At 34.5% G+C, this 58,632-nt stretch overlaps 5 protein-coding genes and 1 pseudogene across 8 annotated transcripts in view; 3 read left to right on the forward strand and 3 right to left on the reverse strand.

Annotated features, from left to right (window-relative positions):
• The window catches only part of LOC133696757 (protein NDR1-like), a 980-nt gene extending 899 nt beyond the window's left edge, over positions 1-81 (forward strand). The window contains exon 1 of the mRNA XM_062119035.1: positions 1-81. This exon is cut by the window's left edge and continues 899 nt beyond it. The gene's annotated coding sequence lies outside the window, so the exon portion shown is untranslated.
• Positions 82-4,529: 4,448 nt separating this feature from the next.
• Positions 4,530-7,610, reverse strand: LOC133677973 (putative multidrug resistance protein; annotated as a pseudogene).
• Positions 7,611-8,171: 561 nt separating this feature from the next.
• On the reverse strand, positions 8,172-17,585 carry LOC133693145 (ABC transporter B family member 15-like). Its single transcript, XM_062114327.1, has 8 exons — positions 17,403-17,585; positions 16,869-16,923; positions 16,601-16,735; positions 12,652-12,707; positions 11,762-12,219; positions 11,115-11,655; positions 8,815-10,769; positions 8,172-8,599 (listed from the first exon to the last, which is right to left on the reverse strand). The coding sequence occupies exons 1-8, from the start codon at positions 17,583-17,585 to the stop codon at positions 8,224-8,226; spliced, it is 3,759 nt and encodes a 1,252-aa protein (XP_061970311.1). The 3' UTR covers positions 8,172-8,223.
• Positions 17,586-28,973: 11,388 nt separating this feature from the next.
• On the forward strand, positions 28,974-36,754 carry LOC133690134 (pentatricopeptide repeat-containing protein At4g04790, mitochondrial-like). Its single transcript, XM_062110336.1, has 16 exons — positions 28,974-29,461; positions 29,544-29,594; positions 29,941-30,567; positions 30,753-30,932; positions 31,413-31,477; positions 32,496-32,603; positions 32,805-32,918; positions 33,263-33,358; positions 33,519-33,617; positions 34,543-34,662; positions 34,840-34,944; positions 35,384-35,548; positions 35,629-35,756; positions 35,865-35,943; positions 36,102-36,319; positions 36,427-36,754. Exons 1-16 carry the CDS (start codon positions 29,200-29,202, stop codon positions 36,614-36,616), a joined length of 2,607 nt encoding a protein of 868 aa, XP_061966320.1. The 5' UTR covers positions 28,974-29,199; the 3' UTR covers positions 36,617-36,754.
• A 4,981-nt stretch (positions 36,755-41,735) lies between these two features.
• On the forward strand, positions 41,736-45,736 carry LOC133695239 (polycomb group protein FIE1). Its single transcript, XM_062117139.1, has 13 exons — positions 41,736-42,075; positions 42,641-42,706; positions 42,814-42,936; positions 43,222-43,302; positions 43,374-43,466; positions 43,597-43,672; positions 43,947-44,026; positions 44,119-44,190; positions 44,695-44,754; positions 44,901-44,997; positions 45,160-45,223; positions 45,332-45,391; positions 45,496-45,736. Exons 1-13 carry the CDS (start codon positions 41,899-41,901, stop codon positions 45,560-45,562), a joined length of 1,116 nt encoding a protein of 371 aa, XP_061973123.1. The 5' UTR covers positions 41,736-41,898; the 3' UTR covers positions 45,563-45,736.
• A 2,325-nt stretch (positions 45,737-48,061) lies between these two features.
• LOC133673150 (uncharacterized) lies at positions 48,062-57,483 on the reverse strand. Of its 4 annotated transcripts, XM_062093826.1 has the most exons (20): positions 57,050-57,483; positions 56,759-56,847; positions 56,494-56,603; positions 56,344-56,398; positions 55,375-55,463; positions 54,999-55,065; positions 54,856-54,918; positions 54,475-54,645; positions 54,228-54,321; positions 54,064-54,143; positions 53,877-53,952; positions 53,493-53,536; positions 52,749-52,816; positions 52,002-52,087; positions 51,757-51,914; positions 50,338-51,673; positions 49,944-50,227; positions 49,246-49,443; positions 49,004-49,160; positions 48,062-48,592 (listed from the first exon to the last, which is right to left on the reverse strand). In XM_062093826.1, exons 1-20 carry the CDS (start codon positions 57,159-57,161, stop codon positions 48,294-48,296), a joined length of 3,636 nt encoding a protein of 1,211 aa, XP_061949810.1. In that variant the 5' UTR covers positions 57,162-57,483; the 3' UTR covers positions 48,062-48,293. The 4 variants fall into 4 exon arrangements, 3 of the variants coding, with proteins under 3 accessions (XP_061949810.1, XP_061949818.1, XP_061949828.1); XM_062093834.1 differs by lacking the exons at positions 56,759-56,847; positions 57,050-57,483 and adding an exon at positions 55,984-56,075 and having other exon boundaries at positions 56,494-56,558; XR_009834952.1 differs by lacking the exons at positions 48,062-48,592; positions 49,004-49,160 and adding an exon at positions 49,544-49,635 and having other exon boundaries at positions 49,306-49,443.
• Positions 57,484-58,632: the final 1,149 nt, after the last annotated feature.

Here is a 58,632-nt window from a genome sequence, read left to right on the forward strand (position 1 = left end):
TGCTGTTGTTGTTGTCGTCACTAACAGATTGTATCTGCAATTTATACATGGAAGTTGTGGTTTATTTTTTTAGTATTGAAATCGATTTGACCATATTGTGATGGATTTGCCAGTGATGTATTGAAGCATACAAGTTTCATTTCTGGTGAAAATATTCTGCTACCAGATGCTAATGACAGCTTATAAACATCTCCACCAGTTTTCTTTTAGAATGGTCAGCTTCACGAGCTAATCAATGGTTGGAGTGAGTGCATGCTTTAACTTGTGGGCTGCAGTCCCCTTATTTAGTTTTGAGGTGATGATTACATGAGATGAGAGGGGTTTTTCACAGATCAGAACGAGGGTCTGCATGCTAAGCTTGCTTGATGTTTTTATTTTCTATTCAAGACAATACGGTTTGCTTGATGAATGGTTCACATAGCTGGGAATCATGGTTCTAAAGCAGGCTTTTTATCTTTCCCCATATACAAGTTTTCTTAGACCATATGCTGTTTGTTGGAAAGAAAATTGGTCACCCAAAATGGCTGTTTTCCCCATATAAGCATCTTTTCTATTCGCCTTTTCACCTCATTGTTGGCATTGTTATAAACCTTAACGGATGGGTCATCTTAGCAACTTATTGACTTCATATCTTGGGTTGACTCGCCGGTCTAGGAGTTAACTTGTGACTCAACTCCTTGGCATGTTCGACCCTGGTTGGGTCGTATAACTATGATTGTTGGATCCTGATTTTGAGCAAAAAAAACTCATTTTCTTACTCTTTTAAGCAATGATATGGTAATTTGTGAAAGAAAATAGTTGCGTTGTTGCTTGCATTAGATTCCCTACTCTTCGTTAAAGACAAGATATGGACTTTTGAAGTACAATATGCTGATGATAATGGGAAATGTTTTTCAACAAGCAATTACCAGAGAATTTACGAGGACGTCTCTTGTGCGGCAGACCAGGTCCCCAGCTCTGCTAGGGATATGAAAGTGCTATCTAAAGTGAAAGCATGATAATCCTGTGCATGACTCACTAACGTTAGATCCTGGTAAAACATGAGAGCTGCAATGAACATTTTATGAGCATGTTTGTTGTTTCGATATTAAATTATTATTATTTTGCTTTAATTTTTTTTATTTAGGATTGAGTTGATGTAAAAACTAAATTTTTTTTAAAAAATATATTATTTTTATGTGTTTTTGAAAAGCATCTGCTATCACAAAGAAATTAAAACACTACCTGTCTAGCTTTCAAAGCAGACATGTTAATAATCTTTGTGTTTAATCTAGTCTGGTCTACTGCACCAAGCCAGAGAAAAAAAGTGTATTCTATTCTAAAAGGCCAGACGCAGAGAATAGCAGTTAAGTTGTGCTACTGGGTTTCAAATTTATGTAATCTAGATTTCACTTTCAATCAAGCTGAGTAATGGTGCACTGAAGGTTTTTTTGTTTGTTTGTTTTGGTAGCGAGAATTTGAACAAACAGGGTTGGACTGATAGTTAAAGGATCTGATTTAACGAAGAGCTAGACTTCCAGCATCCCAGTGTAATATCAGAAAGTTAAAAACAAATAAAAATTATGGGCACTAAAACCATCTTCTATTCGTGGGTGCTTTTGTTAATGTGTAACGAAAAACTTGGCTATAAAAAAAAATTGATTGGAGGTGTGAAAAGAGAGAAAAAGGTTCACTGTCATTGTCATGTGGGCTGAGATTCGTATCCTGACATGTGAAAAGAAGACTTTGAATGATCGAGGAAAGCAAGTAATCGGATGTTGGTTTCTAAGTTTTGCCATGGATTAAAGATCGAAACAAGAAGGCACCTGCCATTTTCCTTGCAATTTCACAGACATCATAACCCCTTTCGATCGAAACAAGAAGGCACCTGCCATTTTCCTTGCAATTTCACAGAAATCATAACCCCTTTCGTTGTATTTTTAAGCTGTAGTGCCACGCCTTTTGCTTAATTACTAGCTTTATACCCCCGCGATACCACGGGTTATTTTTTTTATATAAAAAATATTAAAAAAAAATAAAAATCTTGGGTTTTCCTGCAAAGTTATACCAAAAAATCTTAGATTTGACTGCAACGTCTGACCTAAAAGTAATATTTATAATATTAATAATAAAATTAAACTTGTATGACCCAAGTTTAAGTGAGCTTGGATATAACACCGGATCTAAGAATCCTGGATGTGGATCTGGTTATAAGGTCGTGTCATAAAAGTGTGATAATTAAATAGATTAATTAAAAAAACAAAACATAAAAATTAACAGGAAGGAAAAAACTAATGAAAAAAAAGAAAAAAAATTGAATTAATTGGGTCAACCTTTTAAACCAGGTTATCCCGTAAAATCTGGGATATGCGTCATGAAAGTTTGATAACTAAATAAAAAAAATGACGGGTTTACCTAGAATTAACTGGGTTAACCCATCAAACCAAGTTAACTCATCAAGCGCAGGATACGTGTCATGAAAGTATAAAAGTCTGATAATTAAATAGAAAGAAAATTAACTTTAACAAACTAAACTAAATAAAAAAAAATAACTCGTCAAATCAGGTGAACCCATCAAACCCAAGATTCATATCATGAAAATCTGATAACTAAATAAAAAAAATTTAACATTAACAAACTAAATAAAAAAATTCATAAAAAAAATTAAAAAGAAAAAACAAAAGGGAAAAACAATTATATAATATAATACAATATAATAATAATAATTATTATAATTATAATGAAAAAACATGGGGAAAATTTTTTTAAAAAAAAAAGTGGGGAAAGCTAAAGCTAAAGCTAAATTCTCAACCAACTCAATATTGAAAAAATAAATTTAACAAAGATAATTTTAAAAAAAAAAACATGTGGGGAAAACACTGTAGCTAAACAAAAACCATGTAAGGGAAACACTGTAGTAATTCATAGTGTTTTTTTTTAAAAAAATAGCTACAAAGCTAATATCTCAACCAACTCAATATATAAAAAAATAATAATAAAGGCTATCTAAAAAAAAATGAAGAAGTCAATTTTGGGTAAAAGAAATGAAAAACAAATGTACAAAAAAGAAAACAAAAGAGAAAAAAAAACACGTGGGGAAAGCTACAGTGTTTTAAAGAAAAAGGCAAAAAAACTAAATTTTCAACCAGCTCAATAGTAAAAAAATAAAATCAACAAAAATAATTCTGAAAAAAATAAAACAAAAAGAAAAAAAATATGTAAAAAATGACAATTTTGGAAAATAAAAATAAAAATAAAATAAAAAAACATATAGGGAAAGCTAAAGCTAGATTATCAGCCAGCTCAATATTGAAAAAATAAATTCGATAAAGATAATTTTTTAAGAAAATATATGGAGAAACACTACAGCAAAACAAAAACTATGTAGGGAAACACTGTAGTAATTCAATTTTTTTTAAAAAAAAAAACTACAAAGCTAAATTTTCAACCAACTAAATATAAAAAAGTAAAATCTACAAAGACCATTTTGGAAAAAAAAACAAACAAAGAAATCATAAAAAAAAATAATGTATAAGAATATTATAACAATCCATAATGTTTTAAAGAAAAAAACTACATAGTTAAATTTTCAACCAGCTCAATATTTTAAAAAATTTAGCAAAGATAATTTTGAAATAAAAAAATTTAAAAAAACAAAGAAACAAAAAAAAGAAGAAGAAATCAATTTTGGGTAAGAAAAAAAGCATAAAAAAACATGTAAAAAAAAACAAAAGCAAAAGAAAAAAAAACTACTTCTACAGTGAAAAACCTACGCATTTTAGAGTTCTTACCATGCAGGAAATTTCTGGGTACGCCTGTTGATGCACGAGGTTTTAATGTCGAAATTTCTTGGCAATGCAACTTTATTGGGAAATGGTTCATATATATTCATACCCTAGAAGAGGTCATCATCTTTATTTAAAATACACTATCTGCCCCACGAATACTCTCAGTTCTGGGGTAGAATGGCTTGGCTGATAACAATGATCATCATATTTTATTTCAGATTTATTGGAAAAGATATCTTCGAGCTAACATTAGATAGGGTATCGAATTCAAGAGATACTTGAAAGAAGCATATGAAGTAAAAGATGGAATTTCATTGTATTATATAGTGGCTTTATTTAGATGAAAGAAAAGGGAAAAAAAACTGACTTGAAATGGTAATTTCCTGCAATTCTTTCTTTGATGATTACGAGAATGCAATGCAAACTGCGATGAAGTGGAAGTATGAGAAATTTGTGGGTTTTTCGTACACATTTTCTACAAGGAATGAAGCATAGCAGGGTGCTGTCATATGTCATAAGCACGGCAAGAAATGGCATTTAGCTCAAGTGGGAAACATAATTTTCTTCCCATGATCTGATACTAATGATTTCGTTTAATCTTGTTTTAATTAGAAGAATGATTTCTGAGCTTGAGGAGCATGTAGCATGCTAAATTTAAGTTGCGGCACTACGGATTTTCAGACTCTGCTTCAAAAATCTTGCTATTCCTGACAGTAAGCAATCTTTGCATTGTATCATGTAGTTTCCTACAGTGATTCTGCTTCAATGAAAAAGGGAGCTGCCCGTTTGTGGTTCTGTAACAAAGTAGTATGCTCCATCAGGACCTAATGCGAGAAGTTCTTTGTGGCAGCCTTGTTCTGCAACCTTTCCTTTCTTGATAACTGCAACGCAGTTGGATTTCTGATTTGTTGATAGTCTGTGAGCAATAGCTACACACGAGCTGCCAACCATCAACTTCTCAAGTGCCTCTTGAACTAAGCTCTCTGACACACTGTCAAGTGCTGGTTGCCTCGTCCAACAACAGGATTGATAGATCCTTCAGGATTGCACCAGCAAGTGCAAGCCCTTGTTTTTGACCTCCTGATAGCTGAAATCCTCTTTCTCCACAGTAGGTATCATACCCATCTTTCATTCCACTGAAGAAAAGCACAAACAAAAAATTAATAGCTTCCTTTTTGCAGCGTGTTAAATCAAACAAGGCAAAGGATTGTTTTTTTTCCCTGTCAAAGCATGAAACTATGTCTGAAAAATTAGTACTACTCATACGAACATGGCTGAGTAGGATTTTTTATTTTTTTGACTGCAATATACCTGATAAATTCTTGTGCAGTAGCAAGAACTGCAGCCTTTCGTATCTCAGATTCTCTTGCATCCTCTACCATAGGCAATATTTTCACGGATAGTTCCAGCAAACAGTGTTGTTCTTGGCTGACTAGTGCAATATGAGATCCTAGAGTTCTCAAATTGAAGCTGGTTATCTCCTGTAGATCAATAAAAACTGCTCCATTCAAGGAATCATAAAACCTTTCAACAAGTCCAATGATGGTATATTTTCCAGAACCACTTGGCCCCACCAGTGCCACTGTCTTCCCTGCATCAATTTTAAGGTTCAAGACATTGAAGATCATTTGATCTGGTCTTGTTGGATATGCAAAGACATTGTTGAGTTCCACTTGGATGTTTAGCTTTCTCTTGATGTTTGAAGTACCCAACGAGTTATTTGGATCAATCTCACTTTTCCCATCGAGAATTGCAAATACTGCTCGCATGGCATTGCTACCTTTGGATAAATCATTAGTCATGCTTTCAGCTTCTGATGACATAAGCAGTGAAAAGAAGTATAAAAATGCTAGGAAAGGTGCTATGAGGTTGTTAACCCTTCTGTCATGAGCTCCAACCATACCAGTATGTTAGTGTGATAAAAGCTGTGTTAAAAAACTTGGGAGCTAAACAGGCCAAAACCTGAAGTGTTTAACACTTTCTTCTTTGGGACCTCTGAAGGTGGCTTTGAAAAACCTCAACATTCTCTTCTCAGAAGAGAATGCAGCTATAGTTCTGTGGTTAATAACGGCTTCCTTGCTTGTTGGCTTCCTTCCATTTGTGTTTTTTGTGCTTTCCCGGCGATACTTTTCATCAAAACAGTCTTTAATCAATCACAACAAGGGTTATCCTCCATGTGAGAACAAGTCCTAGTGCATATGCAAAGACAGAACCAAAGAAAGTTTGTTCTAGCAATGACATCCTATCCCCAACAAGGGACCGAACAATGCTGGCTTCAGTGGCTAGCCTTGCACAACTTGCTGCACTTGTATTCTCATCATCATCAAACCAACCCATCTCATAAGTCATCAGCTTTGCTTGAAGTTTCTTGCGTACTCTTTTTGTCAACCTCTCACCCATAACTGCAAAATTATAATGTTGAAGGAGGCTGGTGATGAAGTTGAGAGCACCAATAACTACAGAAATCAATGCCGATATGTTGGACTTATTTTTTACAGCAGATTTGTCATTGCGGAAGTATTTTGATACAAGTGATCCCACACAGTAAGCACTAATAGGTTGAATAGCTACAGCACCTATCGCAGCCAAGCATCCAATCAAGGCACGTCCCCATTCAGGTGCGTTCATTGTCAGCAGACGCCATTCAGAAGGGACTGGATAGTTCAGTCTTTTAATTATGTACAAGACCCTATGTTTTCGTGTATTGTTATTATCTCATTATACTGTTATGAAATGCCAGAAGCATCCAGCCATCTAGTAAATTAGCCGGCACTTGGTTCTTCATAAGGTGAACAAGGAATAAAAAAAATAGTCATATTAATATCCGTCGCCCTATGCTTTGGCTCACTATTTATTTTGTCTACATGCTGGTCTACAAACCTGCTAAGAGTCATTATCTCTCACTATTGCTGAAGATATAGACATTAGACATTAAATAAATAATAGTTTGTCCTTGAAGTGATGATTACGAGGTTAGAATCATTCTTTGCGTTTCCATAGTTATGTAGGGGCAGTAACTCGCTATGCTCCCTTTTTCTTGGTTGTTATTTGGTTTCACATTTTGCAAATGTTCTGCAAACAAATTCTGCCAGCAGTTTGTCATCTCCTGCCAATGAAGTAGAAACAAGTAGATTTTCCTCCAATGATTATGTAACAGATCTTTCGTTCCCTTAAAACTAGTTGTTAATTGCTCTTCTTCTATGAAAGAAAAAGAGAAATGTGTATCAGAGAGTTTCATTTATCCAAGACATTGAATATGTCAACTCGGTATGCATTTTTAGATTCTTGTTCTTGTAAGTGATCATTGCATAAGACATTTAGATAAATTCATCTTTCTCAGATTCCATCCATGTGCTGTATACATGACCTTTTCTCACATGTAACAATCAAAATGCTTAAATTTATCCTCTGTCAAAACTTTGCCGAGGATAATGTTTCACAGCATGCAGACAATGATCTAATAGTTTATATTTTGAAGTATTTCTTTGACAGTGATCTTCTTTATTCATGAAGAATAATTATATCAGCATTCACATAGTTTTTATCTTACATATTCCGTATGTTGAGAAACAACTGGTATTTCTCCGGGTGTTAAACTAGGGTTAAAGTGGGTATCAGAACTCACTTTCTGCGAAGAAGGATTAGTATTTTTCCAGGTCTTCTCACCTCAAAATACTCAGAAGACAGAAACCTTCCCTTCATAAAGTTTGAATTACAGGCCTCTGTAATAGCAGTTACTTCCATTTCCATATTCAATGACGAATTCACCTCCGAACATCTGCCAGGATTTTGCACCCTGGCAATCACTAATAATGCAGTGCATAAAAGAGCAAAAAATGGCATTTTATATGCTTCTCATTTCTCTTGCTTAATGCATGCATCTTCTCCGTGAGGGAACTTTGAGCCAACATCACACAAAGGAGTTGAAATAGATCTCTCAAGAATCAATAATTGAATAGAAGCTTCTGTTCCATAAATGGTAGTAAGTAACAAGAATTGATAAGGTAAATGAGGATGCAAGTATCATCATGCGAGCAAATATCAACAGATAAAAAGAAAGATGCAAGTTTTTAATACAAATCATATTGAATATGAACACCAAAATTCTGTACTCTTCATATTTTTTGTTTGGATTACAGGAAGGCCATTGCATAAACTAAGATGTTTAATAGCATCCAAGACGAGATAACTTCCAGCAACGTAAACAGAACCTAGGAAAAGAAGGCATTGCAAGATTAGGCAGGATGTTGTGGCCAAGTCCTGTCAGCTTGCAGAAATACGTACTACAAGTATAAACATTTTAAAATCCCTTTTGCGAGGGAAAGGATCGAGGATCGACAAATGATACCACAAGTGCCAGGGAATAACTTTTGCATAGATAAAGGACCCATTACCCTCCAGGTTATCTCCAGATTATTTGATAGGAAGGAATTCTGAGAAGAACAACCATCCTGCTTCAATGATAAGAGGAGCTTCCACTTTGTATTCTTGTCAGAGAGTAGTACGCTCCTTCACTACCCAATTCCATTAGTTCACTGTGTGAACCTTGTTCCACAACTTTTCCATTCTTGATTACTGAAATGCAGTTGGATTTCTGTATTGTTGACAGCAGATGAGCAATGACTACACATGTTCTGCCAACCATCATCTTCTCAAGTGCCTCTTGAACTAAGCTCTCTGACACACTGTCAAGTGCACTAGTTGCCTCATCCAGCAAGAGGATTGATGGGTCCTTGATTATCGCACGAGCAAGTGCTATCCTTTGCTTTTGACCTCCAGACAACTGAACCCCTCTTTCTCCACAGTAGGTATCATATCCATCTTTCATTCCACTGCAAAAAAGGCACAAATGAAATGGAATGAGAGGTTAATAGCTTCAATTTGCAGATTCTCAGATCAAAACCAGGCAAAGAATATTTACATATTTTGTTAATTTATATCATAATGCGTCCTTAGACAGCTCAATTTTCGCCCTTAAAAGTTATAACCATTACTTCTTTTGGATGGAAAATTAAATCTGTAACATTGACTATAACATCTTTCATACCTGATGAATTCATGTGCATTGGCAAGAACTGCAGCCTTTCGTATCTCAGATTCTCTTGCATCCTCTTTACCATAGGCAATATTTTCACGGATAGTACCAGCAAACAGTGTTGGTTCCTGGCTGACTAATGCAATATGAGATCTCAGCAACCTCAGATTGTAGCTCTTTACGTCCTGTCCATCAATAAAAACTGTTCCTTTCATGGGATCATAAAACCTCTCGATAAGTCCAATGACGGTAGATTTTCCAGAACCACTTGGTCCCACCAGTGCCATTGTCTTCCCTGCATCAATTTTAAGGTTCAAGCCCTTGAAGATCATTTGGTCTGGTCTTGTTGGATATGCAAAGAAGACATTGTTGAACTCTACTTGGCCTCTCAACTTCTTTTTGATGTCCAAAGCACCCCAAGAGTTATTTGGGTCAATCTCGCTTTTCCTGTCTAGGATTGCTAACACCGATCGAATGGCATTCCCTCCTTTCGATAAATCATTGGTCATACTTCCAGCTTCTGCAATGACATAAGCAGAGAAAAGCAGTATCAAAAATGCCTGGAAAAGGTGCTCTGGGGATATTAAACCTTCCGTCAAAAGCCTTCCTCCGTACCAGAAAGCTAGTGCAGTAGAAGCTGTATTAAGAAATTGTGAGCTAAACAGGCCAAAACCTGACAACCAAGAGTGTCTAGCACTCTCCTCTCTGGGACCTCTCAAGGTAGCTCTGAAAAGCCCCAACATTCTCCTCTGAGAAGAGAATGCGGTTATGGTTCTATGGTTAATAACAGCTTCACTTGCCAACTGACTTCCTTCCTTTTGAGCTTTTTGTGCCTTCCCTGCCATGCTTTTCATCAAAACACTCTTTGAATAATAGCTCCCAACAACTAATGGCTGTACTGCAATCATCACAAGGGCTAGCCTCCACGTGAGAATAAGCCCTAGTGTATAAGCAAAGAGAGACCCGAAGAATGCTTGAACCAGCAATGACATTCGGTCCCCAACAAGGGATCGAAACATGTTGGCTTCGGTGGCTAACTTTGCACAAATTGATGCACTTGTGTTCTCGTCATCATCAAACCACCCTATTTCAAAAGTCATCAGCTTTGCTAGCAGTTTCTCACGTACTCTCCTTGTCAACTTTTCTCCCATGACTGCAAAATTGTAGTGTTGGAGAAGACTGGTGATGAAATCTAGAGCAGCAATGCCTAAGAAAACAAGAGACAATTTGTTGGATTTATGCTTGGCGGCGGATTTGTCACTGAGAAAGTAGTTCGATATGAGTGATCCCACACAGTAAGCATTAATAGGTTGAACTGCTCCAGAACCTATTGCCGCCAAGCATCCAATCAAGGCACTTCCCCATTCCGGTGCATTCATTCTCAGCAGACGCCACTGAGAAGGAGCTGGATAATTCAGTTGGTATAAATCATCTTCGAAACTTTCATCTGCGGGATCGTAGATTGAGAAGGAATAAGGGGTGCCCATAGAGAATGCCGGGCTGAAGGGGTTTAACAGTGGAGTGCCTGGAACGCTTCTCCTCACACTCAGTGGGCTTGGCGCAGGACTCATCCTATGGAAGCTATGCCCATCATTGTGATAAGTGAAGTCATTAGAAGCTTCATTTTGTGCTGCCATCTGCAACTGCACCATCCGGAAGTATTCCCCGCCCTGTCCATCATTTTTTTGCATTAGCTGTTCATGTGAACCTGATTCGATTACTCTCCCTGCTTGTAGAACCACAATAAGGTTTGCTGTTCTGATTGTGGAAAGGCGATGCGCAATGGTGATTGTTGTCCTTCCTTTCGATGCCTCATCTATTGCGTCCTGAACTATTCTTTCTGACTGTACATCCAGTGCACTGGTTGCTTCATCAAGAAGCAGGATTTTGGGGTCCCTGATCAGAGCCCTTGCTATGGCAATTCTCTGCTTTTGGCCACCAGATAGTTGGAATCCGAATTGACCAACCTGAGGAATTCATGAAGATGGTGTTTAAATCAGGAACTACTGTAATCAATCTTACGTTCTGACCTTTTCAGACTTCAAGAATTCTAGTTAACTGAATTAAATGCCAAAAATGACAGTGTTGAATAAATGTCTAGGAAATCAAGAACAGCATGTTAACTTAACATACAGAATTTGGGTTAAATGCCTAGAAACAAAATTCATAAATTAATTGTTTTCCATTTTCTTACTAAAGAAACATCTGAGACCTGCTATTAGAATTTCTTTCCATCAATATTTCTATGAAATTCTATTGAAATGAATTCGAGAAATAAATTTTTATTTTAAAAAAGAAAAAAGATAGCTTACTTGAGTTTCATATCCATCTGGTAACTTGGTAATGAAGTCATGAGCATTTGCATCCTTAGCAGCATTTACCACATCGTCCATCGATGCTCCTTCCTTCCCAAACTGTATATTCTCCTTTATAGATGTTGCAAAGAGGACTGGTTCCTGGTTAACCAGACCCATTTGCGATCTCCACCATTTGAGCTGAAGCCTATTTACTTTGTGTCCATCCAAGAGAATTTGTCCTTCGTTGGGGTCATAAAATCTTTGAAGCAATGAAATCACTGTGGATTTTCCAGAACCACTGCCTCCCACAAGACCAACTGTCTTACCAGCTGGAATCGTGAGATTCAAGCCTTGCAAGATTGGTGTATCAGGTCTTGATGGATAATTAAAATATATGTCCTGAAATTGAATTTCTCCTCTTATATATGACAAAGCCTTCCCCTTCTTATCCTCCGAGTCTATACTAGGAGTTCGATCAATCATTTGAACAATACGAGTAGAAGCAGCCATTGCCTCTGTGATGGAAGTTAGATTTGGGAGTGCTCCTAAAACACTCCTGCAATTGCAGAGTAAAAACTATGAGTTCTTGAACTCAAATTAAATCAGTTAGTCTGCTTCAAAGAAATTATCAAAAGAAGAAAATAGAAACAAAATGAACTTACAATCCTCCCATGATGATATTGATTCCAGCTACGAAGATAGAGCCTCCTTTTTCTCCTTTTTCTGTCACCAAATAAGTACCTAACCAAGCCTGAAAAGACCAACCAACATAAATCATTCCCATGCTCCCCATCAACAGTCCCTTTGCGAAACCTTGCTTTATTCCTAATTCCATTGTTTGTTGAAGTGCACGACTGAACTTATCAAGTGTTTGATTCTCTGCTACATATGAATATACAGTTCTTATAGATGAAACAGCTTGTTCGGCTATCCCGCCAGCAACTCCATATGATTCAATCATCTTCATGATCACATCCATCATGAACTTCCCAAATACAAGTCCCGGGATAATGAACATCAATGTGAGAGGAAGAGCTGCCAGTGCAAGCTTCCATGACAGCATGTAAGAAGTCACGAGGCAGAAGACGAAGGTTGACATATATGCAAGGCAGTTGGGTATCTACAAGCAGCATAAGATCAATTTTATAATTTTAATCACAGCATGGAGATGAAGGAAATAGTTTTATCTAGATTACTTATTGCTTATAGTCAGGTCATGCATCAGGGATGGATGCTTGAGCAAGTGACCAAACATTTTATCACTTTTCCTCCAGGCAGAGTCAAAGCCAACAGGCTAACATAAATATGCATGTATTTGGTAGAACATTTTATGCTGTATAATATCAAATTCTCGACTCAAAATGCAGGAAATGTTTTTTTTTTTGGGCCATGCTTGTGAGGTTTGGCACTGTACAAACCTTAAATCTTAACTAATATGTAGTCTCTACCACCAATGTAAAAGCACTTTTGAAGTTGTTTCCATAGGAGTTAATTTCAACGCACAGGCTTATGTGCAAGTGAATTAAAGGAAAGAACAATACTAAACGCAAACCTTGTCGCATATTGCTACTTGGATTGAATTGGCATCATTAGAAATGGTTGAGACAACTTGATGCTGTTGGGAAATTCCGACCGGTGATGTACTGATATTTGCCCATTGGAGGCTTAAGCACACTGACACAATATTTAACGTGGTTCGGCAAAACCGCCTACATCCACGGGAGAGAGTCATTGTATTAGAGATAGAGAAAGAGTTACAATACATACATGTAGAGGAGGAGGATACATCCACTCTACTCAACTCGTCAACTCTCTTGCTGCATTTGCAGCTGCTGCAATGGCAGCAAGGTTGCTGCCATTGCAGCCCCTCACTTTCTCTCTTCTTCTCTACATTTCTTACAACTCTCACTCTCTCATTTTGCTCTCTAATGTATGCCTCTATTTATAGGCATCTATGGCAGCTCATCTTGCTCTTTTGTCATCAATGGTGGCTGCCAAACTTACCAAACTTTGACATTAGCCATTGGTTGTTGGCTGCCACCAACAACCCACCATTGCAGCCATCTTCTTTGACAATGGTGGCTGCTGCAATTGTCAATGGTTGTTGCACATTAATGGCAACCAACCTAACAATCACCCCCTTTGCCATTCATGTGGGGCAACTGTCTTCTTGCTTCTTCAGCACAGGCTTGCATCTTGCAGCTCTTCCAAGCTTACCATTCTGAGAGCGTCTGTGGCCGAGTTTACAGGTACTCGCCAAACCTTTCAATCATCAGAGTTACCAAAGCACACCTTTTCTCACACAAAAGGATCACTACAACCAGATGGTCTGCCACTTCACATCTGAAGAGTGTTAACGCTTGTCTCTGGAACACAACATTCCCCTTCGAGCGTATCAACCATGCTCGGTCCGGAATGATTCATCAAGCCTTACATCAAGGCTTACAACACCCCCTCAAACGGAAATTTCTTTTTTCAAGTGCGACAGTCATTATCTGAGTATCTTAATATGATCACGAGCTCACCACTCTTCCAAGAGTCTACTCATCCAGGAGTTGCGCCTGCCCTCTGTTCCACCCTAGGAACCACGCCTTACTTCTCCGTGAGTCTCTCGCTCTTAGTCGTAAGAGTCCAGGTAGCTCTCCACCTTCACCTATGGGGGCAGCCCATTAAAGGTTGATCCATATATGTCTTCATACTCTGAGTATTACAATGCCATTACCGAGCTCACCACCTTGACAAGAGTCAACTCGTGCTCGGAACCTGCGCATGCCCTTCTGCTTCTTCATAGCAGCCGCGTCTTAATGCTCCACAAGTCACACACTTATTGTCCAAGGCAAATGTCTTCTAGCTCATTGATCTTTAGCATGGGGGCAATATCCATGAAAGTCAATCCTGCATTTGTCTCCATACTCATCATAGCCACTTCATTGGCTATAAACCTGTCCACTCATATCTAGCCATCACATTGGCTCTGGGGTTGTTCTGAACTGGGCCTACATCGTGGCCCACACACCTTCTCCTTAGGTGTCTCCGCTCGTCGTCATGCGGCGGTCTAAACTGGGGCTTCTATCACGGCCCTCACACACCTTCCATCTAAGGTGTCTTCACCTTTCATAGGTGGTCGCATCCTCCTTCAGCTGAGATGCTTCAAAGTGGCTCCAGAATTCTCTACCACCATGTGCACTATGGGAGAGATAGCTGCCACTAATCACATAGAAAGAGAAACTTGCGGTATACTCCTCGCAATCCTCTACCTCGATTTCTATGTTTGGAGCTTCTATGCCTTTCTGCTTGACAGCTCCACCTACACCAACTCTCTTTGGTGTCTTCGCCTTTCGTCATAGGCGGTCGCCTTTTATCACAGGCGTTTGCACCCCCTCAATTAGGTGCCTCTGCAACAGCTCTCTTTCCATCCTTGCATGCATTGGAAAGGTCTTCGCCTGTTGTCTTCATCAAGAGCATAAGAGACTTCCTGTTGTACAAACTTTAACAGTCTTTGCTCTGAGCTTCATCTGGGAACACTTCTTCTCCTTGCACCTGTTGTCTAAAAAATAGTACCTCGTTGGATCCTACGGGTACTCGTGCACAATCTCTGCGTGCCCTCGTGCAATTTATGTTCTCCAGATTTCTCCCTATTCCTTGCTTATGTTTGACAGCAGCTCATCCTATCACAACATCTGTCCAAGTCAAAATAGGGTGCCAATCTTTATCCCCTTTCTATTTCTCTTCCATTATCAGGGTCTTCATCAATTCTCCTCTCGAGAAATCACAGTCACCGAATCTAACTTCTTTGGAGAAATCACCACTTCATCAGATCCTTGAACCTTCGGAACCCAACTGATCTCTTGTGCCGTTATCTTGCTAGTCTTCAACCGTTTCATTACAAACTGCTATATATACGAAAATAGTACCGTATGGATAATCCTTCCACTAAGCAAGTTCCCAGGAAAGATTGGAGGGGTCACACTGGTCCCGCTTAAAACCCAATCTCCTAGACAGAACTTCTCAGGCCATATCTATCCATCGTACTGTCTTTCCGTATATACAACCATTTGCTAGCTTTGTTGCGGCTTTCCTTTACAAGTGATCTGGAATATACTGGTTTAATACATGATTTCTCAACATCTGGCGAGACTACCAGTTCTTAGATTCGTCAAGATTGGTCTTAGTCAATTTCCACTCTTCACCTCAAATTATCCACATGATCAGGTGTCTAGAGTGTCCCAATTTTGCCTTCCCTCAAGGCAATTAAAATTCTCCCCACTTAGCAGTTTTAGCACATGTAATTGGGTAAACATGTGCACCTTCTTCTTCTTCTCTTCAACGACCACCATGATGACCTTCAGATGCCTCCTGATCGGGCAATCTCTCGTTAATAATTCACCACCACCACTTTCGGTCTCAAATCTCAACGATCGGACCGTACCATTGCATCCGGAACGATCAAATTAGCTGGAAACAAGTCTGAAATCGTCCAAATCGCACTTCAGACGGCTAAGATTTGATCAAAAACAATTCTGGCCTGATCAACGGCTCAGATTCAATATCAGATCCGGTTGCACATAGGATCAGCTACACTGAATCCTGTCCCTCGGCTCGCGGCTCGGCTCGGCTCCAATTCGGCTCGGCTCACTCGGCTCGGCTCGCGACTGATGATGTGGCGGGTGGGTCCCACTTTGCTGACGTGGCTGCTGACTGGTCGATGATGTGCCTGTTGACCGTCGCTGAAGTGTCTGCTGACTTTCGCTGACGTGTCTGTTGACTGGCGCTGACGTGTCTGTTGACTGGCGCTGACGTGGCACGCTGACTGGGCAGTCTCTTTGCCGGCCCGTGCGGCCGTTTTCCGACGTCCGATTTTGACGCCGTTTTCACCAGTGGCTTCGTCTCGGCCTCCTCTACATAGTGGTATGGTCAAAACACCATTTTGAGAACTTTCAATTTTGAGCAAAAATCAAACACCACTTTAAACCATCAGCTCTGATACCAATTGTTGGGAAATTCCGACCGGTGATGTACTGATATTTGCCCATTGGAGGCTTAAGCACACTGACACAATATTTAACGTGGTTCGGCAAAACCGCCTACATCCACGGGAGAGAGTCATTGTATTAGAGATAGAGAAAGAGTTACAATACATACATGTAGAGGAGGAGGATACATCCACTCTACTCAACTCGTCAACTCTCTTGCTGCATTTGCAGCTGCTGCAATGGCAGCAAGGTTGCTGCCATTGCAGCCCCTCACTTTCTCTCTTCTTCTCTACATTTCTTACAACTCTCACTCTCTCATTTTGCTCTCTAATGTATGCCTCTATTTATAGGCATCTATGGCAGCTCATCTTGCTCTTTTGTCATCAATGGTGGCTGCCAAACTTACCAAACTTTGACATTAGCCATTGGTTGTTGGCTGCCACCAACAACCCACCATTGCAGCCATCTTCTTTGACAATGGTGGCTGCTGCAATTGTCAATGGTTGTTGCACATTAATGGCAACCAACCTAACAGATGCGTGGTGGAAGAACCAGCTTCTTGGGTGTCAAAGAAACCAACTTCTTGTCTAAGGACAGATTTCAGATATTCCATTCTCATTATAGAAGTTTGTCTCTCAGCAGTTCTTGTCCAACACAGTCCTTCTGCAAAAGTAAAGATCAACCAAAATGCAACAAAGAACAGAATTAGCCTCCCTGTACCTGTTGATAAATGATTTACAATTGAAAATAATGAAACCTGAAAGCAGTTCATTAGATTTACTAATACTGAACTCACCAACAAAAGCAGAAAGTCCAACAGCAATTGCAACATATAGCAGCTTGAGAGAGTACTGACAAGTAGAAATAAAATAAATTCAAATGAGCTATGACAATCAACAATATTAAGAAGGATCCAGATGAATTCTGATGCACTTAAGGTGAAGAACTTCTAAGAGTTTACGCAAGCCTTAGGCATGAATTTACACCAATAACTTTTACATTTCCATTGTGTAGTAGGAAATCATGCATGTATAAGCACTGTGGAGGTAGTTTCTGCGTTGGATGAGCTAATTAATCAATCATTAAGCAGATTACTCTATTTTTTGTTGGATATATAATTTTCAGTTAAAATATATGGAGTCAAAACCTTCCCTCTCAACATATTTTCATGTCTTCAAGACATAGCCCATGCCAAAGTCCTTCATTTAGGTTTTTTCTACTACTGTAGACACATCAAGTAATGTCACTGGTGCAACCTTAACTATAGCAAGAAGGATAAATAGAAGGGATTGCTAGAACAAGATGGTTTCGAGGACTTCAAGATGCTCACCTTGTTCACGGTATCAATAGACACAGATGCACTGGAGCTTCCATATTCATTGATAACATGGCTAAGAACATACATTGTGAGAGGATATTGCAATCCATCTCCAATGCTGCCCAGAACCCCAAAGAACATCAACAGCTTGTCTTTGCTATCAGCATACCGAAACATGCTATCTTTGCCTCCCATTGTCTGTGCTATATCTAGGAGAGCAATGAAACTTTCAACGGTGGACTTAGCTTCATCAATGCTTGAAATATCAAAACATAGATTGCTTTTTATTTGCGTTGTTAAGGAAATAATTAATTATTTGCGTCCCTCTCTCTTGTATCGTTTTATCCGCTATAGTCTTAGGCTAATCCAATGCCAAATGCATTTAGTAAATTTGCCGGCACTTATTTTGCGGCAGGGAATCAAGGAATCTGAAAGCAATCAGGTTGCCCGCCCTCATTTTCTCTTTGGATTACTGTTTATTTTATCTACATGTTGGTCTAAAAAAGTTGCTTGGATTTATTGTTCATCACTATTGTTGAAGAAGATTTTGACACTTCATTCTTTTTTGGCTTTTAAGCAAGATTCTGCCTGCAGCTATGACCTCCTGTCAAAAATGTAAAAACTGGATACTAAATTGTAGTAAAGCACTCTGTTGGTGAGCATTGAGACTTTACTATTTCTTAAAGCAGAAAAAATATGTTCATTACATCTGCTGCAAGTCTCTTACGTAGGACAATAGAATTTTACACCACTAGTCAGCATGTGACACGTGTACAATAAAGACACTTGTTATGATCTGTTGCCCAACACATTCCCATGTCGTTTATGCCCAATCGTCTTTGATGAAGACCTGCCATCAATATCAAATTTGAGGCATTTGCCAAGGATCTTGCTTCCAAGACTGCAGACAAGTTTATACTCTCTTTTTTTTCTCTATGTTAAGAAGGTATCTTCAAACACAAAGTTTAGGGCTTGTAGAATCTTTATGTTGCTGAATAACTGGTGAATTTATTGCAACTTGCAATGGAGATAGCATTTTATTAACATTAAATTTCTTTCTGATAAATGTTATCACCTCAAACTACACATAAGACTGAAAAAAAACTGCAGTTCAATCTTTTTCAGTTTTCCTAAAATCCAAAATAAATATCGCATCTTTAAATTAATCCAATGCGAGTTTGACAAAAAAAAAAAAAAAATAAAAACCAAAAGATCAAGGTCTTTTAGAGGCTTGTGGATGAATTGAGAGATTAAATCTAGGGGTTTAAGTTTCATAAAAACTTGCAAAACAAATCCTATGTTAGACTTGGAAGACCTTTTGATAATTAAATTAACACTGGTGTATGCGAAATGAAGCCTTCTAAGCATAGAATGTGAGTTTCTAGATGGAAAACCTTTATCTAGTGACTCGTGGATGTTTATATATCCATGATACAGACTAACTTACATGAAAATAATGTAAGAAGTGCTAGGTTTTTTTGAAATGCATAAAAACATTAAATTTTTTAAAAAAATTAAAGTCTCAAAAATATCTTAGATAGATTTAGGGTATTTTAGAGTTCATACAAAGATTATCTAAGGATAATATATTCTTTTCAGCTTTAAATAATTACTTTAAAGCTAGATTGTCGCAAACTACAAAACGTTCACACAAACGACTAGTGAGAAATTCTTAAACCCTTCTAGGGGAGAGAGAGAGAGAGAGATTATTATACCTTTAAGTGTTAGTTTCTTTTGTGTTTATATATTTATATACTGTATTATTGTACTATTACATGCATAAAATAAAAAACATAACATTCTATTTATAGAGAAACTTAAACAAGTAGGCTTCTATGCATTTTTATGCAAGGATTACAAGACATAATCAATGTTGAACTCATGGTCCATGACAAAGCCTAATTAGCTCAATTTAAAATAAAAATATTCAATCATCCTCAACACATAGGCGTTCACCGAGGAGCCAGAACAATTTCTTAAAGGTCTCGTATCTATCTGTGCATTTAACTACATTAAACAACTCTTTGAGATACATAATTATTATTTAAGCATCCATATTCTCATGATGTGTTTGAAATTCAAATGACATGCTAGCTAACATCACACATGTAACCTAGTCATTGTCATGAATATGACGTTGATAACCAGTCCTAACTTTGTTATCAGCTTCCTCTTTAAGGACAGGAAGAATTTGATTTTCAATAACACATAACATTCTTTCTTGTTTGAGAACAATTTTTATATTTTGGTACCAGTCCAAGAAGTTTGGTTTAGTCAATTTATTATAATCATGTATGCTTTGTAGAGCAATATTTATGTTCACTCATGGTAATCTATTAACATATTCATGTAAAGATAATGAGTATTGGTTTAATGTATAAATATTTATAATCAAGTTTAGATAAGGTCTTTAATCATTGGTCTCCCATTATTTTTATGCAAATTAATAGCCCTCGCTATTAATTCGAGAAATCTCGCTTAGATATCCTAATATGTTAGGATCTCATTTAATTTATATGACTTTAAGTAACTTAATAACTCAAAATAAATTAAATCAGGCAGATAACATAGGTAACAACTTTATGTGACTTCATATCAGATAAGTGACAACTTTCTTTTAAATATATCATATATGTTTTGTCTGATTATTACCTTTAATCCTATATGATCATAAATAACTCATCCAAATCATATAAGTTAGTTAAGTAGAACTTTATTTTATAGCATTAAACATGTTCAATTAACGATAACGTTGAGTAGCTTAACAAATTATCCATCAATAAAACTTTAATTTTATGCATATAAAATTAAAAGACAACAAATCATGCTCTTAATATGTACTTAATGTATAAATGAAAGATTTATTATTTTAATTGAGTCTCATTCCATTCTAATTAAATGATTATGAACATATCTAAACTAATTTCTTCGAGCCATTGAAGGAAATTAGGTGGTCAAAACCTAGGTAGCTACTACAAATCTTATTAATTCCTTTATGAGCACTATGGTTGTGTCATTAACCGCCATTCTTTTTTCATCTTGGATTATAAAATAGTTTTCGTATCTAAATTTTTATATTTCTAAATTACATAAAATTTACATAATTGAATAAGAAACCTTCGATTATATTCAAGAGAAACTAGATGATAAAAGAATTTTACAGCCTTATAAGAAATATAAAGAAAAGGAAGGACATGCAGATCTTATTTAATATTACAACAATTCCATCATAAAAACACAACCACATTAGTCTTTAGTATTCATAATCATCTATCATGCATTATAACACATTAATAAGCATAAATAAAAATATTACATATTTCAATTCTAATTATTGGCTTTATGCGTAATTTTAAAATAATATTTCTAACAATTAAAAATATTAAATCAAATCTAATTTGATAATTTTCTAAATTTAATAAATTTTATTTAATATAAATTTTCTTTGAAAAAACATTTATTCAAAATCTAATAAGAAAATTAATCATATTAAAATTATTTTTAATATGCTAAACATTTTTAGGATCAAATAAATAAAATTCTTTAGCTTAAAAACTCTTTATATTTTAGAAAGATCATTTTTCTAAATATTATTTAATTAAATATTTTTAATTAAATCCTAATCCAATTACAACAATACAAAATCAATCAATTTTTTAATTAAACAATTTAATTCAATCCTAACCTAATTAGAAAAATCATTTTTACAATTAATTTAATCTAAGGTTTCAATTTATAAATATAAAATCAATATTTTATACATGGAGGGGTAAAATCATAATGTTGCCTCAATTATACCCTAGATGTAATTAGGTATAACTTACAATACACTACTCACTGCCAACGACAACAATGGAAGCAACGGCCAAGGCTGTCACCACGCTAAGCGGTGCAAGGCATCCTGACCGTCATTGTGCACAACCCTTTGTACAAGGTAGTTGCCTCATGCAAGGTTGCTGGCAGTGGCCTTGCTACCTCGCCATCTAGTAGCAAGTTGGCATGTGTGCTAGACCATGCGTGTTAGCGAGTGGCGCTGCTACTAGTGGAGGTGTAATGACCAAAAACTATTTTTTTTAAGATTCCAAACATATATGACCGGAACAATAGCTAAAAGTTCTAGAAAAGAATCATGAGAGAAAAAAATTACTTTGGGAGAAAACAAATTTGCACACAAATTTAATTTATAATTAATATCAATAATAATTAAAACATACAATCAACAACCATAATTGTCTAATAAAGACTCTGATATCATGTAGCGAAAACGATAAATTTAAGATTTTCAAGAGTCTCAAGAATCCCATTAGATGTATCTAGAGTTGTTTAGGGTTTATACAGAGATTATATTAAGATCAAATGTTCCTTTTAACTTTGAATAATTATTTTAAGACTAGGTTGTCGCAAATCACAAGTGAAAAATCTCTTAAACATTTTTAGAAGAGAGGGGTTGCTACACCTTTGATAGTGCTAGCTCTTTTCTTTTGTGTTTAAGTGTTTTTGTATTGTACTATTATATTATCATGTATAGAAAATAAGAGGCATGATATTCTATTTATAGAGAAAACTAAAACCCTACAAATGGTAAAATATCAATTTGCACCTTATTATATTACATATATTATTTTAAGATAATTTTAGAAATTATCCTAGGTCTAAAATTGCAATCACTTGTATTAATTACATTTTAGTCCTCAATTCTAAAATTTATTTACAGTCAAGTCACTCTTGATTAATCATCTTATTTTAATTTTTGACCAATGATTCTTATATGTGTAACTTGTTAGGTTCCCTAAGAAGTTGGCTCAAATATAAATCATAATCCTAAATAAAATAGAATTAAATAAATTTAATTTAATTTATTATCAATCCAATAATTATTGATTTATATTTGAAGATTAAGTATAATATGTAGCAACTTGTTATAGTCCTCTAAATATTAAGAAAGTTATAAGTAATTTGACTTAACATTTCAATTATTAATTTCTCAAATGTAATTATCATATCCATAGTATAAAGTATGTCTTTTTAGTTAAATCATTTTAATTCTCAACACTATAGTCATTGATAAACTCTTCTTAAATCTTATTTCATCCTGGCCAAAGATTTCACAATCAATACTATTTGAAAAAATATAAAATATTTTTTTTAATTCATCTAAGGTAATGAATTATCTCTTGATAACTCAAATATCTTTATATAGTTTATGTTATATCCATTATCTATTTGTTTTTTACCTTTGATTATGATAACATGTGGTTATGATCAAAGTATAATATTTTTTATATAAGATAACTTAGGGATTTTAAGTCTAATGATCATTTATACAACTATCATGTGAGTCTTTTCATAGACGTTGGTGATTTTTCTATATGAAATTCTCTTGCTAATTAGTTCAGTATACATGTGATCTAACAAACATTTGCATATTAGTTATATATATTTTCTCTTACCTTAGCTTACGAGAATAACTATTTTTTTTATAAAATAATGATTAATATGCAGTTTTAATAAAATATTAACAAAGAAACAATGACTTGCTCAATTTGGAATCAAACCGAACATGAAACTCGACAGATATGCGTGTTCAACGATGCAGCAAATACAGCCAAATTTATGATTCCCTTGCCGTAATCTTGCCATCTTTCTACAGATCACAAGGAGAAAACGCAGTCCCCTTCTTTCAGAAATAAAGAAATACTTCTTGAGGCTTTCAATTTGAAAACCATCCATAATCTGCCAACTGTCAACACCATTGAAGATAAAACATCATAGAAAACTCCGAAGTACAACCAGTAATTAAGAGGATGAGAAGCTTGCCAGAATGAATTATTAGCATCTTCCATAACAGTTAATAACATTCTCTATCAACAATATATAACTGAGGAACCTGTCAATTACTCAGAATTCAGTGCATAAAACAGCAAAAAAAGCCATTCTCGGGCTGCTGATGCCTTCTGCTCCATGCATAGATCTTTTTCATGGCAGAAATAGGTCAGCATCCAGGAACAGAAATTGAGATAGACCTTCCCAGAATCAATAGTTGACAAAAACAGAAAAAACAAGAAAGAATCTTTTCTCATCAGCACCGATAACACTCGAGTATTTTCCAAGAATCAATAATTGACTGGAAAAAAAAAACATGACAGAAGAAGAATTCTTTCTCGCCAATGCTAAGAACACGCAAGGAGCTCATTCGCCGTCACTGGTGAATTTGCTTTGGAAGTCTCAGGTTCAAACCTAAGATTTCTTTGGAACTTCCTAGCAGCTAGCACAGAAAAGCAAGTTACTCATAACAGTTATAATAACTATTATAGCAGTTATAATAACTCATAACAGTTATAATAACTATTATAGCAGTTATTGTTTAAGCATCCAGTAATGGAGGTCTTGACAAGACAAGGCAGGCTGCGTGTCTGGACAGGCCAGCTTATAGAGATCGTCAGGCGCACGTCTGTGATTACTATCTCGTTCTGTTATTTTATATATATACACTATTTAATTGACCCGCGCGGGTCAGAAAAATAATTTTTTAAAAAAAAACAAATAGCGAAATGGCTTAGCCAACATGAATACGTAGGATTATCCAACTCTTTTTATAAAATAACAAAATTAAAAAAATAATTTAAAAAAAAATTATGAGTTAACTAACTAAACCACTAATATAGATCTTGATCTCTATATTGCATATCACAATACATGCACCACTTTACTGGAAGCATCACCATGTGATAGTGTTGATGACACGATGATCAAGCATTTTTGGCCGTGTAGGAGAGAGCTCGCTTCGCTGGAATACAACGGCCTTTCCCATGTGCTAGCGCGTGTTCTTCAAACGACTACACACACACACAACTAACCTTCATTCACATTTTATATAGTGAAAAAAATATGAAAGCCTTTATTCATGCGTCGCTTGTATTTTTACTTTCTTTTAAGAGTATAATAGTATTTTCATTGGTCATATTTTTTGTGCAAAAAGATTAATCTAACCCACTCAAATCAATAATAACGAATTTATCTATTTGAAAAGAGAATCCTATCCCTAAAACCATGGCTAATGTTTTTGAATGGAGGGCTAAAGCAATTATTTTATTATAACAATTCACGATAATTCAAGTCTTGCATTATAGTGAAAAGCTACACCTGTAGGTTTTTGTTTAGAAGTAAATATTATAGATATTACAAATGATAGTGGATAAAAAACTGAAAAAATAGATACACAAACCGGGTAATGAGTTGGGATTTTTAAAACCCAATCAATCTGATCCAATCTATATATCCTTATGTAATATCCATAAGAAAATTAACCTAACATGATTTATCAAACTCGCTCAAGTAAAAAATATATAAATAAAAGTTATAATTTATAAAATATTTTAAAATTTAATTAAATAAAATCTCAATGGATGAAATTAAAAAAAAATAATAGCAATTAAAAGAATGAGAACCAAATCTAATATAAAAATAAAATTTAATTTAATTTAATTTAAAGGGATGAATTGAAAGAAAAAAATCAATAAAAAATAATATAATATTTTCAAAGATTAATAAAATGAATAAGAACTATAACTGAAATAAAAATAAAATGAGAGGACACATTTCAATTTTTGTTTGGCCATTGCACATCCCGAGGCCATGTAAGAGAGAGAGAGAGAGAAAAGAAAAAGAAAAAACTTGGTCGCCGCCAAACCACCGAGAATCACAATACATGCACCACTTTACTGGAAGCATCACCATGTGATAGTGTTGGTGACATGACAATCAAGCGTTTTTGGCCATGCAGGAGAGGGCACGCTTCGTTGGAATACAATGGCCTTTCTCATGTGCTAGCGCGTGTTCTTCAAACGACTACAATATATATATATATATATATATATATATATATATATATATATATATATATATATATATATATAAATTTAATTAGATATAATTATATACTCAAATCCGATACAACAACGCACACACTTCTATGATGAATCCAAGAAAAAATATAAGAAAACATCAAAGAATTTCTTTGGCAGAGAACATTAGTCCTAATTATTGTTACCCAGTCATCCCTTTGATGACTCTACTCACATTCTACTCAGAATCCTAAGTTCCTGAAATATTCAAGCGTGCAAGTAAACTACGTTATTTTTCTTATACGAAATGACGAAATCTCTTAAGCCATGTCAAAATTGCAAAAAACATATAATTAGTGCCAAGAAAAAGTAGAAGAAAACATCAAAGAATTTCTTTTACAGAGAACATTAGGTCCTGATTATTGTTACTCAGCCATCCCTTCGATGACTCTACTCACATTCTACTTAGAATCCCAAGTTCCTGAAACATTCAAGCGTGCAAGTAAACTGTGTTATTTTTCTTATACGAAATGGTGAAATCTCTTAAGCCATGTCAAAATTGCAAAAAAACATATAATTAGTGCCAAGAAAAAGTAGAAGAAAACATCAAAGAATTTCTTTTGCAGAGAACACTAGGTCCTGATTATTGTTACTCAGTCATCCCTTCGATGACTCTACTCACATTCTATTCAGAATCCCAAGTTCCTAAAATATTCAAGCGTGCAAGTAAACTGTGTTATTTTTCTTATACGAAATGGCGAAATCTCTTAAGCCATGTCAAAATTGCAAAAAACATATAATTAGTGCCAAGAAAAAGTAGAAGAAAACATCAAAGAATTTCTTTTACAGAGAACATTAGGTCCTGATTATTGTTACTCAGCCATCCCTTCGATGACTCTACTCACATTCTACTTAGAATCCCAAGTTCCTGAAACATTCAAGCGTGCAAGTAAACTGTGTTATTTTTCTTATACGAAATGGTGAAATCTCTTAAGCCATGTCAAAATTGCAAAAAACATATAATTAGTGCCAAGAAAAAGTAGAAGAAAACATCAAAGAATTTCTTTTGCAGAGAACACTAGGTCCTGATTATTGTTACCCAGTCATCCCTTCGATGACTCTACTCACGTTCTATTCAGAATCCCAAGTTCCTAAAATATTCAAACATGCAAGTAAACTGTGTTATTTTTTTTATTCGAAATGGTGAAATCTCTTAAGCCATGTCAAAATTGCAAAAAACATATAATTAGTGCCAAGAAAAAGTAGAAGAAAACATCAAAGAATTTCTTTTATAGAGAACATTAGTCCTGATTATTGTTACCCAGTCATCCCTTCGATGACTCTACTCACATTCTACTTAGAATCCCAACTTCCTGAAACATTCAAGCGTGCAAGTAAACTGCGTTATTTTTCTTATACGAAATGACAAAATCTCTTAAGCCATGTCAAAATCGCAAAAAACATATCATTAGTGTCACTGCCACTGTACGTAAATGGCAAACCCCTTTGTTTTGAAAATTGAAAAGGAAAAGGAAATAGGTAGAAAAAACACATCATTATAAACTCCACAGCATTCTGCAGAGACTTGTAAGCGGCAATGTGGCATGCCAATATCTGACATTTTTATGACTGTCTATTTGCCCGACTCACAATCAGTACATTTACATAATTTTATGCAATCACACCCTTATTGGCCAAGGAGCATAAAACTGAGCTTGAGCACTTCTTGGGGCTTTTATTTAAATGTCAAACTATAGTTGTAAGGATGACTATCTATTTTTTACTTAATTATACAATAAAAAATATAGATTAAAAAAATATTATCTATCTAGCTGTGAGAATCTATGTAAACAAGGAGGAATCATGAAAATGTGGAGATATAGTTTAATAACCTGATAACTAGATGCTAGATGACTAGAATTTATAGCTGCGTCCATTTACAACCTATAACATTTATGTCATCACACACTTGATATTGTCACTTTCTTGTTTCATTATCAGTATCCCAGGGCAAAGCTTGCTGCAAACATGAATGTAGTGCCCTGAAATGAACTGAAGCAAGAACTTTCAAAAGGAGGATAAAGCCAGAGGAGAGGACGCATCATTGAATATGCGAATGACGACCATAATGAAAGTTAAGGGAACCGTAGTATCTTCAACAACAACAAGAGAAGAAGAAGAAGAAGAAGAAGAAGAAGAAGAAGAAGAAGGCATGTACCTAATGGAATAGGAGATAAAAAGTTACAGCTCTCCTAGCATAGAAACCTCTGTGCTTGAAGGCAAAGAGTATTGGTCCTCAGTACTGATCATCTAATTGTTCTATACCAGTTGGCGTCGACTAAATTTGCTATGCAGGGACCGAAAGACTTCATTGTGCTAATCCCAACTTTAATGGCAGACCTATACACTGATTGACAGACAAGATGGCTTTTAATCTGGTACTGTCTGCTCCATTAATCTTCTAAGACCTTGTTTTGGCAGCCAACTCTTGATCTTTAAAGCCCCAGCAAACTGGTGATATCTAGAAGCACGTAAAAATATGTACTGAATTTTATCAGCATAAAGGATAGGCACTGAAATGGAAAAACTGGCAAGTTTGACATGAGGCTGGGAAATAAAGAGAGCGATACAAGAGGCTGTTAGGAATGGAAATGTGAGTGTTGTGCAGTTGTTGATAAGGTTTGATCCTAAGTTGGCTTGTTATGAAAATCATGCTGGCGAGCCTCCGTTATTTCTTGCTGCTAGAGAAGGGAAGAGGGATGTTTAGAATCAGATTCTGATATCAACTCCATCTTCAGCTCATGGGGATCAGGGGGGAAAACTGCTTTGCATGCTTCTGTGATGGAGACACATTCAGGTAGTGTCCCGTACGTGCTTGGAAAATTCTTTCTTTTAATTTATCACATTCAATTCTATCTTTTAAATCCTTTGCCATTCTTTGGGTTCTGATGCAACCTGCTAGCTGTGATCAAGGCTTCAAATGACTCATACTAAGTAGAAATCAAGCTTTTGTGCAGTTGTAGTTTCATAATTCATCTTCCATGTGATGTCAGGTATCATGGAAATCCTCCTGAGACGGCTCTATCAGGTTGCATCCCTTGGAGATCACAAGGCGGCTGAAAGACTGCTGGAATTTGATACCTGTAATGCGTATGTATTGAATAAAAATGGCCATTCACCCCTTCATATTGCAGCCAAGAATGGCCATGCCAATGCAATAGAAAGAATTATTCACTGCTGCCCAGATTCTGGAGAGCTTCTGGACCTAAATGGCAGGAGTGTTCTTCATTTTTTCCGTTCTTAGTAGAAAAGTAAGCGTGGTCAGGGGTGTCCTGGAAATAGCAGAACTACAATGGCTCATAAATCAAGCAGATAATGGATCTAAGAGCCAGAAATGAAAGCATTTGGAGGAACACTAATAGCAATGGTAGCAGTATTTACAGCAGCTTTCGCACTTGTAATATGCCTTAAGAAGTTCCTGAATTTCTCCTTGAATAAGTTTGTAATAAATGTTGTTTTTAAAAAACAATATTATTTAAAAATATATTAAAATATTTTTTTTATTTTTTACCAAACCATGTTAAAATAATAAAAAAATACTTGAAAATATTAATTTAAATTTTTTAAAAATAAAAATCTAAAAAAATACGGTCACTTATGAGAATTAAATAAAAAGTGTGTTTCTATATATATTTCTCAAAAGAAATCTCTCTCTCTCTTTAGGAATTTAATAGAAATAGTATACACAAAGTTTACATTTTTTTTTTTTTTATCAAGCCATATACAAGTAATTCACATGGAGAAAATAATTTTCTGAGCTCGCTTACATCTTGTCATTTCGAGATGGCAAGAAAGGGTTTTTGAGGTTACGGAAACAGAAAGCCTAAAACCCTCGTCAGTCCTCAGATCTTGTCATTTCGAAGACAAAGCCACTGCTGCTTAATCATCCACCCCCACCAAATGCCATGCCCAAACCCAACAGCCTAAGTAATCTCTTCCGTGCCGCCTTCAAAACCACCAATACCTCCACCGCCTCCGCTGGTGACAGAACTCGCGAAAGCTTCATCACCAATCTCGAATCCAAAACACACTCTAAAAAACCCCCCAAACCAAAAACTTCCTCTGAGTCCGAAAAACAACCTAAAGCTAAAGTTAAACCTCAACCTCCTCCGTCACCTGCAGTTAATTCTAGCCCTCATGCTCTCAAATTAGAAGACTCCGATTATGGTACTTTTTTTTGTTCTTTTTTAACAAATGAGAATTTTTGTTACATTTTATTTTAATGTTTTGGTTTGTGTGATTAATGCAGAGGAGTCAGTAGCAAACCCGACAATGCAGGACATAACAAAGATTATAAATGGTATGTGTTTTTTATTTTTTTACTACGTTAATCAGAAACAGGGTGGGGGTGCAATTTTTAGTAGCCAAAAGAAAGAAAAATTAGATGTTAAATAATTGGTTTGTTTAATGTAATGTTATTGTTTCATTTCAATTGCCAAGAAAAGAAAATTAATAGAGTATTTAAGTTGTTAGAGTTCTAGTATGGATATCTGAGTTCATTCAAGAAATGGGGTTTCATCATCATTATTTTTTTGCAAATTGGTTGTTTCTGTGTTATTATTATTATTATTATTATTTTGTTAGATGGGTTTTGATTATTTTTTGCAAATTGGTGTTTTTCATTTTTTTTTCATTTTTTTTGGTAGATGGTGTGAAAATTAACGCACCAGATTCCGAAGAAGCAGAAGATGAGGAGCTTGTAAAAAAAGCTTTGGAGATACCATGGCTTTCAAGATTGAAGAATAACAATATAGGGATGCTGCGAAAAGACGTGTCCCGTGAAAGGAAACAAAAATGGGTTTTCACATATAGTCAGGTCAATCATATTAACCGAATTGTTGATACATGTGCCGACAAGCTGGGGACAGATAATGCGATGGAGGTATTTGGAAAATTGGGAAGGGAAACAGGTTTGAAAGAGTTCAATGCATTGATGAAGAAGTACATCGAGCAATGCAGGGAAACTGATGATGAGAGTGTTGCAATGAAACATATTTCTGCAGTTCTTCAACTTTTTAAATCAATGAAGGAGCAGGGTTTCTCGATAGAAGAGGAAACTTATGGTCCATTTCTTATACTCTTAATTGATAAGGGTATGGTGGAAGAATTCCATTTTTTCTCTGACATTATCAAAGATACAAATCCTAGAAAAAATGCACGATTAGGTTACTACGATATGCTGTTATATATTGGTGTCAGTGATGAAGAGAAGATTCAGGAACTTTGCAATTATATTTGTATTGATGATGGGGACAATAATATCAGTTTACGAGGTATGTGCCTTTTGTGTTGGTCTACCTTAGAAAATAACTATTATCTGACATATATGTTTTCAATCAGCATGTTGAGTGTCTGGAAAAAAAATTGTCAAATCATGTTCTCTTGAGCCCTTTATGACACAATCAACTTTTGTGCATTGGGCATTAGTGATAACTACATGATCTTATTCCTGTTGCAGAAAATTATTTGCTGGCGCTTTGTGAAAGTGACCAGAAGAATTACCTGTTGCAGCTCTTAGAGACTATGGATATAACAAAATTTTCATCATTGGACCATTTAGCCAGTATCTTTAAATCCTTAGGGAGGCTATCATTGGAGTCCTTTGCAAAGAAGTTCCTTTTGGTGCTCAAAAGTTGTGGTATGTTACTTATTCTATTATTTATTTGAAATCGAGAATGCTGTACTGATTATTTATTGAAGGTCATGAATAGCTACTGATAGCTGGAAACTGATTTGCTTTTCTATATCAAATAAAAGGTGTTGGCATCTTGAACTTTTTCTAAGATGTCATTTTTCAAATTATCATTTCATAGCTACATTTTCCATACTAGCTTCTTTGAAAATGTATCACTTCTAAGAAATTAATTCAATTGGATTGCCTCCAATGACCACATTGTAGAACCCATACTTTTAATTCACAACCCTCTGATACAGGATCTCTAGAGGATCTTTTTCACTTTCTTTTTTTCCCTTTTAAATGAAGACCTTAAACCAGACTCTAGTTCTGGTATCTGAAAGAGACTGAGAATGTATGAGATCGGATGAAGACAAAACATGCATTTCTTCTTGACACCTTCATCTTATATGCATTGTAATGTATTACTATGATAAAGTGCAGATTATGGAGCAGAGGATATCTCAACTCTCATCTTTAGTTATGCTACTAGCATCCCAAATTTAGTGGTGAGGAACTTCTCATGAATGCTGCTGGTAATGTCCTCAAGGCCATGATTCTATGAGGCACAACTGCTTAAGATGCAGTTTGCTTCTTTGAAACAAGCTCATTCTGAATAAACTTGAGGGGAACTTGAATGTTGTTTGCATTTATAATTAGTGTCCAATAGTAAGCTGCTTGTGATTGATTCATTAGCATACTAGTGGTATTGTGATGTTTCAAGATTTTTATTTTCTATACGCTTAATTATTTACTGTCTATTTGGGTTAATAAGGTGGTGGTGGTGAGCCAACTTTGCTTTTAGTTTGATCATGAATTGGGAAACTAATGAGTATGAAAATAATTCGCTTATGGTAACTGCAAGTTTGGTAAAAATGGCTTTGCTGTGCTTATCAGAAAGTGATTCAGAATGTAAGCTGTGGAACTGGTAAAAATTGTCTGATTAACTACTTATTACATAATAGGACCTAATCTAGTTTCAAGGAGATCTATTTTGAGAGTCACTTTTGACTAAATTTTTTCTTCTGTTTAATTGATAGGAGGGCATTAGTAGTCATTGAATGGGATGCAAGATTGGTACCTGGGCAAGCATGAAAATGTCAAGATTTATTGACACTTTATGTCATTCAGACTGGTGCTATATATTAGAGCTCCTCATCTGGATTATGCCATATCAACTGTTTTAATGTTATCTGTCACTGTGGCTATCAGTATGTGCAATTTGTCAATCACAAGTGGCTGTTTTTTCATCACAACATCACTCCTTTGTCCTTACTTTTCACTTCTCTTTTCATAGGGCATGGTGTTGATTTCTCTTGTTTGCAATACCTTGACAGTAGTTGGATATGTTAACGGCCAAAATTACCATATTGACTGTTCTGTAACTCTGTCTTAAATTCTGTAACAAATACATATGAACTCAGATATTTGAAGTGTTTGCACTATGGAAAATCCATTTCAATGTCTTTATGCATGAGATTTTAAATTGGCTTTTAAACACGATGAATGTGATGTTGCCTGTTGTAGGTTGAGGATGTTGTTTCAAAATTCAAAACCTTGCACACGATAATGAAGATGAGTCCTTCTTCAACTTCATATGAGAAGCTCGTTGTATACAATTGTAATTTACTTAAGGTATGGCCTGATCTTTTTTACTAAAAGGGAAACAGATATTCAAGGTCCTACCTTCTTCAGGTTGCTATTCATTTGAAAAGTTTAAAATGGGAATTCTCTTCTTGTTCAGGGACTTAACTGCTTAAGAACCCACATCAAACTTATAAAATAATATCTATTTCCATATATAAAATTGATCTATATCTGTTCATCTTAATGCAGGTGCATCTTGCTCTTGATATAGTAGACCAAATGTGTAAAGAGGGTTTAACCATATCCATAAACACAATACATTCAATATTGAATGCTAGTGAGGAGAGCTTTGATTTTAATTTGGTATGTTTTGTTGACTCTACATATCTTGGCATTATATATATATTATATTGGTCATTTGGATACACTAGTCCATGTCTCATAGTGTGATCTTACCTCACCTGAGGCCACCAGAATTGACCTTTGAACTCAAGTTTGATTATGTTACTGAGTTTCACTGATGCTAACCTGTATTTCTTAATAGCTGCAGATGCGCTTACAAAATAACATTATGTGTCTTCTTTGCAATTCACTTCCCATGAATCATATTTGCTGTTTAAATTATTTTCGGCTTTATTCTACTATATTATCTATTGCTCTGAATTGTTTTTTCATGCCTATCTTTTCTCACCTTGTTTGATGTTTAGGTTCGGCGAATCTATTCATTGATTTATCACCTGGACTTGACACCAAATAATGAGACATTTAGGAGCATGATAAGTTTAAGTGTGAAAATGAAAGATGTAAGTTGCTAGTGGCTCTCTTTGTTGCTTGCTCTCTGCATGTATATCTGCTGGGCTGTGCACTTAATTTTATTTTCATTTCCTATGCTATCTTTTGCAAAATGATATTCCCATGTGCAATGGTTATTTATTTTTCTCCATCTCTTCCTATTCAATGCAGTTTGAAGGTGCATATGATCTGCTCGATGATTTGAAGAAATTGAATTTGGCACCAACGGCCAGCATGTATAATGCTATAATGGGTGGATATTTTCGAGAGGTAACTTAACATCTCAAGATATTCTTCCTGCTCTATCTCATGTGTTTTTTTATATTTTTTTACTGCAAGTTGGTTTTGACTCGTTGCACAACTTGTGACATTTTCTGCAGCTTTGTTTTATTTGGTACCTCATAATGCCAGTTAATATGGATGTTACATTTTCTGCAAGTATACTTTATATAGTTTTGACCTGTACATGGGATAACTGCTAGTTGCCTACTTTTACAACACTTGAGAGAGAGGGGAGAGGGATGGACATGTTGTGCAAAATGAGGTAGAGGTTGCACCTATTGGGGGGAGGTGAAGGTGGTTAATGATATGCGGTGCTTTTGAGTGACTGGATTTGAGGCAAGGGAGACACAAACACAAAAATATAGATTGAAGGTAGAGGGTGATGTAGCTCAAGGTACTGCCAAGGAAAGAGAGTTTCTTTTTATACCATTTTATTTCTTCATGTCCCAAGCTTTATGGGATGTAATGACCTTACTACAGATTCCTGAAGAAGCTAGGGATTAGTTGCTAGATATGTTTAGGACTGCATAGTTTATTTACTTTTTTCCAGTAAATTTATTCATTCACAAAGGAAAACTAATTGATTGTATGCAAAATAAGGATTCATGTAGTAATGTCACTTTGGTGGGACAGGGACTTTTATTCATCTCTAGTACCATTTCAGATATTTTTCTTTACCCTGTAGTTATGGGTCTGATTTGTAATCACATGAATATTATGATTGTGTAAACTTTTCTTTATTTGTTAGCTCGAACATTTTCCTACAATATTGAGTTGCTTCTCCTATATACGTTGATGCTACAGATATGATATTTAACTAGCACAAAACTTCTTATGTTACACTCTAGATTTTGTTATTCTTCTTAACCACATGCTTTTTTACTGTCTTCCTCTTATGCCAAATGATCTTCAGAAAAACATTAGGGGCGCGTTAATGGTTCTCAAGCAAATGAAACTCGCAGATGTGAAACCAGATTCGTCATCTTATAGTTATTTGATAAGCAACTGCAACAATGAAGAGGAAATTATCAAGGTAGTTTGAGACTTGCATTTTAGTCAAGGGGTCATGTTTCCCTTTCTGTATGAAAGGAGTACAAGCTAATATTCTTGTGTACTTGTCGACTTGCATACTTTTAAATAAAAAGAGTGCAGTGTCAATACATCTCAAACACAACACATTGTGGATTGCCATCTGGTTATTTTCTTTCAGTATTATGAAGAAATGAAGGTTGCTGGAATTCAAGTATCAAAGCAAATTTTTATGGCGCTTATTAATGCATACGCAACATGTGGGCAATTTGAGAAGGCCAAACAGGTAAGCCGTGTGTAGATTCCCTCAACCACCACATATTTTCAATATAATTTCATCACTTTCTATCCTTTGAATTGTACATAATTTTTTTGTGAACGCTTCTTCTTCCACCGCCCTGTCATTCCCCTGCCAATCCTATGGCTTCTTTGACAGGAACCTCTCTAGCTGACATTCATCAAGCTCACAAAAGCTCTTTTGTTATGATTTTCTAGTTTCTTATTTTCTTTTAGAGGATGCCCATCTTTCCTTTTGTGATCCCGTCCTCTATTTCTTCTAAAAAAAATTTCTTCTTGTATCAAAGGGGGAAAACCCAGTATTAATCTGTTTCCTCCCTATTTAGATAATTTTGTTTTTTAAGGTACCCATATCACTAAGCAGTCTTTATGATTCAAATAATATATGTTGTCTATGGTTATTTAACATGTCCAATTCAATGTGGTAGGTACTCCTAGACAAAGAGTTTCCAATTAAACACTTAAACGAAATTAGAAGTGTGCTCGTCTCAGCTCTTGCTTCACATGGACAAATGACTGATGCCCTTAATTTGTATGAAGAAATGAAGCAAGCTGGATCCAATCTGGAACCCAAAGCTGTCATAAGCCTTATAGTAAGGTTTTTGTGTATACATGCTTTATGCCCCTTGTTGTGGACAAAAATGAGATTCTCTCTAAGATTCTACTTGTTTAGGAGCACGTTGATTCTGAAGGAGAACAAAGCAGACTGCTTAAACTACTGGAAGAATTGGATGATCATAATTATTGGGTGGATGGCTGTTTCAGAGTTATCCTATATTGTATTCGCAATAAGGATTTAAGGTAAACTAACATTATGCTTTCACTTTCTTGAATGATCTATCTGCTTGACCAATTGCTTTTGTTTTTTTCTTGGGTTTTGCTTAATAAGGTCATTATATTTTAAATTAGGTCTGCTGTGGATTTGCTCAAGCAACTCAAAGATAGGTTCTCTGATGATGAATTGGCAATGGAAGTTCTGTTTGATGAGGTTTGCTTTTGGCTGTCCCTAGACCACCTTTGTTTTTGTTTCTGATCTGTAATTTGTAATGCGTTATGTAAACCTATGGACTTATGGAGCTAAGTTACAAGATTTTACTGTTCTGACATAATGAAATCTACTCTGGTTTGACTATCATTATTTTGTAGGTTTTCTCAGAAGTTGCTGAGACAGAGCCTGCAGATGTGCAGATAGGCATGGACTTGCTTCAAGCCATCAAGGATGAGCTCGGTGCTTCACCTTCACGAAAATGTCTTGATTTTCTCCTTACTGCTTGTGTTAATGCCAAGGATTTGGGTAATTCTCTCTTGGTTTGGAAAGAATATCAGGCAGCTGGGCTTCCTTACAATGTTACGAGTTATTTAAGGTATTTGATTCGTGTCCCATTTGTTAGTTCTAGGCTTCGGTAAGACGGAAATGTTTAGATTCAAACTCTTGGCCTTATATGGGGTTTTTCCCTTTCATGCTTTGTAGGATGTACCAGGCCCTTTTGGCTTCTGGAGGCCACGTATCTGCAAAGGTTATGCTAAATAAAATTCCAAAAGATGATCCCCATGTTCGCATTGTAATCCAAGAATGTCAAAGAACTTATATTGGGCACACTTCTATAAAGGGAGAAAAGATAAGAATCAGGGAAGAAGGAAGAAGGAAAAGGAGTTCTTAATAAGATAGGTTACAATTTTGATGGGTATTTGAAAGAAAACAAATCAAGGCTCTTGTATCAGATCATTCATTCATATATTCTTTGCAATAGTTATTAATAAAGAAGACATGTTAAAGGCCACGCCTCAAGTTAAAGAAACGGATTTTGCACTGTATTGAGCAGAGCTCCATGTTCGGGAAAGAACTTTGGGCTCCTTGTCTGTTTTACGATTGGGAGAAATGGCAGTGAATCAAGTCTTTAAATGCTTTTTCAGTAAACCTTACCTTGGGCAAGCTTTGTTTTCTGATCTTGGACATGAAATATGGAAGCAGTGACTGTAAGACTTGCTTGCCAGCTAGCAATATAAGAACGCAGAATCTAGGGTGAAGTTCCCTGAAGGAACCATCACTTGTCTGCAATTATGAGTTATGAATAACATAGCACCTGGGATCAAGAGAACTCCCTTTTGTACCAAGAGGAATCTCAGATATTAGATTTGAGCTTGGGGAGCTATAAATTGAGGATTTAATAGAGTTAGTAATCAGTACATGGAAAATGACAAATAAACAAACAAAAGTGAGCATTAATACGCATGCAAGGCATAATTTTACCCCTTGCCCTTTAGCATCTTTGCGACCCTTAGCTTCGGGTGAAGTCAAAACATGCTTTTTGGTTTTTTTTTTTTTTTGTTTTTGGTGTAGGCAGCCAATGGCGAACTATTTCTTGTAAGAGTATGGGACAGTTAGGGTTTTACTTATTTATCTGGGCCTATAAAATACACTTTCTAGGAGGTGGGGTTTCCTCAAATAAAAAAAAAAATATATATATATATATATATATATATATATATATATATATATATATATATATATATATATATCTCGTTCTTATGACTTGGATCTCGTATTTAGTAAGTTAAGAAAGGTTGATTAGGGTTTTTTTGTCTTTTTTTAAATTAAATATTTTTTTAATTTTATCCTTCAACATTTTCTTATGATTCAAGTCTCGTATTTGATATTTTTTATTCTTAAATTAATTAAAAATATATTTTAGATACTATCTTTTTAAATTCCATTTAATTTTTATTTTATTATCAAGTAAGATTACATAAATCTTTTCACAATATTGGTATGTGTTTTTTTTGTGCAGGCCATCATGATTAGTTTTTTTTTTGTTTAATTTGATTTGTTTATCATAATAGTCTATCTTTATTATCATATAATTAAATAAAACAAATTAATTAAACCCAAATAAACTCAAATTGCTATTTTTTCTTGCTTCTAGAAAACATGCTAATAGTGCCTGAGCTTTATTTTTTTATGTTAAAAACTTTTTGATCCAACTTGTGGCATAACATTTGTCATCAATCTAATTTCTTAATAAAATAAATTAAAGTTTCCTTTATAGTCGATATAGCTTGCCAATTAACAAAAACTCTAAATTATGTGGGTTTTTCATTGTATAGTAGACACGGTTTATTGAGGATTACTACAATAAAATTACTATTTTCCCCTAAATTGAAAAAAAATGTAATGATATTAAGAACGTTTTGATCTTTACAATTGGTCCATTAATAAAAAATTCTAAATTGTGTGGGTTTTTTACTGTAGTGATAAACACAGTTTACTATGGATTGCTATAATGAAATTACCATTTTTATCCCCAAGTTGAAAAAAAGTGTAATGGTATTGAGGGTATTTTAGTCTTTACAATTGGTCCATTAATCATTAAAAGGTTGTTTAAAGGTATGTTAGTATTTTCCTTCTTTTTTTTTTTGCATAGTACAAATATGGTTTTGTCTCTAGAGTCTAGATTTAACAATTTATTGAGTTGTTTCATATATTGACATGAGTAACAAGTTTGACAAATTCATGTAGTTTGGGATCTGTTTTTCTCAAAAAATTTTATGATTTTAACATTCAACATTACTTTTTTAAAAATTAATTTTATGGTTATCTTCAATTTCATCTCTATCAGTTTATTTTGGTACTCTCATGGTCTAGTTCATGGGTTTTGCAAATCTTTTTGGAATAAAACTTTTTTTAAAATGATTTTTTTGTATTTAATTTTTGAATAATTCTTTTTATTTTATAAAGGTGAGCTTTATTTTATATAAATAATATTTATTCTTAAATAATATTTCTTATATGTTTGGTCATGGATAATATTTTCAGTTTCATATTTGTTTTTGTTTCTATTATTTTTTATTGATTTTTATAAGTAAATTTATAGACACAAACAAATAAATATCTCATTTTGCATGATCAAATATTTTGGTTTATATCTATTTTTTAATTTTTCTAGTTTTTTATATTTTGTTATTATTGACGTTTTAAGTTATTATACAAAATAAATTTTAATAAATTAATTTAAAATATAAATAAGTGAGTTTATTTATTTGGTGGAGTGAAACTTGAGAAGAGATGGAACTAAGAGAGGAAAGTTGATGCTATTAGAGAGAGGTTGCATCAGTGCTGACAAGTTGGTGGCCGAATTTGTGAGGAGAATTATTGTAATTGATGAAATGGAAGAGAAGGGGCTGCTTTTAAAATGAAGAAGAATTGGGAAGAGGATAAGATGGTTGAGTTTTAATTCATTTTAAAATCGCCAATAAAATTTTCATAGGTAATTTGATACTTTGACAATATTGATGAAATTTTAAATTTTAATTTTTTCTTTTGTTGTTTTTATTAAAAATTACTAATGAAAATTATTTATAACAATTTTTATTGATGAATTTTTTTTATTGATATTTTAATTGTTTTATTATTATTTATATATATATATATAAAATATTTAGGTTTTTACATGCTGCTTAGTATAATAATAAAGGGTTTGAGATTTGTATTGTAGGTTTTGAGTTGAAGTTAGAACATGTATTTTTTATAAAAACTTAAAATAACTGAAATTTTATTTATTCATTTGAATCTATAAAATATATTTTTTGAGATGTGGAGTTTTTTTAAATATAAAATATAAAATAAAATATTTGGTTAAAGGAGAAGAAGAAGATTTATGAGACCTCCGCTTTCTCTTCATCTCTCAAAAGTCAAAACCCCAGCCTCTTCTCTTGTTCTCTCTGCCACTATTTCACCAGCCTTAACCAAAAGCGCAGTTGAACCAAACTCTTTATGCATTAACCCCACCAACTTGTCCACAAAGTCCATTATCACATACCCTACTGGCCCCTCTAGCTTTATCTCTTTACTTCTTTTCCACCCCACTTCATAGTTTGGTGGCTCACCGTTCACGAGGTCTGTTTTAGCCTTTCTTTCCCGGATTATTTGAGATCGTCTTCGCTTCTCGATAGGGTAGTCTGAGTTGTTCGAGTTTATGTGGAAGGTGGAGCTGGGAATGAGGAAGATTAATTGAAGATTAATTGCCATCATCAAGTTCTGTTGGAGCTGAGTTTGATGGTGTGCATTTTATGGAGAAGTACTGAGGGGTTTGATCTTTCTTGACTGGTAATAATGATGGGTTTGTGGAGGTTTGGCTGGTAGATGATTTTAGTAGTGAAGGAGAGTGGAAGCCATAAGTGCTCTTGAGCTAAGTGAAAGGAAGAAGATGAGGCCAGCTATTAGTAACTTGCCGATCGTCCCCATTGTTGAAATGAGCAATGAAGGAAGATTTTTGCAAAATATCTCAATGTGATAAATAGTAATTTTACATTTTTTTTCCACTTTTCTTTAAATAAGTAAATTTTTGTCACCATATATTATGGTTTATGATGACATTTTATTTCTAAAGAGTTTTTTTTTTCTTTATAAAAAAAGCATCTGAGCTAAAAGAGGGAATATACCGTAGTTTTAAAAGGGTAATTTGAGGCTGGAATTGGATCGGTTGGAAAAAAAAAAAAAACAGGAAAAGAAAAATTTGATGTGACCTTTCTCATCTAAAGGATTGATCCGGCAAGATCCGGTTAAAAATTCAGTTGTAATTTAATGATTTTTTTTAATTAAAATGATGTTATTTTAATTATTTTTTTTAAATAATTGACTCAAGTGACCCGGTGACTCAATCAAAACCCGGAACTCGAACCTTGGATCGAGCCGAGTCTAAAAACTATGGAATATACTATGAAAATTTCCCTTCATTTAATATGTTAATAAATAACAAAATTGAATTGTTTTTTTTTAGAAGCAAGAAAAGGTTGATTTTTATAATTAAATTTTAATTTTCTATTACATCTTAATAAATAAATATATTTATATTAATTTTTAGTAACTTCTTAATATCTTACTAGAAACCAAGAAAAAAAAGTAAGAAAGGTAAATAAAAATAAAAATTGCGAATTTTTTTCTTATAAAAAAGTTATCAAAGAAATTTTTTTATATGTATAAAAGTTATTAAGATAAAGCTATCTTTAATTTTTCAGTAAAATGTAAAAATATAATATAAAAACTATTAAGACATGCACTATACAAATTTGAGTTTTAGTGTATTCTTTTTTATAATTTATTTAAAGATTTAAATTTTATGGATTCATTGTTTTACTTAAAATTAAATATTTTTTTTCCAAAATTACTTTATAAAAAATTTGGACTAGATTATAAGACAAGTAGTTTATTATTTATAAAATTATTAATATAACTAAAAAATTATGAAATAGTTTAATTATTCATTTAAATAATGAATTAAATTTGTATATTATTTTAATTATTTTTTAATACAATTGTTTTGTGGCTCATTTAGTTGACGCATTACAGACATTATTACTCTGACGCATCAGATGATATTGTTGAGTAATAATATTTTTTATTTTTTAAAATTTTATTATTTGATATTAAATTAATCATAAATCAATTTTCATATTTTTTAATATATAATAAAATAAAAAAATTAATTTAACACAATGAAATTCATAGCCTAACACAAGTTAACTAATATAAATTTATCTCTTTTTTAAAAAAGTTATTTAAATTTATTTCATTAATAAGTTTATTTCAAGATAATTTTCAGGTGATTTAATTTAAAAACTTGTTAAAAAATTTTAATTTGAAATTATTATATTAAATTTAATAATAATATCAAAAAATTTAATTATATTATTTTTTATTTTTTTAAAAAAACAATTGTCCAGACTCCAAGCCGCTGTCGCAGCGTGGCCAGTAACCTAGTATGAACGAAGCAACCCGTCGCCCGAACCTCATGACTAAAGGTTGACACGACATGTCATTCATACACATTACCCTTCTGCCCAGCTTCCTGAACATCACAAGCCTGATTAGTGATTAATCAAATCTCCCAGTTCCTGAACTGGAAGCCAAAAAAACCCTCAAAGAAGCGATTTTGGGGAATCGAAAATGGCAAAAATCGCGTTAGGCTGCGAGCCAGTAGTAGGGTCACTAACCCCATCAAAGAAGAGAGAGTATAGACTCACTAACAGACTCCAAGAAGGCAAAAGACCTTTATATGCTGTTGTTTTTAACTTCATCGACTCGCGCTACTTCAATGTCTTTGCCACTGTCGGTGGCAACCGGGTATGCTATAGGAAAAAACCTCTTTTGTTCTTCTGGTTTATTTTTATTCTTTTGGGTGTTTTCTTAAGTTTTTGAAGGTTTTGCTTTTATGGGTTGTTTTTGGATTTTTGAGTTTTCGAGGTTTGTGATGCAAAGAAGATTACAGCTTTAGTCAAGCTTTTATGTGGTTGGTGGTGTAAAGACTGTAGCTTTGTTATGGATGCTTTTATGCTTTACAGGAATCGATTTCTTGGATCAAAGTGCCGTTTTTTCTTTCTTTTAAGCTTGATTTGTAGACTTTTTTTCTGGAAAAGAATATTGTATTTGAGAAATTTAGGAATTTGATAGTGTAATTGTATTTGTGTTGCTTCAAAGGTATTGCACTTTGATTGGTATTGCTATTAAAAAAAAAAAAAAACTCTTAGAGTTAAGTTAAGGTATGTGGCCACTAGATATTTTTATCTTTTGTTGGGTGTGTGCTGGTGAAATGTGTTTGATTGTTAAATAAAGTTGTGGTATGCATGCTTCTTTGTTTTCAATTTTTTTGTTTGAGCTTTTTGGGTAATACAAGCTGTTGTTTCTTCAGGTGACTGTTTATCAATGTCTTGATGAGGGAGTTATAGCAGTATTGCAGTCTTATGTTGATGAAGATGTAAGGAAATACAGTTGTTTTTAGCTTTATTATCTGAGCTCGTGAATAGTAATGTAAATCTGTTTCCTTAAAGAACATTTGGAATTTCCATGTGCTTTGTAGATCAGAAGGATGAGTCTTTTTATACGGTGAGCTGGGCATGCAACATTGATGGTGCACCATTTGTTGTGGCAGGAGGAATCAATGGTATTATGCGTGTCATCAATGCCAGCAATGAAGAGATACACAAGGTATCTTATTTCTTAAGTCAGTAGCTTATATCAAAAGAAGTAGACTTTCTTTCTCTCTATTTTTTTTTACTCAAGTGGCATGACACAATCTGTAAACAGAGGGTAGAATTCTGGCATCTTTCATTTTACATGCTGCTTAATTCAGTTTTATTGTTCTTTTCTGAATCATTAAACAAAATTCTATAGTGGTTAGTGTCTGTTTATTTGATGTTGAAATTTTCTAGAGCTGCTTTTATATGAGTAATATACACAATCATTAAATACATATATATGTGCACTATGCAGAGTTTTGTTGGGCATGGCGACTCGATAAATGAAATCCGGACTCAGCCACTGAAACCGTCACTTGTGATATCTGCAAGCAAAGTAAGTGACATAACCATTTTCTTTTTCATGTGTTCTTTTTGTGCGTATTGACAAATGTTTGATTGGACCAGGATGAATCAGTTCGGTTGTGGAATGTTCATACTGGAATTTGCATTTTGATATTTGCTGGAGCTGGTGGTCACCGCAATGAAGTTTTGAGTGTGGTAAGTTTAGATGATGTAGAGTTATGCCTCCACTCCTGCAATAGGAAGATATTATTATGTGTTCAGTAGTTCATCACTCCTTGTCTCATAACTCAGTTGAAACTGATTAGGGTTGTGGTGGTTATTGCAGGATTTCCATCCTTCAGACATATATCGCATTGCTAGTTGTGGCATGGACAACACCGTTAAGATTTGGTCAATGAAAGGTATGCTACTTATTATGGTCTGTCTTATTTGGTGTTGTCAACACTCAGTTTTATTGGTATGAAAAATGGCCTTATCCAGTCCAGTCTGACTGGATGCTTAGACTATAATGTACAGGTCATGAAATGATATATTGAAATGTAGAAGGTTTTAAATTTAAGTCCTTGCTTCAAATGTCCTCATTTACTGTAGAGAAAGGTGGCTTCAATTAAAAAGCGTCATTTTTTAATTGTTTTTCTTCCTTTTTTTTATTTGGTGTCATTTACCTATGTGCAGAGTTTTGGACATATGTAGAGAAATCTTTTACATGGACAGATTGTCCTTCAAAGTTCCCCACAAAATATGTGCAGTTTCCAGTAAATTTCTTTCCTTTCCTTCAACCTTCAACCTTCAACATAAGAGTGAGGGATATGTTCCTTGACATATGAGGTTACTATTTGTCTTTCAGGTGTTCATAGCTTCAGTTCATTCAAACTACGTTGATTGTAATCGGTGGCTTGGTGATTTTATGCTGTCAAAGGTGAATACTGCTTCATGAAAGTGTGTTTTGTGATCTAAAAAAATTAACTGAGAAGGATGCCTTGTACTATTTGCCTGGGCGACTATTATTGAACTAGTTTTGTTTGTCAGTCTCTTTAAAGTTGTGTATAGAATTTATCATTTCTGCAACAAATTCTGCTTCTTTTGGCAGTAGCATTGGAGGAGTTTAGCATTATGTCTAATGCCAACTCTCATTTACCATCCCCTAGAAAGATGTGAATAGTTTGGGATCCTAGATGAAAATACTTCAAGCAGATAATACACCTGAATCCTCAAAACAACCATCAATAACTTCATTTGAGAAGCTGGCAGTAGTGAGAAAATTGTTTGAATCGGTAAATTAGACTTGAATCGGTAACTGAGAATCATAATTCTTTTTTTAAAAAAATACTAATCTGACACCCTTGATCTATGCATTTTCCCTTGCTGGGAATTTGCAGTGACATTCATGCTTATCCTTGTAAGTTGTTTTGCACAATTGCAGAGTGTTGATAATGAGATTGTGCTATGGGAACCAAAAATGAAGGAACAGTCTCCTGGAGAGGTTAGGGTTTCTTCATTGATATTTTTTTCCGGAGACATCTTAGAGTTCTTGATCCACTCTGTTTATTAATTTGTATAATATTTCTTGTCACTTGCTGATTTTGGTGGGCCACATGAATCTTGGCCATTCATCTATCTTCTATTTAGGGTACTGCCGACATCCTTCAAAAATACCCCGTTCCAGAATGTGATATCTGGTTCATCAAATTTTCCTGTGATTTCAATTACAATGCAGCTGCCATAGGTAATGAGAGCCTTGTGGTTGCTTTTGGTGTTCTTGTCCATGGATTTTTGCAAACATAATTTCCCAAACTCACTGACATTAGTATTCCCTTGTTTCCTTTTTATATTTAAGGTTGTGCGTAATTCTTGTGGAGACTTGATCTGTCTGCATTCTATGTGACAGGGAATAGGGAAGGGAAGATCTATGTTTGGGAACTGCAAAGCAGCCCCCCTGTTCTCATAGCAAGGTCCTTGTTTTTTTTATGGTTTATCTTCTTCTGCTGTGGAAGAAACTCGTACTTCATCAATGCCTTGTGTTCACATGCATTTATTCACTAGTTGTGGTTCTCTCTCAGGCTATCTCATGCTCAGTCCAAATCTCCAGTTAGACAGACTGCGATGTCCTTTGATGGAAGGTAATTCCCGCATGAACTACTGCTCCACTTCCTCATGTTTCATGAAAATTTTAATTTGGTAGCTAGTGAAATAGCTAAATTCTCTGTGGTTTTGAATGTTGCAGCACCATCCTTAGCTGCTGTGAGGATGGGTCAATATGGCGCTGGGATTCAATACCACCACCTTCCTAAAGTTTATATCCAAGTGGTCCCTTCGGAGATTTGCTGTCACAGTTGACCTGCTTTAGTTGACTGGTTTAAGGCTAATGTAACTTATTTGGAATTCTAACAGCTATTTGACCCGTGATTAGTTGTGGGTTGCATATTTTTTAAAAAAGAAAAATGAATATGTAAACTTTTTCAACATATTTTTATATAAAAAAATTTAAAATATAAATTGAAAAGTTTATTCAAGCATCAAATTAAACAAATCAATAACTATTAGATAAAAAAAATTATTAACAATCACTAAAACAAATCTGAAAAAATCAAGAAATAGAGTACATCAAGATATTCAATGTAATATGAGATATTTATTCTTACTAATATTTTTTTATTAAATTAAAAAGTACTAAAAAGAAACAAAATAAAAAAAATTAGAAGAGTTTGTACATATTATAAATATTATTTAAAAATAAATGTTTTATTTTAAAAATTAAAGTCTATCTATATAAAACAAAAAAAATCTAGATTTATTAGAATAATATCTTTAAAAATTAAATATACAAAACAATTTTTTAAAAAATTAAAACTTCTATTTGAGGAAAAAAACTAAATAAGCAAAATGAAAAATTATGGAGATGAGAATAATTGAAACATAAATATTTTTTTAAGAAAAAAATATTTAAAAATATCAATTAAAAAAATTAAAATTAATTAAAATTAAAAATTAAAAAAAGCAACGATGGCCTAGGTGTAGCAAGTAAAAAGAAATAGAAAAAAAAATTTACTTGAGTTATAAGTCCAACCAGGTTTTAATAAGATGTATTTTAATTAGACGATAAAAAAACATGTAATAATAGTAAATAAATAAAAATTTTATATAAAAAAAAATCATGATAACTTGAAAAAATAAAACCTTGGAAGTACAAAGTTGGATAAAAAATGAACAAACAAAAAATGTCTGAATTAACACGAGTTAGTATGATAGACATATAACCTGAACAATAAAAGGTGAGCCAATTAGTAGTTAAATTGTAAAACTTGTGGCTCAAGTCATAAGATCGAAATAACTTAATAAAAAAGAATTAAAAAAAATCACAAAACTAATATTTTTTTTAAGAAAAAAGTCAAACTATAAAATAAAAAAATAAACAAATAAAAATATCAACTCGCATTAATTTTTCGAACTTGTAATCTAAGTCATTAGAATAAAAACATTATAAATGAAAAAATTATGAAACTCAATTATCAGCAAATTAAATGCTAAAAGATGATATTAAGGGAAAAGAATTAATTACACAAAATAATTTTAAAACATTATAATTAAAATAATGGTGGTAAAAATCAAAATATAAGCATAATTACAAAAAAAAACAAAAAAAAACTTCCTAAGAATTGATCATGCTTTTATTTTTCTATTATACTTTTAGAAATTACATTTTATATCCTAAATTTTATATCTATACTAACACTTAACTTCCTGTAAAAAAATCAAGAAATAAATATGTAATTATTTATAGGATTTTCATTATATTTTATTTAAATGTGATTTTTACTTCATCTTTTAGATTGTTTTTATTAAACACTTCATTTAGATGATATTTCATCATTCCAAAACACACTTCATTTAGAGTTCTGTTAATAATTTGACATGAACTTCAAGATATCAAATTTGAGGCTGAAATGGCAAGACTTGATTTAACAACAGTATTTTGCCAACAGATGTGGTGGTGGCTTGTGAATTTTAATTATTTTCTTGTATAAATCACAACAGGTGGTACGAGAAAGCCCTACGAACTTGCAGAGAAGCAGCTGAAAATGGCAAATAAATTTGGGTCAGAAATATGTTTCACTTAATTTTCCCTACTGAATTATTCACCATCAGATAATACGTTGATGAATTATTCTAAGCTAGAAAACAAACATTTCCAGGCATGTGAATTGATCCCTTGTTTTTTTCTTTCTTTGATCTTAAATTGAAGAAACATTTTTCTTTTTCATGGTAGCTCTTAAAAAAAAAAAAGAAATTTATTGATCTGGGTTCAAATCTCAACCATATCCCAATACTATGAAGAAAAAAGTAGGGGTATTAATTGGTTTCATTTTAAACCCTAATTCCATATGAAGAAATTAATGGAAATTTCTGTTTATTTCTCCAATTTCCTTGTGGGATATGAGAGAGAAATGTCATATTTTTTGGGTTTTAGCTGTATCTAGAAAAACCAATTTTGGTTTCCAGGTGTAGAAGCTCAAGCAATTCAAGCTACAAACTTTCTACAGCACGTTATATCTTGGAGTGTCTATGAGATGTTTGTTGATCTAACAGAGAGAGAACTGTATGAAATTCAGACCAAACTCTCTGCAACGCTAATAACAAATTCCCCGCAGGAAGCCGCTTCTGAAAACCTGCTAATATCTGCAATCAGTGAAAAAATTGATCAGCTCCGTGACCAAGATTTTAAACAGCAGGGTTTAAGCTGTCAATATAAACTCAGTTATGACAGGAAAAACCACCAGAAATGAAACTAGTTACGCGAAGCACAAAACATGTTTATTGAAAAATTGAACTATAACTCATATGGTAACTGGTCACCTAGGATACAAAATTCTTTACAGCAATTGAAAATATCTCCATTTTGCCTCATTGCAATACTCATCATGCATCTATGCCTATAATATATATACAAGAAAGAATCGGTATACTATATCCATTGGATCCATTTGTATCCCAAAACTTTACAGCAAGGAATCTTGAGATCGTTCAGATTTTGGTCCGTAATTGCATCACCAAACTCTGCATGATTTCAAGCTTCTGACTTAGTTGTTTAATATCAGCAAGATGCTGTATAGAGGATTCTGAACTGGATAAATCAGTAATAAGGGCAGCCAATTTGGCCTGTGAATCCAAAAGTGCTTCCTCGAGGGAAGTTACTGTTGATTCCATGGTTGTTTGTGGGCTTTCATTAACCAGATACGATGACGGAGAGAAAGCAATGCTGGCAGGACTAGCACCCCTGCTGAGCCTGTCTGGGGTGAAAATCTTGTCAAAGCCCCCACTTCCTGCAAGGCATAATAAATTGATAAATACAAAGCCTTGCAAAATATGTAAAAAGCAAGTATCAGAGCCATATACAGAAGAAAAGCTCAACCCGAGGAACCTTAATCATATATTCCTCAACTAGAACTCAATGAAAAAGGCCTGTGCACATTATCCGTTACAGGTGCACATTTTATTCCTCTAGTCCACTATTAAACAGTCCTTGCATATCAAGCCAAGAACCTCAACTCAAACATCCCACTCATATCAATTTCCAGTCTAACAGCTGTTAAACCACAACTTCTCATGCTTCCAAATCCCACGCTCTAGTTTTGAAACTAACTTATGAATTATAGGACAGTATTATGTGTGTATTTATTAAAACGTGTAAGAAAGTATAGACAAGGAGCTTGTAAAAAACAATTAGACTGTACCAAGGTTGCTAAGTTGATCTATGGCTGACTGGCCAATTGACCGTTCAAACTTGAGTAGCCTCAGGAAACCAGCAGCTATCCGACCCATCGCATCAACTTCTGACTTGCACAACAAAGCAAGGTGCTGGAACTCATCTTTGGTCACAACAGCCTCAATCTACAAGGAATAAATTATGAAATGTCAGGTTCCATTTAAGGTAAGAGCCACTGATCAAATATCAGGGAAGTTTGTATCTCATTACTGGTTGCTTGACAGAAAATTTCAAGTTTTCCACAGCCCACTTGGCCATCTCATCATCAATGTTTTCCTCCGATGCCACCATCCGAACTTCAAGATTGATTCCTCCAGATGTCTCCACAACTTCCTTTATCCCATTTGCAGGAGTAGAAATGCCCTTTTGTCCCTGTGGCTTCAATGTCTGCAAACCTTCCACACCAACCTACAGGCACAATCCCAGTGTTTAAAAATAGCAAGTTAGAGACACAATATCTGCATAAACTGAAATTGAATCCACACATATTGCCTAATCAACACCTGACCTTGTAAGAACAATAGAAAGTATAACACACACATCCTCCACTTCTTTATCTGAGTCTCAACCCCCAAATCAAGCAGTTCTGCAGGCCTAAAACTATGAAATTGCCAAAAGTAAATTATACTCCCAGTTAAGCCTAAAACTATGAAATCTATTGAATCCCCCAAAAGAAGACCCACTAAAAGTGAAGCCACTTGAACAAAGACATGTGTATGAAATGCGGTGATAACCCAATGTACTCGCAAGTCTATAATATTGGTAAAAGCTGACAGAGAATTGGCAAACATGTAAACTGATTTTACAAAGGATAAATCCAAACAACACTACCAGTAAAGTTTTTTGCAGCTTTGCAAAACCAATATTACCATTAAATCCTTGAGAGAGAGAGAGAGAGAGTTCCTTACTGTAACTAATTCCACAGGATATTTCAGTTTTCCATTTGGTTTTTCTTTTCCATTCAACTCTATCTTCGGACTACTTTTCGCTTTTAACTGCAAACTTTGGAAAGATGCGTGCCAACACCTCTCTTCTCTTCCCACATCTTCGTTGTTGTAAAAGAACCACCCACCTGCCATCTCCTGTGCACCTTCAAGAGCAAATAACCAGTCTTTTAATTCTATGCACACATCCACATCATCTGGCAATCTGAGGTGTAAAACTCCATCTTTGCCATCTATTAAACTTCCATCTGTAGAATTGATGAAGAGATAAGACAGCAGCAACTGAAGTGGAAATTAAAACAGAGCCTAAGCAGTACTGCATAATAATGACCGACCAATTATGTAGGTTGCACCATACCTTCTTTTAGATTATCAATAAGAGGGGACCCTTTAAAAAGTTTAGAAAGTGGCCCAGTTGATAAATTTTCTAGCCCTTTAGAAAGCCCCTCCCCTGGACCACCATCAGGCCCCAATATTCCAAACCGATGGAGTAGAGCTTCAGCATAGTTCATTCCTCCACCCAGGCGGACACCAGATATACAGGCAGAAACACTTAAACTATGGCACTCTTGATCCTGTTCGCTTAATGGAATCATGTGTACCATGCTTGTGTCTAGAAATGGGATTGTACAAGCAATACCATTTGCTTGGTATTTCTGTCCATTATGCACCCAAAACACAGCTCTTAGTTGAGGGTATCCATTCGCAGTTACAAGACGACCATTTTCAACGGAACTTGTCAGCATGCCATTTTCATGTGCCAAGCTTCCCTCGGTCTCTACACAGTCCACCTCAACACTCTGCCAGTATACAGAGGATGAAATAACAATGGCACCACCAAGGGTTCTATGAGAAACTTTTATGTAAAGATCTTCCCCAGTAAATTGAACCAAAGGCATTCCCTCAATATCTGAGGCAGAAGATTCTAAAAATCGAAGTCGCAGTTCCTTCACTGCTAAGCTTACTGCAGTGTCACAGGGAACCTTATCCATTAGCCTAACACCAGAAGATCCATTCCTAGTTATCTTTGGTCTCTTATCCTTGCCAACTGAGACAATCTTTTCACAAACCCTGCCAAAATATGCATAAAGATCAAGGACAAAGAATAGCTGCTCAACAGAAGTGTTGGAAAGATATTGTTGACAAGCAACTCCAACTCTGACAATACCACCAGGGGGAGGAACATTTGTTAATGGACTCCCATCAGCTGATATCATGGCAACTTCCACAGAAGCATCTTGTAGTTCAATGCATCTCCATGAGCCTGAGCTCATCCCATTGGAACTCGGTGTCCCATTTAAGTTGGTAGATGTTTCCAGAGACAGTGTAAGGTGCGATGCTCCAGTAGTCCATTTTTTCTGGCTAGCATCAATTGGTTGTCCCTCCCAGAGATAAAAGCAAGCAGGATCCTTCTCCAGCTTCAGTAGCCTGAGTTTTAGTGTTGGCGACTCTGAGAAGAACAAATTTTCAATGCGAAGCCTTGCTCCAGCAAACACATTGTGAAAAGTAGAGTTTCCATTTTCAGTTGGGTTGTTTGATTGACTCACATCCAACGGAACAATAACATCTAATTCCTTGAGAACAAATACCAAGGAATTTACTGAAAAATCAGGTAACACATCCCCAGGATTGATAACGATGCCATCAGCTAAGAAGGAAGATATCCTCAAACATGATTCTTCTTGAAGGTGAATCTGAGCAAACAACGAGAAATGGTGATTAGAAGAGAGTACAAAAAGAAGAAAAAACACCAACTACTGAGATTATCGATGCATACCATAAGAGGCTGACATGTGATAACTGTTTGTGAAGCAAAACATGGTGGGACTGGAGAGGGCTTAGCCCGAAGAGAGTGGAGGCATATCAAAGGAATACCAACACTTTTCTGCCACTGGTGGTCTCCCAGAGGATATATAGGAGGGCAAAAATCCTTTGCTGTGAATACAATTAAATAAGCACGATCAACTTTAATGATTTATCTTCAGTCCTAACTAGAAACGCATTCATTTGATTGAATAGTACCAAAATCAGGAATCCGTGCAACATGTTTTGTGATAGCTTGCAGGGATGGTTGCAGTAAAGTGCAAGGAGGGCGTGAGAAGGTGTCCCTACATTTCAGCAGTTTACAAAGTCATTAAACCCAGCTACATATGATCAAATCAACTCAAAATCAAGTCCCTGTTGTTTTATTGCCCAAGAAGGCCATTTTTCATCTGGTCTAAAATTAATCATGTGAAAACTTTAAGAAAAAACAAAAAGGTCAAAAGGTGATAAACAATGGTTGCACTGTCCAATGCCATGACAGTCATCTTGACCCAACCAATATTCAATCCCGTTTTGGTCAGATGTTATCCATTCCACCACTGCATTCCAATTTAAAGATGACCAACTAATATAGAAACTACTCTGTGGCTAATCAAATCAAAAGGAAGAATTCTATTAAAAACAAAAAAAAATTATACAGAATTTTAATCCAGTGACATGGAAAGTGATGAAGCCATCACTTGCCATACAAGTGAAATGACACCACTCTATTTATACAGTTTTTTGTATCATTTGTATCTGCATGTTGTTCATAGAAAAGGAAAATATGTGGTAACCACGCAACAATGGAATGCCACAGGCATAATGCTAATCCTCCAAACAGCAGCTAACAACAAAATAAAAGGCCAGACCAGTGAGCCTACTCGACGCAAGAACAGATTATTTGAAAGAGAAGAGATATTTACCAGTGCTAAACAATGACAAACAAAGAAGAATGAAGTTTACCTCAAGAACATTCCACCAAGCATAACCTTTGTCAGATTATTGGCAATTTTTCCATCAGATACTGTGGCCTGCAAGTTACATCCAAGCATAAGATTTCAGAATGGTAAATCATGTCACCATGCAATTCGTAACAGAAATACTCGGAAGCACAAAGAACATAAAATGCTCAAGAATTTCAGACTCGCAGCTTCTAAGATAGGAAATGCAAAATAGAATAATATCATTAGAGCTCCCTAGAACTTATCAAAATAGAATTACTTCAGTCCGTGTCACTGCACAGCTGCATTTAAAGTTTTTGCCTTCTAAGTAACATAAAAAATTTCAAAAGTATAATAACATTTAGATAAAGGATCAACCTTTCCAACTATCTTATACAGCTCAACTGATTTCCAGCTATCTCATATTGATTCTTTTGAGAGCTAAAAAAACACATTCTCAAGAAAAATAGAAATCAGATCTAACTTCTTCTTAGGTTACTTGATAAACAAAATACATTCTTAAACTAAAAACTTCGGACCGGCAAAGAGAATGGTCTTATTAGAAGGTTGAATGTCTAACTCAATTCAATCCTAATTATGATTTGAGAAAAACCATATGCAGGATTTAAAGACAGAAAGGTTACTCACAGTTGCTATTAGGTTTCTTAAGGCATGATAGATTATCAATAACCCACAAGAAAATGGGACCAACAAAGAAACAAAATGTTGTTTTAAAGCTCAATGTTTATAAGGAATGAGACAATACCCGGGAAAAAAGGAGAGACTGCATCAAAAGTTCAAGCTGGAACTCTGCAAGCAAACTGCAAACATTAGCAAAGTTTGAGTGGTGGAAAGCACAAGCTAAGAAAGAAAACTATCATGTGTTTCTGGCTGCATATCCTCTCCTCTACACATACTCTGGGCCACAAATGCAGCCCACAAGTGGCGTGAGGTCAAGAGATATGTACTCATAAGATATGTTATTTTACTCTAAGAAACAGAATGTCATATGTTGTACCATAGACAGAAAAAAAAACAACACAAATGAAAATCAAATTAATGTTTCAGGCATATGTATGAGCAAAATGTTAATAGAAGAATACAACTAAATACGAACACTGAGTTAAGGACAAAAGAAAAACAGACAAACCAGCATCTTTGATGCGGAGAAATATGTGGTCAACAACAATTGAGACTAGAGAACATCCTGCTGCTTCTGTAGATCGCTGCCAGGATTCACAGAGAAAAATAGAGCAGAGCACTTAGTTGAGACTCATCTTGACATGTTAAACTTTAAAATGCTAGAGAAAGGGGTAAGAGTAAGGACAACTATAAACCTGCTGAGCCTGTAGACCCACATCTCCTCTATTAAGACACACATATAACCCAGTCATGAAGCGAAGAAGAGCACGTAGTCCTGCTCAAACAGTACTATGTCACCAACTTGCTGCATTTATGCCAAATATAAGAAATGGATGGGAAGAAAACATTTTAAGTATACCTGGTTCACTCAATGCAGGACAGACGGCTTCTGGAATATGTAACTGAACCTCAAGCCCTAGTGGACTGTTTAGTTCAGTTCTCTGAATTGTGATCTGATAAAAATTAACAAGTTAGGAAATATATTCGACCACAGTCACTGCACAGCACAGGTGAATCCAGAAAAGACTCGATAACACTGCTCTACGGTCCAGAGCAAAGAAAAAATCATTAAAAAAAATTACTTCAAAACTTATGATTCACATTACATAAGCCTCTCCAGATATTCCTTCCAGAAAACGTTCTCCCCCAAAGAAAACTCGCTTTGCACCATCATCATCTCTCTGGGAGGCTCCCTCCTCAGCACGAGCTAAACTGGCATCGGTGAACATATCAGGATGAGGCAGGAGATCAACAGATAAAGATTCCCATTCAAGTTTCTATCAAGGAAAGAATGCATCATCGATTAGATGCTTCAAATAAAGCAAGCAGGAGACACACACATTTCCTACAGTCCTACCTCACAAATTCATTAAGTAAATAAGCCACGCTACAGGCTTCACCCCTACCACAAACAGTAGAAAAGCCCTCTTCGATACACAATATTTAAATTATGTGCATCACTGTATTGTCAAAAGCTTGTATGTTACCTTGAATGCATATATGAACTTTTTGTTAGTGGAGAAGTCACGTGCTTCCTTAAGGTTTACTACCTGTAATATAAACAAAATAAAAAAATAAAAACACAAGAAAGCGGTCAAGGTTTGAGGCTAAGAGGCTGCAGCAAAATTACCTGCCAGTTTTCATTTGTGGTATACAATAAAAGGTTGTGTATAGTAATTGATGCCAGTGGTGAAGCCCTGGAGATGGACAAGATATAGATAAGTGTCCATCCAAGTTCTCTCAAAAAAAAAAATTTGGAACAACGTACTGCATCACTTAAGATTTCCGTGAATCATGAAAACATTATGCTAAGATTAATTCAAACAAAAATCTGATCCTTATGTAAACATCATTAAACAGCTAGTATTTTATATTGAAAACGTTGTAGAGCCAACGGCAGTTAAGGATGCTGAGATAAATAAAAAAAGATAGAATGTTTGCATTTATATAAACAGAAAAGTTAATTCCCAAATGTCTATATAATGAGGGAGAAGACAACAACTTACCAAGCAGCCCCTCCCCCACGTTGAACACCCCCACGTGTTTCAAGTAGAAGATTAACAGTGGTAATCTGAATGGTCATTCCATCTGCGATCTGGTAATAATAAAAGCAAACTGTTGAATCCAAATTTCTACATTGCTTTGAATGTAATAAAATACGATAGAAAAATTGTTGGGTTGCCACGGTGCATAAACACTTTCACCCAAACTCTTATAGACATATATCCTGAGATATGTTTCATACTAATACAAATTACCTGCACGCATACAAATCATAAGCAACGGAAGAGCAGCGCATATATGCAGAGATACATGACTCGTGTTGGTCATGAAAAATTCAAAACTGAATTCATTAGGTGTCAGATTCAAAATAATTGAGGGCAGCTAGATCAATCCATTCCATTAAGTTCCTTTCTAATTCAAAACTTCAGTCGGTGCAATGGTTAATCATTTAACACATTATAGTTTGAAAATCCATGTTTATCAAGGAGGTTGGTAATGCTCCATTTTTAGCAATTCCTCATTTAACTATATATAAATCATTTTTTAACGCCAAGGAAGGACTGTGTGTGTGCGCCAATACAGAAAACACTGGTTTGAGGATGAGAAACTACTATGCTCACTTTCTGCCTTCCCCTTTCTTTGACGATTTCAATATTTTTTGTCCGTTCACTGCCTTACTAGGTTATTTTATGGTTGAATTCACCTGAGAAAAGTTTCAGCATCAGAACAGTCCGTGTATTTATGAGATTAGTTTCTGCAATTCATCTCCTCTTACTCTTTCTTTGCACCAGAAAGACTCTTCTGCATGTCCTACTTCAATTTTGACATACTAACAAGTTACAGGCCTTTCATATAGAGAATTTGGCGCAAATTGGGGCTTGGAGAAAAATTAGATTTTCAGATGCAGGCTGCAGTCACTGAATTCCAAATATCAAAAATAAAATGCAATCGCACCCAAGATGTCACCTAACCTTATCAGCAAATCCATAACCGCTACTCTTGCTGGAATCACCAGACAATTGTGAACTGCAACAGTAAAAAGTAAACACAGGTAATCTTTAACTTTGAACCAATAGCATAACAATCACTTCAAAAATTAAACCCGCACAAAAGCTCATTACCTGTTGGAACTGCTGCTCCCATCTAAATCACTATTCTCCTCTAAGACCAAATCGAGCTTATCAATTTGAATAACAATCGGTTCTACTTGTACATAACTCACATACGGAAGCTGAGAAAAGGGGGAAGAAAAGCAAAATGTAGTTAAGCCCATAAAAAATAAAGATTTCAATTTTTTACACCACTAAGATTAACTGCTAATCAACAAATAATCACAAAATGTCTCAAAAAATTTTAATTACATTAATAGCTAAGGAAAACACTTACAATTATCTCGAATTTGCCTACTTTCGCCTTTGTTACATTCAGCGCCGGCGGCAATCCCATACTCGCGTGCAAAGCGTCTCCATTTATTTCTGACCAAAAAAAAAATCAAAATCAAATCCAAAATTTCTTCTTAAACAGACGAGAAAATTCTAATTCCAGATTTAACATAGCAAAAAATTAAAAAAAAAAAAGAATAATAACTTAGGATTCCTCTCTCATTAAATCAAAATACGAAAATTTCCAGAATGAATGAATCACGATTAAGAAAGCAAAAACAAAAATGAAAGTTACCTAAATTAGAAAGTTGCACTGTCCGGCCTTGAAGCTTAAACTGGTCTCTAGAGAAAGATTTGAGCCAGTACTTGAGCGTGTACTCTAACGCGCATGCCAGTATCGCCTCCATTAATTGATGATGATGGCGTCACCTCCAAAATGAGAGATTTTTAGATCAAAAAATCACATTCACATGCAGAAGAAGAAGCGATTTTTTGAAGAAACGAATCGGTGAAGCTGGGGAATTTTGTTGATTAATGCAGAGTGCGTGTGTGGGTCTAATGGTTCAGTTTTGGTTTTACAGTTTTGGAATCTGAAGGAAGAGTGAAAGGGAGGGTGGCGGTGTGGCACATGCGAGAGAGTGTCGGTTAGTAGGTGTGAGAAAGCGGGGGCACGGTACATCGGATCGCGGGGTGCGTGTCAGGGTCCTGGCGATAGATGTCTGGGGTGGATTTGTCTGTGTAAGAGCTAACAGTTTTTAAAAATGTATTTTTAACACTAAAAAAAACAAATACAATATAAACTAGTAAAAATAAATTATAAAATTATAAGTAAACTTTTTGTATTGATATTTTAAATACTTTAAAATAAATATTTCAAGTAAAAATTAATAAATATTTTAAATAAATTAAAAATATAATACAATTATTTATTTTCTTAAATTTTCATTAACTAGCAACTAACAAATCTAAAATAAATAATTTACTCATGTATTATATAAATTCAAATTAATTTTATTACCTTCATCTTTCTTTTTATTTCTAAAATATTTATTAAGATTATTATTATTAAAAGAATTATTAGTGCTATTAATAGTATTAGTGTCAATATTATTAACTTTATTTAACTTAAAAAATTTTAAATTCTTTAAATTGATATTAATTTGAATCTTCAAATAATCTGCAATATTACTACTCGTTATTAAAAAAAAAACTTGTAACTTTTATCTTCTTTACTTTCTTTTCTTTTTTTTTAACTTATTATTATTATTATTATTTACTATGTTTAGAGGATAAAAGATTTTCAAGAACAAGTAAATTATAATTATTTTTGTCTTTATTTTTAGTTAAATTTTGATTTATTACAATAGATTCAGTAAAAAAAATTATTAATATAGTTTTTTTTATCTTTGATTAATTTGTTGTTTTTCTTATAAACCAATAAAATATTTATGATTTGATATGTAATAAATTTTTTATTATTTTTTACCGAGAAACAAGTTGATTCGATAATCAATATTTTTTTTTATTAATTATTATTATTATTAAATGAGAAGTGAAAATATGTGATGTGATATGAGAAGTGAAAATATATCTTTTATTGAAAGACAGCACTAGTAAAGGGTGCGTGAACCGTGTTCATTCTGTCTCAGCTAATTTCTATAATCCAGCTAATTTCTTGACATTCCTGAACGTGACCACAAAAACGCCAAAAAGCAAGAACACCATGCTTTACGAGGTGCAGAAAACCCACCTTCTTTTATTTTTAGTTATTTTTTATAATATTTTTTATTTTTTAAAATCTATTTTTAATATTAATACATCAAAACAATTTAAAAATATAAAAAAAATAATTTAAAACAAAAATAAAATTATATGCTC

This window comes from Populus nigra, chromosome 1, assembly GCF_951802175.1.
Source record: "Populus nigra chromosome 1, ddPopNigr1.1, whole genome shotgun sequence".
Taxonomy (NCBI): Eukaryota; Viridiplantae; Streptophyta; class Magnoliopsida; order Malpighiales; family Salicaceae; genus Populus; species Populus nigra.

Coding starts and splice junctions, on each gene's coding strand:
- LOC133693145 (XM_062114327.1), bottom strand. CDS start 17,585: ATGGGAGGCAAAGATAGCATGTTTCGGTATGCTGATAGCAAAGACAAG. Junction 12,708..16,600: donor TTCCACCACGCATCTGTTAG/GTTGGTTGCCAT, acceptor AACAGCATCAAG/TTGTCTCAACCATTTCTAAT. Junction 11,656..11,761: donor AATATCATCATGGGAGGATT/GTAAGTTCATTT, acceptor CTGCAATTGCAG/GAGTGTTTTAGGAGCACTCC.
- LOC133690134 (XM_062110336.1), top strand. CDS start 29,200: ATGCCCAAACCCAACAGCCTAAGTAATCTCTTCCGTGCCGCCTTCAAA. Junction 29,462..29,543: donor ATTAGAAGACTCCGATTATG/GTACTTTTTTTT, acceptor TGATTAATGCAG/AGGAGTCAGTAGCAAACCCG. Junction 36,320..36,426: donor AATGTTACGAGTTATTTAAG/GTATTTGATTCG, acceptor CATGCTTTGTAG/GATGTACCAGGCCCTTTTGG.
- LOC133695239 (XM_062117139.1), top strand. CDS start 41,899: ATGGCAAAAATCGCGTTAGGCTGCGAGCCAGTAGTAGGGTCACTAACC. Junction 42,707..42,813: donor AGTCTTATGTTGATGAAGAT/GTAAGGAAATAC, acceptor TTTGTAGATCAG/AAGGATGAGTCTTTTTATAC. Junction 43,673..43,946: donor TAAGATTTGGTCAATGAAAG/GTATGCTACTTA, acceptor ACCTATGTGCAG/AGTTTTGGACATATGTAGAG.
- LOC133673150 (XM_062093826.1), bottom strand. CDS start 57,161: ATGGAGGCGATACTGGCATGCGCGTTAGAGTACACGCTCAAGTACTGG. Junction 52,817..53,492: donor AGTCTCTCCTTTTTTCCCGG/GTATTGTCTCAT, acceptor TGTAACTTGCAG/GCCACAGTATCTGATGGAAA. Junction 51,674..51,756: donor TCACATGTCAGCCTCTTATG/GTATGCATCGAT, acceptor TTGTTTGCTCAG/ATTCACCTTCAAGAAGAATC.